The 60,948-nt window shown below is 46.3% G+C and overlaps 1 protein-coding gene across 1 annotated transcript; it reads right to left on the reverse strand.

The window, feature by feature from the left end:
* Positions 1-7,790: 7,790 nt before the first annotated feature.
* LOC146019788 (interferon-induced very large GTPase 1-like) lies at positions 7,791-45,108 on the reverse strand. The gene is made up of 4 exons (XM_083152343.1): positions 44,981-45,108; positions 34,414-34,728; positions 29,150-29,209; positions 7,791-15,485 (listed from the first exon to the last, which is right to left on the reverse strand). The coding sequence occupies exons 2-4, from the start codon at positions 34,718-34,720 to the stop codon at positions 10,744-10,746; spliced, it is 5,109 nt and encodes a 1,702-aa protein (XP_083008469.1). The 5' UTR covers positions 34,721-34,728; positions 44,981-45,108; the 3' UTR covers positions 7,791-10,743.
* Between the last annotated feature and the right edge of the window lie 15,840 nt (positions 45,109-60,948).

Genomic DNA, 60,948 nt, shown 5'->3' on the forward strand with positions numbered 1-60,948 from the left:
CGATTGTGGCCAATTGCGACCAATCGACCCCTTAAATCGGACCAAATCGCCTCTCCCTGACATGCTGTTGGGTCCCATGCGCATCGGACCCGACCAGGTGCTCAGACCGGCAGGCAGCCACCCGTTCCTCCTGGCGGTGAGGCGGGTGGGAAGCATGCAATCTATCACAACGGATCGCATGCGTTCCTGCCGCCGGGAAGGTCCCTGCAGCCTGCAGGCTGTCCTGTGTCCGTACACTGCTGCGAGACGTCACAGCAGTGTATGGGCACCTTTATCTTGGTTCATTCCACTGGTACCCCAGGACTGTGTATATTGTTCCTCACTATCTCACTATATTCACAGAAACAGACAATCTCTGACCAACACTTCACTGATGATCATATAGTGGTTGCTGCCTGGTAATACTAATGCAGTATATTAATGAGTGTTGTATGTGACTGACATTCACAGATATCTGTAGCTAGTTGTATTGTGTACTTATTATTATTATTGTAGCTTGCCTGAGCTGGTATAACATTCAGTGACTTCTCCTCCTCTCTGAATCCTCCAGAGCTCAGTGTGTCTGTGAAATTTGCTGCTGTTTGAGTGACTGGTGCTGCAGGGTGAGGTTTGTGCTCTGATTGGCTCTCTGAGTCAGGGAGAGCCAATCAGAACTAGCAGTGGGCCCTGTTGCCTAGCAGCTACAGCAACCATAGAGAGGGAGAGGGAGGGAAGCAGAGAGAAAGTCAGACAGCCTCCAACGAACCTAGGAAGTTTCCCTGACACAGACACAGCAGCCAGGGGAGGCATAGCTTTTGGGAATTACAAAAAATAAGCCACCATCGGTACACCATCGAATTATTAGCATTCGATGGTGACAAACATCGGAAGGTCACCATTAAATGGTAAAAACACTAACATCGAAAGAAAAACATCGATGTTTCCGAAACATCGACCATCGATGTCCATCCCTACCGGAGCTGCTGCCTCTTCTCTGCCAGGGGACAATTAAGCTGGCCCCTGCAAACACCTGCTGCTGGTCTCCCTAGTGCTGCTGCTGGCAGGCCCTCCACCCAGCGCCAGTGGTATGTACAATATTATTAATATCTTGGGGTATATGTATGGATGTCATTTTGGGGACATATGGATGTATGTATGTATGCATGAGGGTGCAGTGTGTGTATGTATGTATGTATGTATGTATGTATGTATGTATGTATGAGGGAGGCAGTGTGTGTATGTATGTATGTATGTATGCATAAGGAAGTCAGTGTATGTATGTATGTATGTATGTATGTATGTATGTATGCATGAGGTAGGTAGTGTATGGATGGTTGTAATTATGTATGTATGTATGTATGTATGTATGCATAAGGAAGTCAGTGTATGTATGTATGTATGTATGCATGCATGCATGAGGTAGGTAGTGTATGTATGGATGGTTGTATGTATGTATGTATGTATGTATGAGGGAGGCAGTGTATGTATGTATGTATGTATGTATGTATGTATGTATGCATGCATAAGAAAGTCAGTGTATGTATGTATGTATGCATGCATGCATGAGGTAGGTAGTGTATGTATGGATGGTTGTATGTATGTATGTATGTATGTATGTATGTATGAGGGAGGCAGTGTATGTATGTATGTATGTATGTATGTATGTATGCATGCATAAGAAAGTCAGTGTATGTATGTATGTATGTATGTATGAGGGAGTCAGTGTATGTATGTATGTATGTATGTATGTATGCATGCATGAGGTCGGTAGTGTATGGATGGTTGTATGTATGTATGAGGGAGGCAGTGTATGTATTTATGTATGCATAAGGAAGTCAGTGTATGTATGTATGTATATATATATGCATGCATGAGGTAGGTAGTGTATGGATGGTTGTATGTATGTATGTATGTATGTATGAGGGATGCAGTGTATGTATGTACTGTATGTATCTGTATATATCAGGGAGGCAGTGTATGTATGTATGTATGTATGTATGTATGTATGAGGGATGCAGTGTATGTATGTACTGTATGTATCTGTATATATCAGGGAGGCAGTGTATGTATGTATGTATGTATGTATGTATGTATGAGGTAGTCCGTCTATGTCCGCCCCCCAATCCTGCGTTCCATCCCACTGCCTACCCCACTCCCTGCCCAGTATCTGCCCCACTTCTCCCTGCCCAGTATCTGCCAGCCGACTCACTGGCTATCCTCTCTCTCCCCCCTATGCCTGCCCATCATCTGCCCCCCTCCTCTCCCTGCCAACCATCCGTACCCCTTCTCCCTGTCCACCATCCGGCCTCTGTCTGCCCACCATCCATCTCCTCACTCTGCCCATCATCCGTTCCCCCTCTCCCTGTCAACCATCCCTCCCCCCACTCCCTGCAAACCACCCCCTCTCTCTGCCCACCATTCATCCCCCCTCCCTCTTCCCAGCACCTGTCTTCCTCTCTCTGTGCAATGTCTGCCCCCCTCCATCCCCAGCATCTCTCCCCTCTCTCTGTCCAGCATCTGTACCACCTCCCTGCCCATCACCTGTCCCCCTCTTCCTGCCCGACATCTGTACCACCTTCTCTCTACCCAGCATCTGCCCCATGCGCACTCCTCAGCATCTATCTCCCCTCTCCCCACATCTGTCTCCCTCTCTCTGCCCAGCATATACCCATCTGTCCCCCCCCTCTCCACAGCATCTGTCCCCAGCTAGAACTGTATCCCATGCACCCGGAATGATGAAAATGAATTTGTGGCTCCTGGGAACAGTATTTCCTTGGAGTCCACAACCCGTTGTATTAGACCATACACACTTTTCTAGGAACCTGCACGAAACTGCCCCCCCCCCCCCCCCATTTATTTATTGTAGTGCCCCCACTGTCATTTTTTCTGGATCCCTGTGTGTGTGTGTGTGTGTGTGTGTGTGTGTGTGTGTGTGTGTGTGTGTGTGTGTGTGTATGTATGTATGTATGTATGTATATATATATATATATATATATATATATATATATATATATATATATATATATATATATATATATATATATATAGTTAGTGGGGGGGGGGCACAACTTTTTTGGCTTGGGGGAGCAAAATTTATAGTTACGCCACTGGATAAAATACATTATTGATACATTTGGAATACAACATCACATTACGATCATCCTTAGGCGGCTTATTTATGCGGTGGTATACATTTGTGCTTCTGATTGTCCACATGTTTTAGGATTGGCAGCTACAAGCACTTTTTTGCCTATCCCTTTAACCCTAAATCATTTGAATTGGTCCTGGACCACAGGAATAGATATTCTTAACTATAATATACATCTTTGGCTAACCCTTACAGCAGTGGCCCCCTGGAAGAGCCTCGCGGCACCCCAGGGTGACTAGGCACACAGTTTGGGAATCACTGCTGTAAGGGTTAGCCAAAGATGTATATTATAGTTAAGAATATCTTTATAGAATAATGTAACAAAATTGTAAGTAGATACATTTCCTCTAAGAAATATAGTATGAAGGTTAAAAATGATTGGTTTATAGTTTAATTTTTTTATATGCAAAGGCTTGATTCATATATAATCCTGGTTATACAACATAAGCTGAGTAGAGCAAATGGCTGACAGAGGGTAAGTATGGCAGGAAGCACCGCCCTTAGTCTTAGAATATCAGAACCACCCCAAGGCTACCACTTAACTTGTCACCGTTAAAGAGACTTATTTTTCTGGGAAGACATTACGGTTCATGGTAATCAAAGTGACTGTCAAGTACACCTGAGGTGTGCAAAAGAGACTTAGACAATACTACTGAGTTTAATGCTTCTGGCACTGGTCAGATGGGACTTTATTATGACATTGTTCCTGAAGCAGAGTCTGATGATTGAGAAATTTCCTTGAGTTCTAATCGCTTAACATTTTTGGAACAAAGAGAGGTACCAGGTGTTGAAGACCACTTCTACATTACTGAGAGTTGCTGAACGAGACACCTGGACTAAGGCCACCCACTGGAAGAGGGTACCCGAAAGATATGTAGAACCTTACAGAAAAGGGAGAAATGCCTCTATAATATGAGACTCTGTTCAAGTTAACCTCAAACTGCATTAAGGTCAAAGCAACCAGACCAAAGATGAAGAACCACCAATACAGTATAACGGTCACTCGCCTCTTCTGTGTACTCTTTGTTTTATTTTTGTTTGTATTTTTTAGCTGGTCCTACAGGGTCACCCCAGTGACCAGACGCAGACCTCCGAACAGTACTACCTCTCCCAACCTTCAGACCATCACCCGCTACAGCAGAACATCCGGAATCCACACACAAGCACCTGGAGACGGCGCAGAGGTAACAGCGTCCCCGGCTGCAAGTGGCAGCAGACTGACTCACCTTGAAAAAGCTCCCCAGTGTAGCGAAACGTGTTGGTGGATTTGCTGTGCTTGACCCCACAATATCCAGTCCAAAGGAACCGTACACTTTACCTACTCCATTTTGAACCTCTGAAGATACAATATTTTGGGACACAAACCCTGGGATACGGTCATCACCCAGAGGTATCCACCTTGAATCTCTGAAGATCAAATATTTTGGGACACAAATCCTGGGATACCGTCATCACCCAGAGGTACCCCTGAATATTTATCTGGCGATTACACTGCAAGGGGAATTGGACCCTTCACACATAGTTGCCAGTGGGGTACATTTTTTACTTCCGTCCTTCCCACAATACCATCAGTGAGGATAAACAGGAGATGGACCCCAAATCCGCAATCTCATTTCAAAAACAACCAGCTGGTTCATCAACAAACGGTACCGTATGGACTAATTACTACATCTCTTCAGTCACACAACCTTTTCTCCCCCCCCCCCCTTTTTAAAAAGGTTTTTATGGTCTATTTTTTGATTATTGTGGAGTTTACATTGTTTCTCTTTTAATCACTACCAATTGTATAAAAAATAAAACTTAAACTTATTTTAGCGGTACTAGCATCATATAATTACTAAATATTAACTTTTATTACATATTGGACTCACTAGCGCAGTCTTTTCCCCTTTTTGTTTTTGCACATTTTGGGGAGTGACACCCCCAACCATTGTACTGCAGCTTGACCAAGCAACCCACACCTCTGCGCCTCCAAAAGGTAACTCTGTTACCTAACCCCCCCGGATGCTCAGACTGTGTTCACTATCACTAATAGTGTCTCCACAACAGGGAAGAGACAGTGGCGTTCACCACTGGCAAAAAGGTTTACTGCCTGTCTGCAGAACATTGCTGCACAATGAGAGAACTGCAACTATTGTATATGCAATTTAAATTTGGTATTAATAGTGGAAAACTCTTGCTTACATTTAACACTTCTCTCCGCTGCCCCCAATTAATTGTTGTTGCAAAAACAGTGTTTCACCTGCAGAACATTTCTCCTGAGTATGATAACTGTGACCACTATCTACGCAGCACCATTTGTGATCATCAGTGGAAAATACATACTGTCAGCAATCTCCTTTACTGCGGACCAGCACCATATTAGAGTGCACACAGGCAGTGACACTATTCAACAGCGCTGCAGAAACAAGTGTACCCAGGCAGCTTGTATGCTGACAATTGTTTTCACCCTGACCCTCGGATGAATGCTGCATCCACAGGCTACAGCTGTAACAACTATATTTTCAAAAAATTGAGCTCAATTATCAAGGTGTAGCCTTATAGTCTATTTAGACTAAGGTGATTAATTGGTAAATTGCCTAACTTATGGTATATTTTGCCTCTTTACACCCTAAACCATTTATACTCCACTTAATTACACGATAGGGCTCTCCATTACGGACTGACCCCTAAACAGTGTATGAGAGAGCTTCTAAGTACCTAATCTGCTTATTATCATCTGTTGCTAGCCACTATATTTGCTTATAAGTGATTATAAAATTCCTCTGGGGTACATGGTTCAGCGGCAGTGTAATGTGCATTCCTGTTTTTGGAGCACAATCCACATATACCATCATACCTCACTGGATTGTCCAATACCTTCCGAACTTGGAAGCCAAGCAGTGAAGGGCCAGGTGGGTGACCCCTGGTGAACACCGGGTATGGGGTAAAAGGATTTATTGTCCAAATAACAGATGCACTGAAACTGTCAACTGTCCTAGCCAAAACAGTAATATACTAGCATCTGTTGAATCACCTAAGGGGTGACCCGTCCCATTATAATTTTTCTAAATCGTATTTAACTATTAATTTGGGACCACAAGTATTCATTTCGCCTATGATCACACCGTACAATCATTGATGTTGACAAGACGTGATGCGCCAAATGAAAAATGAAAAGTGTGATCCCACCTACAAGTGGGAGATTAAGCCAATCACACAACATCTATTTATACCAATCTTTATTTTAATAATATCAAATATTTATCTATACTAGCTCTTGCTACTTATCCTAAGGAATCTACAATAAAAGTTATGTTTTAAATTAATTTCATTAACAATCCATAAGAGTGAGCCCAAAAAAGCATTTTTCGTCTTTTGTTTTGCTTCTTCGCAAAACCAACCCTCCCCTATTTTTGATCTGACACCAAGTTGGAATGCCCTGGAGGTGAGTCTGATACAGATGTCATAGGACAGAGATATAGAGATACCCAAGGTCAGGTCATAGCCTAACTCATTTATAACAGAGAACCAGGAAATGGAAATGTACATCTAAATTTAAGAAGAAGCAATTGAAGAAGAGGACCTTGTATACAACCTTTACATAAAAACTGCATTTAGATAAGAACACCATGTATAGGTATACACATTACGAACTTTGTTTAATTGTTGCTTGTCATAGTTTGCCTAAGGACCCTCAAACAATCCTTTATATGTTAGAGGAGTTCCCACGTCTAACCAATGGAATCTGCTGAGTGCATATAAAGATTGTCCTACCATTTTCTTCTGTACTCACACCTTGTTTCTGGTAATATAACACATAACCTAGACAGGATCACTATCTACACATAAAAGTATATATATATATATATATATATATATATATATATATATATATATATATATATATATATATATATATATATATATATATACACTCCTCCAAAAAATATGTCACTCCGGGTCTTTGTGAATATAAAGCAGTATTTTACTGTGCCTACGGCGTTTCGGGATAAACCCGTCTTCAGGACATAGGTATGTCCTGAAGACGGGTTTATCCTGAAACGCCGTAGACACAGTAAAATACTGCTTTATATTCACAAAGACCCGGAGTGACATATTTTTTTGGAGGAGTCCATGAGTTGGGACGCAGTTCCCTGAGAGGGGCACCCGTGCAGAGATTAACTGTCTACTGAGAGGGGGAGTGCCGGACCTTGGAAAGTATATATATATATATATATATATATATATATATATATGCAGGGTAGAAATAAGCGGCACTCAGAGACTGACGTGCTTTTGAAGAAGTGGAAGTTTTATTCCATGTGCCCAAAAGAAAGCGTTTTGGAGCCCGTCGTCAGTTCAGGGAAGCACGGGGCCCCCGAGCTCCGAAACGTTTTCTCTTGGGCACATGGAATAAAACTTCCACTTCTTCACCAGCACGTCAGTCTCCGAGTGCCGCTTATTTCTACCCTGCATATATCCAGAGGATTCATTTCCTCTAGTCTGAGGGCACCGGAGCAAGGATTCCCTGGCTTACTGTTTCTAAGACCTGAGTGCCGGTCATATTGGATTATATATATATATATATATATATATATATATATATATATATATATATATATATATATATATATATATATATATATATATATATATATATATATATACATCCATCACCAAAGGTATCGCCAGGTAAATGTGCCTCCCCATTATGGCATAAAGATACCTTCCCCCTCAAAACACATCCGTACACACCCCATATCTATTCCATTAGGCCCTATATTAATTATTTCCACAAAATCCATATTTTTCTTTTCTTTTCTCAAGGTTCCAAATTAAGTGTTATGAAAATTATTACCAAATGCTGATCTGTTTATGTGCTAGTTATGGTTACTGTCAAATGGATGACTGTCAAAATCGAAATTATACCTCTGTATTTAATAGAATTATGGTGTTTGTTAGCAGGGTGCGTGCGTACGCATTATTGCGCAATACGGTATTTGATAATTAGCGCAGCCATTGCCTATTATGGCAGAATGCGTAGTTACTGAGAAAAGCCATAATGGTACACATAATTATCTTCTTACATAACACATGATTCACACATAGTCACTACACATCCAGATCACTGTCTTTTTATTTTTAAACATTAGTATATTAGTTACAATTCAGCTGATTCTGTAACATAGGGCCTTATTCTGGTCTGTGCGGACGGAGCCGAATATGCGGCCAGGACCGTGCGTTCTAAACCCCGCCTTGCGTACGGATCGCTCACTCCGTCCGAATGCGGTAAGAAGCTGTCCGAACGGACCGCAAGTGTATTTCTCATGAATACGCCTCCTCCATCTCAGGGAACCTCCCCCATCATTCGATGGTCGCAGACCATCGAATGCAGGACCGAGTGGTCAGGCAGCTCCTGCAACCTCAGACCACATGGGCATTTCTCCGTGCAAAAGCAGGGATCTGGGCGGGCAATGTCATCTGTCCGCCCCCTACACGTGCGTCACGACCGCATTACCATACGTACGCCCAGCGTTTTCATGGGAACGCCCATGAAACGCGGGGTGGAAACATATGGTAATGAGCCCAAACAGCCCTTCACACCCCTCTCCTCCCCCTGTTCGTAGTGTTAACAATTCATGCGGAATTTGGACGTGCGTTCCGTTCGCACATGCGCATATATGCCTCTGCACATGCGCAGACACAAAACATTGGCGGACCGACCGCACGCGGACATTACCGCACCAACCAGAATAACCTCCATAGTGTACTCATATCTAGTATCAGAAAATAAAAAGTTCTGTGGGTGTAAGAGGGGTCTCCTAGGGGTCTTCTACAGCACACAGAGCCCAGCGCTTGATCGAATAAGTTATATTATCAATATAAATTTAAATAATAAATGTTCAATTTACTCTAGGTTCAGCTGCAGCAAGGGCAAGTGAGTCTGCTTGTGACTCACTAAAGGATTGCAGAAATGGTTGGTTTTTGCACTTGCGCTGCTAAATCTAGGTGAATACCTTGCGAACCACACTGAACAAAAGGACACCTGGGCACATTTTAAATAATACAGTTACATTTTTATATATGAAAAAAAACACATTAAAAAGGTTTACATACACATAAACAAAAAATACACAGATAAAAGGGCAGATACCATATATCTAATTAAGCTTCTCATATTAGAATAAGGTACTAAAATGACATTATGTCAAATAGCCAACTCCAAATGGGTCACGTATTAGCTGGTAAAGAATAATTTCTGGAGCAATATAAAGTCAGTGGAATGTTTGCATCATTCAGACTGTTAATAGCAGGGGGCAATGGGTTAGAGGAATTGGGGAAAGGTTCAAGCCAAAGCACTTTGTTAGCTGTTGTAAGAAACACACTGTGAATCGCCTGTTTAGCGCATGTAACGCCAGATGGTAGAAATCAGGTAGCACAGAGTCTCCTTATATTATGCTCACCCTCCTTGATGGTTGGTTGTGGAGGGGCGGGGAGCCCGATGGCACAGTGGCTCAACCTGGTGCACGTGGTGTGCTGGCGTCTGTAGTTCACTCCTGTGGGAGGCGGCAGGCAGGCTTGCTGATGCCGGCGGCTGTGCGCACTGGGGTAAGCTCCAAACGAGCAAGGATAAACAGTCCGAGATGCTGGCTCCATAACCACGAGATCGTGACCTCAGAAGTGGGTTGGCTCTAGGGCGGATATGACGTCAACGTGTTTCGTTCCCTAGGCAAGGGGAACTTTTTCCTATCTAGTATCAAACTGTTCAGCATTGTGTTTGGTATTAGATGGTGGTTGCGGGGAATTTATAGCATAATGCGTTTGCAATATACAGAAAATATATTCATTGATACTACTCAGGGTGTAAATCAGTTGGTTCAAACCAGTTTTTCCAGTGGACATTGCAGAGACATGTCCACTATTGAAAGAACAAAGCCCTTTTCCCGCTCTTGGACTGACCAATGACACGTCATGTAAAAGCTGGGAATAAACTCAAATAAATAGATACTGGGAATAAACTAAACCAATGAGAAGAGACATTGCATAACATAGCATACACCCCTGTATCTAGGTTATATAATTAGAGGGTCACCGAATGACAGACACGTAGAGAAACACACATTCAGACACCTTTACAAATACACACACAACCCCCCCCCCATTAACTCCACACATGAATCCAGCTGTTTTTGGAACCTGGTATCGTATGTATGATTTTGTTGCATTGTACTATCTGTGCTATGTAATGTATTGCTCTTGGACTGTAAATGGAATCTCTCTCACTGTTACTTGTTAAATATTTATTTGTGTCAAAACTCTAAACTGGGATATTATTATTTTCTTGGTAATCAAATATATTTTGTGCTTTGGAACCACAAAATCACAGCACACAGTATTGGTCTCTCATTTCCTAAGTTATTAGTGTGCGCATAACCGCACAAAGGCCGAGTTATGCAAGTAAGTGCAGATTACGTATGCAGCATGCTATCATGTATATTGGCTATTAATATTTCGACGTTCATAATAGCACCCGGCCCTATAAACTGCTCTGGGTTACTGTATACTGGCGCATTTGGGATCTGTTCTATATTCTTCTGTTTGTATTTATGTGAATGATAAGCCTTATAGTATTGTTACTTAATATTGAAAGCTTCCTGTAGACTTGCTAAAGCTTGTTCTTTTGTTATCTTATTCCAGTCCTTTGGGACCACAGCTGGCCTTTTTTCATATTCTGTAGCAAAATCATTATTAAACTTCACAAAAATGTATTTCCAGTAATCTGAGGACTTGATGCTGGCGTCGGGTTGGATGGCCCAGTCTGGGTAATAGGTGCGATAGTCTTTGTATGGGTGAAACTTTCCATTTGTATCTGAATTTTTAAATTGAACCTTTGATACAACAAGAGTAGAACATATGTCAGTGACCAGTGTCTGATTCTCTTTCCAACTCCACTTGCCCAGTCCCTCAGGTCTGTGGACAGATGCGGAATGTTCCTTGTGGTCACCCCCTGCATTCTCACAGGGGACTTTACAGAAAGGACACCGATGTCCACATCCGATTATCTTCTTACACAGCTCATCCTGAGGCTTCAGTGTGACCTTAGATAGTACAGTGCTAATGTCTAATGATACCAGCTCGGACAGGATCTGTTCCTCTGTGGTGTGGAGATAGGACAGAATGTCCTCAGAGAACTGCCCAACATCTGCTGTATTGTGGAAAGTGACCACTTTCATCTCATTCTGGGAAATGACTAATTCTTCTCTAAATAATTCACAAAACTCCTCTAAATAGGTTGAAATTACTTCTGTCTTTGAAAACGTTCCACTATTAAGGGCTTCTTGGATTTTTTTAGTGGCCACACACAAAATTTTTCTTTGTGAAATATTTATTGCTTCTGAACTCTGGAATTTTCCTACAATGTACTGAAATATCCAATTTTTCAAAAAGATCTCATATGAATTAATGTATTGGACGTAGTTTTGGAATGAGTTCTTCTCCAGTAGATCCTCCAACAGAGCTCTCTGAAACCTACTTCTGTTGCTAAATATATGATCAGGACTGTGCAATACTTCATCCATGATTTCCCCCCCGAGATGCCTCAGGACATAGTCAGTTAGTGCCGGCCTCAGGCAGAGTTCACAGAATATTTTGGCTCTGTTACGACACTCGTCCTTCTCCTGAAATATACTCTCAAATGTGGACAAATATTGAGGTTTTAACTTTTCCAGGCAGATCATTGGGTCATTTTCTCGGATATATGTGTCATGCATCTTCTGGAATTTCTGAGATGCTCTCCCAAAGATGAGAAGCTTAATGTCCAGCTCAAACTGGGGGGAGAAATGCAGCTTTCTACACTGTTTTTCCTGAAGCTTAGCATTGACCATGTGCAGTAATTCCTGGCAGTAAGTGTCATTATAGTCTTCATGAGATGTTACCTTCTCTGTGACGTATGTATCACATGTATCTAATAAGTATGCAGCAAGATCCGACACCTTATCATAGTTTTCTTGTTTAATATAAAGTGGATTGCATTTCACTGAACTCCAAGAAACTGACATTGTCCCCCAAGTGACATCAATGTACTCCTCACCCATCTTAAATACCTTTCGTCTATAACTTTCTAAACTCATCACATTAGACAAGGTTTGGTTGATCAAAGGACCTCTTACACACATGTCAGTTCTCAGCAGATGTAGCATGGATTGGCCGATGTTACGATTCGGTAATTCCTCCATCTGTAACTCGGACAGTGTCTTATTCCACATGTCCTCAAACTCTTGTTTCACTTCCATGTCCCCCATGTCACAGTTCCTCTCTCTGCAGCTTCTCAGGAGATCTGTGATTTTTGCTTCAATCAGTTTTTGAGATGTGTTCTGAATATTCTGAATCTTGAATTTGCCTTTCTGAATAGAAACAGCTTCATTGACCCTACTGAGCGCGTTCCTTTCTAGATCTTTTCTCAAGAAACGTACACTCATAAAGAAATCTTCTCTGTATCGCTCTATAAGAGAAACATGGTCAGATTTGTTGTCAAAGTATTTTCCAAGTAATTCCGCCATTTTTGTTTCTTCATCATTTAGAAGCTGTTGGAGACTGTTCCTATACTGAGCGCAGGTTTCTGTGTCCAGTTTCTCAGCAGGCTGATTCCTAATACTGGTCTCTGTGCTGGTCACCCAGCTGTAGATAGACTTGGTGAATCCCCATTCCCACAGAGAGTATTGTGCAGCTAGTTTGTTATAGGCTTCAGCTACCAGACTGTTCCTAAAGCTGAAGATAAACTTCTCATGTTTAACTGAGCTCCACAGACTTTTTATCCATGTAATAAACTCAGGGATCCGGCATTGCTTGTGATCAGAGTTATGTGATTTTAAGAATTCAACCAAATACTTTTTTAGCATATGAACATGCTCACTGTAATCAAAATTTACCGGAGCCATCGGTGGGACCCCCTGCCACAGTCCGGGAATGTACCAGTTGTGTCTCTCTAGGTCATATTCCATCACATCACTGAAAGCTGTAACTCCACTTATCTTCTCCATTTTTGCCGCAACAATTGTCATTTCATTCAACTGTTCCAGAAATTTCTTCCTGTCTCTCCTGTTATTCTGATGAGCGGACACGTCACTCACGTTCTGATGTACAAACTGGCAGTTGTTTTTTTTCCCAATTTCTTTCATCCTAAGAAATGCATGGACCACAATCTGCAAAATATCTTTCATCTCTGCATTGTTTTCCATGGACATATTGACGATGGTGATATCACTCAACCCAACCACTAGTGTGGCCAACTCATTGTCATGTTCATAACTGTCCTCCAGAGAAGCAAATTCAGAAGCTTTCAGACCTTCTGTGTCAATCACCAGAATGAAGTCACAGCCCAGCTCCTCCTGGAAGGTCTCTTTCACCTTAATAAGGGTCATGAAGGCTCCTCGTGTGCATCGTCCACTGGCCACCGGGAACTGTAACCCAAACATGGTGTTCAGAAGGGTGGATTTCCCCGTACTCTGTACTCCCAGCACAGTTATTACTCTCATTCTGCAGTGTCCTCCTGTCTTGGTATCCAGCTCTGTCAGGACATCAGTTATCCACCTTAATGGGATGTTGGAGGCATCTCCATCAATCAGTTCCAATGGGAACCCGTCCAGCAGAAGATCAGCAGCGATTCCTGGGAGTTTTGTATGTTGTTTTGGGGTCTCCAGATTTACTCTGTATTTAACCATTGCACATTCAGCCTCATAGACCTGCCCCAGCTCACGTAGGAAATGTTCAACCCCTAATGAGCTGTCAGAGATTTTCTGGTCCAATTCCTTCAGTTCTTCTGGATTATTTGATGCATTGTTACATTTCTCCTTGTAGTCAGACTGAAGGATAGAAATATTATTTCTTGCAATTGAATCCAGCTCAAATTTCATCCATTTAAGAAAATAATGTTTTTCTACAGGAGACAAATTGGTAATTGCATTAATAAATAATGAGACACCACCAGAAATGCCATGTTCATGTTGGTTCTTGTGCAGGGATTTTTGTTGCTGTATAAGCTCACTTCTATATTCCTGTGTATCTTTCCCGCCTTGCTTCGTCATTCTGCAAAGTTCTTTTTCATTTTTTGACAATTGTTTCCACAGATCTCCCTGTAACTTCAGAGTTTGGTTCTTATACTCGGCCACATTGTGTATTACAGAGGTTATGTTCCTGGCAGTGTCACTTGCACACTTACATGCCGACGTGTTCTCATCTACACAGATATAATCTCCATGGGTCTCATCTTTAATACTAACCAAACTTCTTTTCTGACAATTATTTAAAAGACTCTGAATGGTGTTTTGTATCTTTCTAACAAATACTGCATCGTTATCTGTTCTGCCCTTCTGAATAATATTTGTATTGTTTATTTTTAGCTGTGACATTAGAGACTTTATGTGCTTCGCTGTCTCTGTAGTTACTTTATTCCCAGGTCTTGGAGTAAGGATGAGATAATACTGGGTCTCCATGTTACTGCAGGTGGATAACAGCCTAAATTCTCTCTCACTAATTTCCTCAACAAACACAAACACAGCCGAGGAGACTCGTGTCAGAAACGTGAACTGTTCCCAGCTGGAAGCCAGGTCACCCCGTAGGTTGGTCACTGCGATGGGCTCTGGGAAGACATCAGAATTACCGCATGGAAAATACCAGGAAATTTCCACAAGTCCATCAGATATTTTCCTCTCAATGTTTCCTCCCTCCATATTGTCATGTATGAAGAAGTTGTGATGTTGTTGTGGTCGATTGAGAATTTGATTCAGGATTTTAGATTTGGATAGTTTGTTTTCCCCCAGTCTTACAAAGGAGAAGACCGGCATGGGAATATTCACTACATTCTCTTCTTTGAACCCTTTACTGTCGGCCAATGACTGAGGTCTCCATCTCTTCACAATGTCCCTCATTGCCCACAGCATGAAGGTGCATTCTGGGCCACCACCAGCAGGGAGCAGCAGAGGGACAGCAAACTGGCACATGGACATTTTTGATACAATCTCTTGTTGTAGAAAACTCTCTGAGCAATGCAGGACTGCGCACACCACGTCCAGGGGGTGGATACAGGGAGATGAACTTTCATCGGTTTCACTCATTGGTAAATCAAACTCTTCACTATCAGCTGGATCCAGGTGAGGTGAAGGTTTTTCCAGTTTTTCAAGTTGAGTATTTATTGCAGTTGTGTTTAGGGCCATGAGCTTCCTTATAAAGTGCCAGGGAAGATCCGTCATGTTCTGCGGTTTAACATCATACAGATTCTCTGGACCAATCTTTAGGACATCATGACGCATCAGCAATGAAGCAGTTCTGTGTCGTAAATTTATATTCTCTAGAAACATGCGAAAAGTCTGTTCTTTGTCTGTGAATAGAAAATAACTCTATGTTACAGTATATTGACAATAAATGTTTTATTTATATATATAGCTATATTTGTAAAGCGCAACAGAATATGCTGCGCTATATAAGAAACTGTAAATATATATATATATATATATATATATATAGCATTTAATTCATTTTTCATTATTCAAATTCATAAGTGTACATCAGTATTTCAACTATGTGCACTTTAGTGGTTAATGACTCATAAGGGTCCATTTGTTGGGTCTTTACCTTTTTTATGTGATATGACACTGTAAAACCAATAACAACTAGGGAAAGACTGGAGCTGATTGACCAGGTTTTTTTTATTTTATTAACGGCTTGCTGATGAATCTGCAGAAATTCTTCTTCTGCTCATCAGATGGATACCGAGGTACACAAAGTTTGTATACAACGCAACAGGGCCTCATAATGCTTTCTATTCCCAAAGACTCAACTTAGGATGGGTGATAGTGGGTGACGTTTGTATCAACAAGGTACACAGACAACGGCAATGCCTTTAAGAGAAATGGGTACTTCTTTACTTTCACGGCGCCACACTAGATAGGACAGATAGGATACGATTTGTATGCGATTTGACATAAGATATCGCATAAGATATAGGATAGGACAGATAGGATACTAGATAGGATATGATTTGTATGCGATTTGACATAAGATATCGCATAAGATATAGGATAAGATTTACTATCCATTTCATTACCCCACTATCCACTAGGGCGTGGAGTTGATTTTATATAGCGTGGCGAGCGCAGCGAGCCACCGATGCCTTTAAGAGAAATGGGTACTTCTTTACTTTCACGGCGCCACACTAGATAGGACAGATAGGATACTAGATAGGATACGATTTGTATGCGATTTGACATAAGATATCGCATAAGATATAGGATAGGACAGATAGGATACTAGATAGGATATGATTTGTATGCGATTTGACATAAGATATCGCATAAGATATAGGATAAGATTTACTATCCATTTCATTACCCCACTATCCACTAGGGCGTGGAGTTGATTTTATATAGCGTGGCGAGCGCAGCGAGCCACCGAGCCCGAAGCGTGGCGAGCGCAGCGCGCCCCGCGAGGGGACACGGATGTTGTTTGAAAGCAAGTCCCCAATATGCCATTTGCATGCAATTCCATAAAATACATTCCGTGTCCCCTCGCCACGCTTCGGGCTCGGTGGCTCGCTGCGCTCGCCACGCTATATAGTATCCTATCTGTCCTATCTGTCCTATCTAGTGGCGCCGTGAAAGTAAAGAAGTACCGAGAAATGTCCTGAAAAATGGTTGTGTATCCCTAGGAACCATGCCCTAATCACTTCTTTATAAAAGAGTCTCAGCAGAACAGTTCTACAAGTGAATAATACTACATGTGAAAGGGGAGGTGAAGGCCTTGGTGATACGGTATTCCGGGCAATGAAGGATGACTATAAAACTGTACCTGGCTTCAATGCAAGACAAGGAGTTCCAAAATTATGATAAAGATTTCTCCAAAGATGAAACAAATAGTTGGGTAGCCCCATTGAATTTATTCATCTAGATGTTGATTTCCCAACAATAAGGAATAAGTTCTTGCAAGATTCAGCTCGCCGAAGCGTAACTCGGGAAAGAATTGAAAGCTCTTTAGTAGCCTTTATGAAAAACAAATTTGAGAATGGTCACACAAAACAAATGCTTCCACTTAAAAAGGGTGAAGAATGTTGGTATCTGCCATCCACGAAAGCCAAGTCATATAAGAGTGGTATATGACTCAATCGCTACATTTCAAGGTACTTCATTAAACAACATTCTTCTCTCTGGATAAGATTTTACCAATAGCCTCTTGGGAGTGTTAATTCACTTCAGGAAAGAACATACAGTATTACTAGAACAGCAGATATCCAGCAGATGTTTTACTGATTTATTGATAGAGAAGACAATAGAAGGTTACTGTAGTACCGCAATAACAAAGTACATGATGAACTAACCATATACCTAATGCGAGTTTATGGTAATAATCCTTCACCTACAATGGCCACCTACAAACTTAGGAGAACAGCTTGAGAGGGAGAAACTGAATATGATGCTGATACAAGGCAATTCATTAAGAGGGAATTTTATGTGGATGATGGACTTACATCCCTGCCTACTGAACTAGAAGCTGTACATCTACTCAAAAGAGCTCAAGCAATATTAAATGTTGGTAATTTGAGACTTCACAAAATAGTTTTGAAAAGTACCCTAATTATGAAGGCATTCAACTCAGAAGATTACGCAAAGGGGTTGGTTCTTCTCCAATTCAAATAGTAGTAGTTTTGAAGGGTAACGTGGCGCTGGTATGATTGGGGTTCACTTGTGTAAGTGCAATGTGCATGCGCAGTCTAATCCCAAAATCCCGGGATTGGAAACTCCAATCCCGGGATTGAAATCCCGGCGATTTAGAGGCCAAATCCCAGGATCCCGCCGATCCCGATCCCGGGATTGGCCACCCTATTCAGATGGTGATAATGTGGAGTCAACACTGGTAGTTGGTGATCCAGATCCAGACACTGGTGGACAACCACATATACACTCACCTCGCTCTTGCTGGGATTCCTCAAAAAAGGTCCAATAGTACTGAGTCAACATGTTTTGAGACTAAGTGGGAAATTTACTAAGGCTAATACGCCTAAAAAATTCGTATTTGCATAGTATTTTTGGCTGCTATTAAAAAATTATTAAACCAACCAGATAGGGGTTAGCCAATTTTTTAAAACCAGCCCCAGGCTCCAGGGCCAGGGCTGGTTCCCAAAATACGGGGGACAAAATGGCTAGGGGTCCCTCATATTTTAAGAACCAGACCCAGGCCCAACCAGCCAGCAGGGTAATGCCACATCTGGGGGGAGACTTTATACAAGTCCCTCCGGCCAAAGCATTCATCCCTACCAACGAGTCAGCCTGGCCAGGGGTCCTGGGGAAGTGGAGACCCCCCAATGGCCAGCCTGAAGCCTGGTGCTGTCCCCGGTACCTGTGGGGCATTATAGGGCCCACTGGCACTTGTAGTTCCACAGTACAAGAAATAGTGAAATAAACACACACTGACACACATAAAAAATAAAAGATCAATACATACATTACACATGCATACTGATACTTACCTATCTTGAGCCCGTAGGTAGGTCCCAGGGTCCGGTCCTCCGGGGTCCAAGGTCCGGGGTCTGGTGCTCCATGATCCTGGGTCCAGGCTCCAGGGTCCGCTGCTCCGGGGTCCAGGCTCCAGGGTCCGGTGCTCCATGGTCCGGGGTCCAGGATCTGAAGAAATCCATAGGGGTACCTGTGGAAGAAAATCCTACTCACCAAGGTCCTCCGGCGAAGATCACATCCTCTTTTCTCTGACGTAGTCCAGGTCTTTTTTTTTTTTTTTAAACACTACTGTCCCGGCCATGGACTAATCGGAGAGATGCTGAAATTTCATCTTCAGCGCCTCTCCTCCGAATGATTCTATTGGCCGCCTAGCAACCAATCAGGAGCTGAATTTCTCCTGACTACGTCGGAAAGAAGAGGACGTGATCTTCGCCAGAGGACCTTGGTGAGTAGGATTTCTTCCACAGGTACCCCTATGGATTTCTTCAGATCCTGGACCCTGGAGCACAGGACCCTGGAGCCTGTACCCCGGACCCCGGAGTCTGGATCCCGGATGATGGAGCACCGGAGCCTGGACCCCGGACCCACCTACGGACTCAAGGTAGGTAAGTATCAGTATGTATGTGTAATGTATGTATTAAACGTTTAATTTTTATGCGTGTCAGTGTGTTTAACTATTTCTTGTACTGTGGAACGACAAGTGCCAGCGGGCCCTTTAATGCTCCGCATGCTGGGACTTGTGGTTCTCCAAGTCCAAGCATGCGGGGGAGGCTTGCTGGGACTCATAGTTCCACAGTATAAGACAATAGTTTATTATTCTATATTTTACACTCCAATCAGCCCGGTACCCACTGCCCAGGGGCTTCAGCCTGGCCAGGTAAGTCCTGGAGGGGGGGTCCCCACTCCCCCAGGACCCCTGGCCAGGCTGACTGTTCGGTAGGGATGAATGCTTTGGCCGGGGGGACTTGTATAAAAAGTCTCCCCCCGGTTGTGGCATTACCCTGCTGGCTGGTTGGGCCTGGGGCTTGTTCTTAAAATATGGGGGACCCCTAGTCATTTTGTCCCCCGTATTTTGGGAACCAGCCCCAGCCCTGGAGTCTGGGGCTGGTTTTTAAAAAATCAGCGAAGCCCTATCTGGTTGGTTTCATGATTTTTTAATACCAGCTCCGGCTCTTTCAGCCTTGTGCAGGTTACAGCCGTGGGGGGGGGGGACCCTACGCCGGTTTTTATTTATTTATAAAATTTTATTTTACACACTGCAGCCTGCACGGATCTGACTGATCCATGCAGACTGCCTATATGAATTTGTATTAGCGGCCGTATATATGGGCACTAATATGAATCAATACAAATGAATACGACATCGGGAATTACAAATCAGTTTTTGACTGTGTAAGGGTTCTGGGAGTGTCCCCGCCAACCTAACTCCGTTGCCTCTGGCTGGAATCGACGGACGTGTGCAGGGCTAGGCTTCACCTGGGCCCGTCTCGGCTGAAGGGCGAATTAGGTCCGCCCCACTCCGCTACAGGCAGGTCTTATGTATTGACAACACGTCCGCCGAGGCCAGGAGAGAGCAAGGGGACAACTAACTAAAACACCAGAAACGGGGAACTCCCAGAAACCCCAGGGGAGCAACAATGCTCAGCAGATGACACAAAATGAAAATGAATGCACCGGTACCAATAGTGTCAATACAGGGTGTGGGTGTAACAATACACTGAGATGTAATAAGCAACTGTAACCAAATAAAGGAATAGACAAGTGGGTAATCCCCAACTTAGCTGAGAGATGGAATGCAGCCGAGAAGTTGGGACACCGCAGCACAGCCTTGCAGGACAACCCAGAACAGGTACACTGGATCACGGAGATGACACTCTGGGTACACGGTACATCAAACAGACTGGACAGACGAGGGTTAACCAGCAGGGACCAGGAACACCACTGAACAGTACTTCAGGATCCAGGGAGCACAACAGACCGGCAGGGACACAGCAAGACTGGGATACAGACTGGACATAAACTGACTGAAACTGGACAGCGTGGACTACACAGTGAACTGAACACTATAACTGGCCCCGGAGTGTGTGAGCAGAGGGTTTTTATAGTGAGCACAATGTGGTGCTGATTACACATTGCCTATAGGTGAGCACTGCAGGCTAGGAGCCTAATTAAGACACCTGAGTCCTGATAACAGAGCACAGCAAGTAAGCTGCAATGGCCCAGGCTGACCACTGGAGGCCACCAGCGAGTAAACACACACACACACACACACACACAGGCTGGGAAAAACCCAGGGAGCAGAATCCAGGGAAAACATAAACTACACACAGAATATGTGAATCTGCGCATAACACAGATCCGCTGGAGGCAGATCCTAACAGTACCCCCCCCTTGAAGAGGGGTCAAGGGACCCCAATACCAGGTTCCCCACTACATGTAGAAAACCAAACCCTGGCATGGGGGTATCAACAAACAAACAGGAACAAGCTGCGGCTGCAACTTGTAACAGTGCCCCCCTCTCAAAGGTGGCCTTCGGACACAACAAGACCAGACAAACAGATATGACAAACAGGACAAGCAAAAGGTCAGTGCTTATTCTTCTTTTTCCTTCTCTTTGAATGGCTATGAAAGGAAGATAGAAAAGCACACCCTGCAGTCAAGGCGATAGGCTTAAACTCTTGCGCCAGCTCTCCAAAATCTTGAGGACTTTCGATGGACAAGACAGATTTAGCAGAATTTGAGCAAGATTCTCTGGGACTAAATCTCTCAAAAACTGCATCACTAAATGCCCGGAAATCCTTAAGAAGGGGATCTTCAGAATTAATCAATTTGCATGCCCATTTGAAAGGCTTCCCTCTGAAGGAGTAGATCATATAGGACACAATATTATCAGAAGTGATACCTAACAATGGTCTGGACTCCATAATGGAGACATAGTGGTTAGCGAGCGCACCAAATTGGGCTAAGTCCCCATCAAAGACTAGAGATATCATCCAAAGAGTCACAATTGGCCTTATTATCACCTGACTGATAAGACTGCATAGCTGGGGTTATGGCACTTGAGGCTTCGATTTTAGGGACCTCGTTAGAGTCAGTGACAAACTGAAACTGTGGGCCCCCACTCGGGGCTGCAGCCTCGACACAGGCCTGAACCCCTTCTGGGGCGACACCAACTTGAACCCCTTCTGGGGCGACACCGTCTTGAACCCCTTCTGGGGCGACACCGGCTTGAACCCCACTCGGGGCTGCACACTTCGGGACCCCACTCGGGGCGACAAACTGTGGTTGTGGGCCCCCACTTGGGGCTACAAACTGCGGCTGTGGGCCCCCACTTGGGGCTACAAACTGCGGCTGTGGGCCCCCACTTGGGGCTACAAACTGCGGCTGTGGGCCCCCACTTGGGGCTACAAACTGCGGCTGTGGGCCCCCACTTGGGGCTACAAACTGAGGCTGTGGGCCCCCACTCGGGGCTGCGGCCTTTGGGCCCCCACTCGGGGCTGCGGCCTTTGGGCCCCCACTCGGGGCTGCGGCCTTTGGGCCCCCGGCATCAGATCGGCTCGGCAGGCCCCCGGCATCAGAGCGGCTCGGCGGGCCCCCGGCATCAGACCGGCTCGGCGGGCCCCCGGCATCAGACCGGCTCGTCGGGCCCCCGTCATCAGACCGGCTCGGCGGGCCCCCGGCATCAGACCGGCTCGTCGGACCCCCGTCATCAGACCGGCTCGGCGGGCCCCCGGCATCTGACCGGCTCGGCGGGCCCCCGGCATCAGAGTCAATCACCTGGGCTTTGGGCCTTAAGGGTTTGCAACTCTGGCTTAATGTTAGCAGAAATACCATCGTGCGGGGAGCACCTCCTCTGCTGATTCTTAAACTCAAAATGAGGACTCCCAGCACTTAGACCAACGGTATTAATCAGAGTGCTTTTACTGGGAGACTCAGAGCGCTCCTCTGCCACAGTGAAGACAGGCATAGATCTGAGAACCTGCCCTGACTTGGCCAGAGGAGACACCCTATCACCACCACCAGGCCTGCACAATCCGCAAGCCTGGAGATAGTGGCCTGAATCTCCACAGTACAAGCATAAATTCAGGTCTCTACGCCGCTGACGCTCCTCCAGCGAAAGCTTTGGCCGTAGAACACTTTTATGCTTCTCCTGAACCTCCAGGTCTAAGAACTCGCTGCCTAATAACTCCTTAGACAGGGTCTCATTAGGGGCTGAATTAACCCCAGTGACCTCGGGAAGGATCAGAAATATTTCAGTGAGGAGTTTTTGCAGCTGCAGTAGGGACTGCTGCAAAATCTCCAACCGCCCAGATTTAAAGGTATTGAACGCCAAATTTAGGGCCGCTAATGACTCTTGCATGGCCTGCATGATATGGCCGTGCAAGGTTACTGTGCAAAAGACTATGACACAACAACTGAGACAAGGCAAAAAATACTGTGACAAGACAAGACTGTGACAAGGCAAAAAAAACTGTGACAAGGCAAGACTGTGACAAGGCAAGAAAAACTGCTGGACTGAGAGGGCAGAACTCAGCTCCAGAGTTTATCTGTTATTGCCAGTTATAATGTAAGGGTTCTGGGAGTGTCCCCGCCAACCTAACTCCGTTGCATCTGGCTGGAATCGACGGACGTGTGCAGGGCCAGGCTTCACCTGGGCCCATCTCGGCTGAAGGGCGAATTAGGTCCGCCCCACTCTGCTACAGGCAGGTCTTATGTATTGACAACACGTCCGCCGAGGCCAGGAGAGAGCAAGGGGACAACTAATTAAAACACCAGAAACGGGGAACTCCCAGAAACCCCAGGGGAGCAACAATGCTCAGCAGATGACACAAAATGAAAATGAATGCACCGGTACCAATAGTGCCAATACAGGGTGTAGGTGTAACAATACACTGAGATGTAATAAGCAACTGTAACCAAATAAAGGAATAGACAGGTGGGTAATCCCCAACTTAGCTGAGAGATGGAATGCAGCCGAGAAGTTGGGACACCGCAGCACAGCCTTGCAGGACAACCCAGAACAGGTACACTGGATCACGGAGATGACACTCTGGGTACACGGTACATCAAACAGACTGGACAGACGAGGGTTAACCAGCAGGGACCAGGAACACCACTGAACAGTACTTCAGGATCCAGGGAGCACAACAGACCGGCAGGGACACAGCAAGACTGGGATACAGGCTGGACATAAACTGACTGAAGCTGGACAGAGTGGACTACACAGTGAACTGAACAATATAACTGGCACCGGAGTGTGTGAGCAGAGGGTTTTTATAGTGAGCACAATGTGGTGCTGATTACACATTGCCTATAGGTGAGCACTGCAGGCTAGGAGCCTAATTAAGACACCTGAGTCCTGATAACAGAGCACAGCAAGTAAGCTGCAATGGCCCAGGCTGACCACTGGAGGCCACCAGCGAGTAAACACACACACACACAGGCTGGGAAAAACCCAGGGAGCAGAATCCAGGGAAAACATAAACTACACACAGAATATGTGAATCTGCGCATAACACAGATCCGCTGGAGGCGGATCCTAACAGACTGCTTTGTAAATTCTCCTCCTTAATACGAATTTGAATATGGCTAAAACAGCTGTATGCAGTCGTATTCATTGCTATTAAGAATACGAATACGAACAATCATATTTGTATTCTTAGTAAATTTGGTACTTATGTAATACCCGGGTGCCCACTATGCAGTTTGCTTAATGGACTATTCTGCGTAAGGAGATCGCATCGCATGACCCGTTTTAGTGCCATACAATGCATGCAATGCAATCTTTCTAAGTAATTTATTCACTGCTCTTTTGCCGCGGGCTTATCGCATCGCATGCCATTGTACCTCATGCAAAATCGCATGCGATTGCATGCGATTTTTTAGGGTGCGATGGCATTAACTGTACTACAATTTGTAGCCACCCCCCCACTATCCAAGCCACCTCAAAGCTCTATCCATGAAAACCCTGAAGCGTGGCGAGCGGAATGCATCCTCCCGACCTTTTCCTACCCCCACTATACACGTCGGCGTGGAGTTGATTATATATAGTGTGGCGAGCGCAGCGGGCCACCGAGCCCAAAGCTTGGCGAGCGCAGTGAGCCCCGCGAGGGGACGCGGATTACTTTACATGTTTTCCGCATCCCATCGCAGGGCTCGCTGCGCTCACCATGCTTCGGGTTCGGTGGCTCGCTGCACTCGCCACACTATATAAAATCAGCTCCACGGCGACATGGATAGTGGGGTATGAAAAGGTCGGGAGGACGCGTTCCGCTGCGCTCGCCACTCTTCGGGGTGGTGTGGATAGTGGGGGGGTTTTAGGAACACATTCACACCAGCCATGCAATACATCTGACACAGTAACGTGGACATGTGTTAATGGTAAACTATAAATTTACTTAGTAATGATTAATCAATGAAAGACAAATAATTAATTACATATATGAACAATAATCAAGATAAGTTACAATAATAAGGATAATGAAAGACGAAAGAAGAAAAAAAAACAGTCACTGTGAATGCAGTGAATTCGTCTTTGGCAGGAGTGTCAGAGCGTAAAGAATACGGCCAAAGGGATTGTCAGCGCCCAAACTCTTCCTCCACATAAATTCTTGGAGGTATGACTCCAAGTGTTGTTGGGAGGTTCCTCTGTGCCGTTTGTTCCTCCATTTGCAGGCCCCCCACAGCCATTCAATGTTTTGGTTGTGGTCCCCTGAGTCAGGGTCAACAAAGTTGAATCGATGATTGACCTGGCAGGTTCATACCCTGCCTGCTGAAGTTGGTCTATATTATATGCCCTCCAGCAATCCGAGTATATGACTGTCTCCCTGCAGATACCGACAAAAGCCCATTGCTGGGGCAGCATACTCCCAACATGGTACTTCCGCTTGACGAAGAGGCTTTCGTCAACCTCTACCACCATGCCAGGGCCACCAATTTGCCTCTGCGGCTGGGACAGCAAATTCATCGCACACGCCTCCCTCATCAAACTATTGCACAGTTGTTTTTATGGACATCTCCTCTGCCCATGAGTATACAAAACGGACCAGGGTCATGAAGGGTAACCGGCACCCCAGGAACCAGTGGGCTGCTCGAAGACTGACCTTCTTCCTGCATGATTTTATGTGGCAGCGTCACGTCACTTCCTTCATTGACAGCCACATTGGATGTCCATTCACGCAATTCTGCATAACGGGCAGCAACTGGTGTTGCTGAAAAAACAGCAGAGCCTCCTCCTCAGAATTAGGCAAGGTGAACGTGGTCTGTTCACCTGCCACGCCTGTCACTTCTGTCACACTCCGAGAACTCTGTGAAGCATCCATCACTGTCAGCTAATCACCTCAGAGTGAGTGCCCGGGAACACTTACGCAAGCTCTGACTGACTACGCTATTTCTGTAGCTTAAGCTTATTCAGAAAGCATAGCTACGGTAACTGACAAACGTCTATCAGTAATCTATCCATATAAACTACTGAGATGCGATGCGATTTCCTTGCGCAAGCGTTCGTATGTTAATTGGGTGCCCGGGTACTACATAAGTACCATAAATTTCCCCCTAAATGTCTCTTCATCGGGGCTCAGACTAGTAAATGCAGAGTAACCGTATATATAATGTGATACCCTCCACTTCCGGTTCCTCAGGAAAAGAGTAACCTCCTTATAGTTTAAGATCGCCTTATAATCTTTGCTCTCATATTAGTTAAATTCTGTCCCCATTGTATATAATTTCACCGGTTCCGAATCGTGTTCCTGGTCCGTCGTGGCAACTTCCAGACATGTCTGACATAATTTCCAGCTGCGTGTTTTTGGCAGCATCTTCTCTTTCTCCCACTCAGCTGTTCAGACATATTTCCGGCTCTTCCATATCTCCCACGAAGATGGCGTAAAAGCCGTAAGTTTCTATCTGGGAAAAACAGAACATACAACACAAAAGAAAGGATTCATTTTAGAATCCATTCATTTCATTTTACACAATATTTTTTTCTATTTTGAGGGCAAGTATTTTCTACATCTAAGAGGGACAGCAATGGGGAGAAAAATTTCCCCCAAGCTATGCTAATCTTTTCATGGCGAGATGGGAAGAAGAATAAATCCATGGTAGCATACAGTAGCTTGGGGTACGAAATTAAAGTGGAATCGATACATCAACAGTGCCAGATTAAGGTCTAAATGGGCCTGGAGCTGAAAATGATCAAGGGCCTATTATGCGCAATAATAGGGGTTGTGGCCAGCACCTAATAATGTGGGGGCGTGACCAGTGTTCTGGTTGAGTGGTCTGCTCATGGGTGTGTCTCTATTTGTGTAAATACTTTTAACTAATTATATATGCCTGGAAAAGGCAGGGGGCTGGCATAGGAAAAATGCAGGGAGATATATTGGTGGGTGCTGTCCAAAGGTGCACCCGCATGACACCGATGTCCTAAGATACTTGCGGGGTGAGGCGGCACTCCAGTCATAAAAAAATACTGAAAGCTGAAATTTGATGGACCACATTTCAGCACCTTTTATGTGGTCACCTAAGTTTTCCACACCATATACCCCTTATACAAATCATGCAACACAATAGCAACCCCTTTATATTGTACTTGCCTCTTACACATTATGCCACATGGAATGAGCCAAATTTCACGGGTGTGGTATAGGGCTCCGACAGTCGGGATCCCGACAGTCATTAGCCCGATGTCGGGATCCTGGCTGCCCGTACTCAGACAGCATGGCGAGTGCAAAAAAGCCCCTTGTGGGCACGGTGGCTCACTACTATTCTATTCTCCCTCTATGGGGGTCGTAGACCCCCCCAAGGGAAAATAGCGGGTGGCCGTCGGGCACCCGGCTATCTGCATTTTGTCTGCAAATGACTGTCGGGATCCCGACTGTCAGGAACGCGTCCGGCACCCAAAATTCACACCGACTGAGCTAAAATTCACACTATGGCACACGGATTGATTCAAAATTCATGTTATGCCACACAAATTAAGGGGGGTATTCAATGTCAGGGGTACGGCTGTTGAGCAAGCTCGACAGCCGTGCCCCTGTCCCGTTCTCGCTTTGCTCGACTTGAGCTCAGCGGTCAGGATTCAATGTCCCGGCCGCTGAGCGGCGAGAAAGGGGCGTGGCCGCGAGCTGAGGACGGAAATAGACGAGCTCCGGCCGGGAGCTCGAATATTTACGGCTTCTCTCGGCAGAACGAGCCCAACAGCTTGTGATATCGGGCTTGTTCTGCCGAGAACCCCTGTTCAATGCTGTCAGGGAAGACAGCATTGAATAGGGCCCCGCAGCCATCTCCCCCATTGGGAGATGGCTGCGGGAGCACGACACACATTGAATACCCCCCGAGTCAAAATTCATATTTTGCCACATGGATTGAGCCAAAATACACACTATATTAAACAGATTGAGCAATAATTTATTTATTTATTAAGTTTCTTATATAGCGCACACATATTCCGCAGTTCTTTACAGAGAATATTTGAACATTCACATCAGTCCCTGCCCATGTGGAGCTTACAATCTATATTCTGCACCACATGTACACGCACACACAGACATTCTATGGTTAATTTTGTTGGGAGCCAATTGACCTACCAGTATATTTTTGGAATGTACACAAACACGGAGAGAATATACAAACTCCGCACAGTTAGGGTCATAATGCACAAACAGGGACATTCTGCGCCAAAGGTGCGCATTAAAAAGTTACACCATAATGCCCATTACATGTTAAGCCACACACCATAATGTCAATCACGTATTATGCCAAACACCATAATGCCTATTAAAAATATGCTACATAAGCGCTGCTTACCTACATGCTCATTGACAGGGGCTCCATGCTCATTGCCAGGGGTTTCATGCTCATTGCCATGTGGGATTACATGCTTGTTGCCAAGGAGGAATACATGCCGCTGGGCAGAAATGACAACCATTGACAGCCGGGCAGAGAGCAGGGGGCTGCCCAGCTGTATTCAGAGCACTGCAGGTCCCGGCTATTTGAATAATACCCCTTTCACACCAGAAAATGCAGGGGCTTACCCAGGAATATTGTCCCAGGATCATGCAGGGACATTCCTGGGTTGACCCCTTTTACACCAGCCTAGTCCTTGCATTTTCTGGTGTGAGGGAGAGAGAAAACCTTTCTAGTCATTTTAAGGAGATCCATAGCAGTATATTCAATAAGAACATTCGTGGGAATCCAGAAAGTTGTAGGAAATTGGAGAGATCGGAATGGACATTTAGAAAGATATTTCTGTTTTAAACTATAAGGAGGTTTATTCATAGATCATGCTTTTTGATAGACTTCAACATTTGGAAAGTGTAGTCCCCCAGAGGCAGGTCGGTCAACATAATTATTGGTGCTCAGTACATTCAGCACCTGCCAATGAGACGTTTTCCGGTCAAATAAAAAAATATTATTTTTTTCTAAATTGTTGTGTATTTGTGTAATAATCCGATGCAAACTGGGAGGGCTGAAGAACATGGTGATCTATCAAATAAATAATCAAATAATAATGATTTGGGAAGGATAAAGATCATTTACTTACCAAGGTGTTCCCTAGTAGACGTCGGTGAGTCTGCATTCATCAGAGGCTCGGGTGGAGGCACTAAAGGAAAAAACAAAATACACTGGGTATATATTCGACACCATCGGACCAAAAAAAAAAAAAGAATAAGCCTGGGAGGGAGGCAATGAGCGGCTAAATAGGTAGCAAGTGTACGCTGCCTAGTGAGTCAACCAGAATCAGGCCCATTGTAGAAGTCCATAGGAATTACTGACAGATGACAAGGGCGCTGTGCACATCTACAGTATTATTACTATGTGGCATTGATGGACGATATGGCTACTGCCCCTGCCATTGTACTCGCTGAGGATGTGCACAGTTATTAAATGAAACACAGCAGTCCTGAAAGGTACAGACGCACAATGCACAATGCGTACACACTACCAGCGCACTCACACATCCTTCAATACCTGGCAGCTGGATTCAATCAATAGCTACACAACATCACAGCCTGAACGCCAGCGGCAACCTGCTTGAGTACGGTTTTGCAGGTGCAACTCACTTCTCCTGTATCTCATGTCTCCTGAGATGGATGGATCACACCTGAATCTCAATTCTCCTGAGATCACTGGATCATACCATAACCTCACATCTCCTGTGATGGCTGGATCATACCATAACCTCACAACTCCTGAGATGGCTGGATCACACCTGAATCCACTTCTTCTGAGATGACTGGAACCCACTTGGACCTCACTTCCCCTGGGATGGCTGTATCACACCTGAACCTCACTGCTCCTGAGATGGCTAGATCATACCTGAATCTCAGGTCTTCTGAGATGGCTGGATCATTGTCACATCCACCATGGCGTTTGCCCACAACCTCCTGTGTAGCGTTCAGCCCTGGACCCTCTGGGTACACTAAAACCATGGCGCTCACCTCTGCTCATGTCTCTGGCTTCACAGGGGTATATAGGGTCGTGTTGTCACCGCGTGGTGACACCGGCGTGTTGTGCTCCAGTGTCATGCAGGATGTGTGTAGCATCCAATCCCTCAATCTTCAACCAATTATCCAATCCCTCAATCTTCAACCAATCATCCAATCTCTCAATCTTCAACCAATCATCCAATCTCTCAATCTTCAACCAATCATCCAATATCTCAATCTTCAATCATTCATCCAATCTTCCCATTTGCAATACAATCCTCGGTACTTGTATACTATCACGGCTCCCACGATGGGCATCGTACAGGAAAAAACCGCATCGCATCGCATGCGATGTGATGCGATGCGATGCCATTTTTCACAGAAATCATTGACATGTGTGAAAAAAATGTTAAATGCGCCCCAAATGTCATTTTCACACTGTACCACCCCCACTATCAATGCAAACCCGAAGCGTGGCGAGCGCAGCGAGCCCGCGAGGGGCGGCGGTACACGTCCTACGACCTTTTCATACCCCCACTATCCATGTCGGCGTGGAGTTGAGAATAGAAAGTGTGGCGAGCGCAGCGAGCCACCGAGCCCGAAGCGTGGCGAGTGCAGCGAGCCCCGCGAGGGGATGCGGATACCTGTGAAGCCCGCGAGGGGACACGGATAACTGTGAAGGTATCCGCGTCCGCTCGCCACGCTTCGGGCTCACTGCGCTCGCCACACTTTCTATTCTCAACTCCAGGCCGACGTGGATAGTGGGGGTTATGAAAAGGTCGTAGGACGCGTACCGCCGCCCCTCGCGGGCAAGCTGCGCTCGCCACGCTTCGGGTTGGTGTTGATAGTGGGGGGTGGTACAGTGTGAAAAATGACATTTGGGTTGCATTTAACCTGTTTGCTACTAATTTGAATGCATTTGGATGCATTTGTAATCAAAATCGCATGCCATCGCATCCCATCGCATGGCATGCGATGTGATGGCATGCAATGTTTTTATCACAAACGCATAAAAACGGTAAAATCGCATCGCATCGCATGCCACTACATATGTGATAGCATGCGATGGGAGCCGTGATAGTATACAAGTACCCAATCCTCATTCGTTCTCCAACCCATCCAATCTTCAATTCCTTCTACAATCTAAAGACATTTATTCAAGTTCCACTCTTCAATTATATTGCAATATTCTTCAACGACCAAGCTTCATCATTTGTTACAATAACTTACTGGACAATTTACTTTATATTTTCATATCTGCCATATACCATTTATCTCATCATTATCACTGTTTGCAATATTCTCATTAAACCCATTATATTTTACTCTTATTTTTTTCTCTATTCTGTCGTGGATGCAATCTCCATACGTCAAGGCACCCAGCTTACGATATTTTCCAGCTGGTGCTACTCCAGACGTGACAATCATACCTGAACCTCACTTCCCCTGAGATGACTAGTTCACACCTGAACCTCAATTCCCCTGAATTGGCTGGATCACACCTGAACCTCACTTCTTCTGAGATGGCTGGATCACACCTGAACCTCACTTCTTCTGAGATGGCTGGATCACACCTGAACCTCACTTCTTCTGAGATGGCTGGATCACACCTGAATCCACTTCTCCTGAGATGGCTGGATCACACCTGAATCCACTTCTCCTGAGATGGCTGGATCACACCTGAATCTCACTTCTCCTGAGCTGGCTGGATCACACCTGAACCTCACTTCTCCTGAGATGGCTGGATCATAACATAACCTCACATCTCCTGAGATGGCTGGATCATATCATAACCACTCATCTCCTGAGATGGCTGGATCACACCTGAATCTCACTTCTCCTGAGATGGCTGGATCACACATGAACCTCATTTCTGCTCAGCACAATTGCTTCAGAAAGGGGGGACTTCCAATTGCCCCTCCACTATGGGACACTGCCAGCCCCGGGTGGGACGCTGGGCCATCCCCAAAAAATGTGATGGTCCCGCGAGACAGTTGTATATGATAAAGGCTTACTAAATATATCAAAAATCTTTATTACTATAAATACTTGCAAGTATTAACTTGGACCAAATACCAAATATACCTCTACAAACAAAATTTAAATAACCCAGTTCAGCTAATCTCTGTAAAGTTGGTTCGCAGATGTTGGTGTAAGCCGATTACAGCGTAGGGAGCTGTAATTTATAATTTTACCATACTTTTTAGTAAAAAATTAGGTTTTAAGCGTCACAGTTCTAGGCTACTGCAGTCACTCCTAAGGGAATATTTGGCATGTGAAGACTTGGTGCTGTGTCAAAAAGCCCATGACAACCTTTTGACTGTCGACCTAACCTATGTCAATCTAAGGCATGTGTCGACCTAGACACCTGTCAACCTAGACCCCTGTCAACCTAAACCCATTTCAACCTTCCAGTATATCGACCTAACAGTGTCGACCTAATCACTATCGACCATCCTATGATTGACCCATCAACCGTATACTAGACAATGCAGCTCCTCGGTGGCAGCAGAATGGAGGGACCTGCACAGTGCAGTGTTATGGCATCATGACGCTCAGTGTAACCAAACCAAGTGACGAGAAACCAAGCGGATAACGCCTGATTTTTATTGTCTGCTCCGACCCGGCGGCAGAGCAGACATCATACAAAAAAAATGAGCTGCATGTTATTTTTGTGCCTCTTGATCCTTGGGGCCCGGGTCAGGCATCCCCTTTGACCCCCACTCCAACCTGTCACCAGGCCTGAGTACATGACATGAAAGATATTTTTTTTGGTACTCTTTACCTAGCACGGCGCCCACGATTTTGATCATAGGCATCGCAAGGTAAAAAATTGCGTCGGTCGCATCGCATGCGGCCAAAAAATCGCATGCGATGCGACCGACGCGATTCCCGCGATTTTACATAGGGAACAATGTTAAATGGCCCACAGACCCCAAATAGCCACCCTGAAGTGTGAAATGGCCCCCCCAATTGTTAACGCCACCCCACGATCAACGTGAACCCGAAGCGTGGCGAGCGAAGCGAGCCCGCGAGGGGCGGCGGTACGCGTCCTCCGACCTTTTCATACCCCCACTATCCACGTCGGCATGGAGCTGAGAATAGAAAGTGTGGCGAGCGCAGAGAGCCACCGAGCCCGAAGCGTGGCGAGCGCACGCGGATACCTTCACAGGCATCCGCGTCCCCTCGCGGGCTTCACAGGTATCCGCGTCCCCTCGCGGGGTTCACAGGTATCCGCGTCCCCTCACGGGCTTCACAGGTAACCGCGTCCCCTCACGGGCTTCACAGGTATCCGCGTCCCCTCGCGGGCTTCACAGGTATCCGCGTCCCCTCGTGGGCTTCACAGGTATCCGCGTCCCCACGCGGGCTTCACAGGTATCCACGTCCGCTCACCACGCTTCGGGCTCGGTGGCTCGCTGCGCTCGCCACACTTTCTATTCTCAACTCCACGCGACGTGGATAGTGGGGGTATGAAAAGGTCGGAGGACGCGTACCGCCGCCGCTCGCCACGCTTCGGGATCACATTGATCGTGGGGTGGCGTTAACAATTGGGGGGGGGCATTTCACACTTCAGGGTGGCTATTTGGGGTCTGTGGGCCATTTAACATTGTTCCCTATGTAAAATCGGGTCAATTGGGCCATTTAACATTGTTCCCTATGTAAAATCGCGGTCATCGCGTCGGTCGCTTCTCCCCAAACCAATTGTCATCCTCACCTGTCTAGTGTCTCTGACTTGTATCCGCCAAACTCCATTTTCTGGTTAATCCCTAGTTCCACCAGACTTATATTCAAAATGACTTCACTGGAACCATGCCATTCGTTTTACTTCACATGCCGGCATTACCAAAACCTTGACTAAACATTAATGGTGGCCCAAATTATGGAAGGACTTTAGCGACTGATTATCTACCGGCTTCATTTGTACAAACACAAGACTCCACATCCAGTTACTCTGTATTTTTTACATTCTTTGTCTCTCCCTACTATTCCCTGGTCAAACATTGTTATCAGAAGCAACTGAACACCTCGGAATATTATCGCCATTTGTAATCATGGCCTGCTTGGCACAACGCAATTCAGTAATATGCTTGAAATTGAATCCTCAGGTCTCGAAATTATCTTCTTAAAAAACAATGACTTTTGGGTCTATGTGCTAAGCCTTGGATGGAGATAAAGTGGACGGGGATAAAAAGTGCCAGCCAATCAGCTCCTAGCTGCCATGTTACAGTCTGGGTTTGAAAATTAGTTAGGAGCTGTTTGAATGGTACTTTATTTCCACCCTCTTTATCTCCATTCAGGCTTAGTACATAGACCCCTATATTCCTGTAACATCATAAGTCTGTGATTACCGGTGACTGTGAGATGAGAAGTTACTTACATTCCAGTAAGGGTTGGGACACATCAGCCAACGCGGGGAACCTGGCCACCATGGTCTCCAGATGGTGGAGGAACGTCTCACAGGCCGGTTCTCCCTTCTGTAGTATAATGTTTATCAGCTTCTCAGCTCTCTCTGCTGGGGTCACAGGCTTATAGAGATGTTTATACTCCTGGGGGGTAATGAGGCGGAGAGAGCACAGCTCATCACACAAACCGTCCACATTTTGCTCCTCTAATTCCTTTATTTTCTGTGTCAGACCCTTTATAATCTGATGGGTGTCTCCAGAGGAAGAAAATGGGTTCTGCATTTTATTGTCTGAAAATAAGCAGAAACACAGTGATCGGTCTGTTCATAAGGCTGGGAGCTTGCAGTCGGTGACACATGTGCAGAAATGCTGCTGCGCATACGCAAAACATCATTTCCCTAGCAAATTGGCATCCGAGTGAGTCAACCAGAATAAGGCCCAGTATCAGGACAGGTGAAGGACAACTAGACACCCTAGGCAAAACCTCAACCTCCTGCCCTCCCCCCCACAACCACACACTGTTATACGGATGACAACATAGCACTGACCACTCGGCAGTGGTTTCCTGAACACTTTATATCAGCCAGTGACAGATGATAGGCTGTGGCAATCAGCTGGTGCACAGGATTGGCTGTGGAGGCTCATGTGACAACACCAAACTGTGCCCAAGTTTGAGTTTTGAAGGGAAATATAGCTTGCTGCAGACATGCCGTTGGCCTGTTGTAATGGTGGCGACACTGATGCCAGCAGGAAACTAAGAAATTTGTGGTGGCTGAAGAGGTATGCAGCGTAGCAGCAGCGGAGGCACCAGGTGACCTCTGGAGACGCGAGAGTGAGCGCTGAATTCCCTACAGAACAGCCAAGATGACTTCGATCCCTGGAGCGCAGCATGGCACTAGCGACATCCAGGCACTAATGACATCCAGGCACTAACGACATCCATTCAAGGATCACTCGAGAGCAGAAAATGATCAAAGGCTCCTGCACACGCGCCTTCGGCCCATGGGTGGGACAGTATCCAGTTTGTGATACTGTCCCCGTGGAATCGGAACAGTTTGGAGGTAAGCATATTGCATTGTATTGAAACTACATGTAGGTTATGGTACATGAGGTTAATGTGTAATGCGACGAAACCCAAATGTGAGATAAGTACGTTGTGATCGCGGTTACATTGTAACATAATCCATACACAGATTATTGGTTTAATCCTCAGTGAGCCGACAATAGAGGAGCCAAGACCGGTATTACCAGTTTTATAGCAGGTTATTGTTGTTGTAGTGAAGATCATTTATGTGCTTGTTATTGTGATAACCAATTCTTAAGGTGCCCATACACTGGTGGGATTTGTCCTGTTTTCACCCGATTCCGAGAAATCGCACCTGCTGCACATAAGATAAATCGGTTGTTCAGCAGTCAGTTCACATCGCCGGTGCTTTTCAGCACCCACAATGCATTGCATCTGATTTCCCGTGAACTCCCCCAACAGATCCACGGAGTCCTTTACATGCGATAAAACAGATGTAAAAATGGCAAATCGGATGTAAGGATTCCTGAGGGAAGATCAAGGGAAATCAGGTCCGACTTGTGCCGCCACCACCCACACACCAATACCAACTTTCCTGAACCTCAGATGAACGTGTGGAGGTGGCCTCTTGGAAGCTCTACACCTGCCGTTTGCATTACGACCCTGATTCAGGTTGGCTCAGTAAGCTGCGGACAGCTTACCGAGCACCTGAGATGAACCATGTGAGAACACATCACCTTGCATGCCTCTGCTAGTGGCCTACGCAAATAAAAGTCAATGAGAACTGAGCGATACGACAAAGCTGGCAACGCGCCCCCCCCCCCCCCCGTATCCATGGGAATGACCAATGCTGGGCGTTCCCACTGTCCAGTGCTGTCCCCGCCCCATCCCTCCCTCCCCGCAATGAACGGCCCAGCAAGTGTGTAACTATCTGAAGCCGTTCCTTGCCAGGGTCTGCACATGCTCAAATAGTCTCTTGTGCCTGCGCAGACCCCCAAACATCGGAACGGCCCGAATTTGTCACATTACAAGTAAACGTGAATCATGACCTAAATTCAACAAGAAGGTCTCTCACAGTCATCCTTCATTCTGAGATAGACTCGGGGGGGGGGGGCAGATTCTGAAACCCCTAGGCAAAGGGGATTTTTGTAAGAACTTACCGTTCGAACCCCTTTCTCTGAGTCCAGTCCGGTGACACAGCTCACGATGGGATGTAGGAGGGTTATTCTTTGGGAGCAGGCTCCTCCCTACTGCATCCCACAATGCTTCAGTTAAACTTCAACAGCACACTAGGATACATAACTCAGTACAATGCCTGAACATCATATATGCAACTTATAACACATAACATGGCAACCATGAACGGTACAACTTAGTGAGCGTTAGGTAGGGATCGCGGTGTCACCGGACTGGAATCAGAGAAAGGGGTTCGAACGGTAAGTTCTTACAAAAATCCCATTTTCTCTTTCGTCCAGTCCGGTGACACAGCTTACGATGGGACGTTCACGAGCCGGTCCTTTGGGAGGGTACGCTCAGACTGCCAGTTCTCATCACTGCCCGTCCAAATGAAGCGTCCTCCGACGCAAACTCATGAAACCTGTAGAATTTTGTAAAGGTGTGAACAGAGGACCAGGTGGCTGCCCTGCACAGCTGCTCCGCTGTGGCCCCATGACGCACAGCCCATGACAAAGCAACTGACCTCGTAGTATGGGCGTTTATGCGAGATGGCACAGGCCTACCTGCCTTACAGTAGGCAAACGCAATAGTTGATCTCAACCAGCGGGCTATATTCTGCTTTGAAGCAGGCCACCCAATCTTATGTACATCGTACAAAACCAACAGCAAATCTGATTTGCGAACATCCTTTACTCTACCGATATAAATTCGCAATGCGTGAACCACATCCAACTTTTTCAAACTGTCCCTATTCCTCGTTCCCTCAGGCGGGGAAAAAACTGGGAGCACAATGTCCTGATTCAAATGAAAAGAGGAAACCACTTTAGGTACAAATTTTGGTACTGTCCTGAGTACAGCCCTGTCATCATGGAAAATTAAAAATGGTGACTTGCAAGACAAGGCACCCAATTCTGACACACGCCTAGCTGAAGCAATGGCCAATAAAAAGGTAAGCTTCCAGGTAAGGTACTTGAGATCAGCCGATCTCAGTGGCTCGAAAGGAGGTTTCTGCAGCATGGACAGAACAAGAGACAAGTCCCATGGTGCAGAAAGAAAAGGGTGTTGGGATAAACCCAATGTAGGCGCCACTAATGGGAAGAGGAATTTAAGAAATATGCATCCCTTAATGGGGGTACCGTTCCTCTTCTCCGTATCAGTCAATCAGGGGTTAACCAGACAGACAGGCTTAAATCAGCATATGTTCTTAGGATCTTTGTCCTTTCTCCCAGGGTGTTTCATCCAGTTTACATGCAGTATGTGAAAAAAGGAAAGTGCATATGGTGCAGAAATCCTTTTATTTATATAAAACACATAGATACATATAAAAACAAGTAAAAGCTAAAGTGCTGTGGCAGGGGTGGTGAGGAAGAGTATAAGTTCTGTAATTACCAGAGGTATATGAGAAATCCGATTAGGGATATTCTCATATAAAGCGTAGATGTCAGGGGTAACGTCTGGTCCTGTCCGGATTCAGTCCCAAGCGAGTCCCCTCTGCGCACTGAAAGGGACTTATATACTTTTTTCTTAAGTCCCATGGTGCAACCGGCTGCCTGTAAGGAGGCTTAATCCTGGCCACACCCTGCAAAAAAGTTTGTACCTCCGGTAGCAGAGCCACTCTCTTTTGGAAGAAAATGGAAAGTGACGAAATTTGCACCTTCAGAGACTGCAAACTTAACCCAGATGACAGGCCGTCCTGTAGGAACTCCAGTAGCCTCGCTACCTTAAACCTGGAGGTATGAACTCTGCCTTTCACACCACCTGATGTAGATCCTCCACACCCTGTGGTAATTGGCCGCAGACACCGGTTTTCTGGCCCTTAGCATGGTCTGTATGACCACTTCTGAAAACCCCTTTTTTCTTAATAAGGAGGATTCATACGCCACGCCATCAAATTTAGACGAGCTAGGTCCTGGTACAGGAACGGTCCTTGGCTTAGTAAGTCCGGCTGAAGAGGAAGTCGCCACGATTCCGTTGATAATCTCAGTATGTCTGAGTACCATGACCTCCTGGGCCAATCTGGTGCAACCAGAATGGCCGGTACTCTGTGGTTCTTTATCCTCTTCAACACCCTCGAGATCATTGGGAACGAGGGAAAAATGTAGACCAGACGGAAAGACCAAGGAACTGTCATGGCATCCACTGCCTAAGCCGACGGATCCCTAGACCGAGAGCAAAATCTCAGCACTTGACAATTGGTCCTGGACGCCATAAGATCTATGTCTGGCAGTCCCCATCTGTCTACCATCTTCTGAAACACCTCCCGATGGAGTGACCACTCCCCCTCCAGCAGGACCGCCCTGCTGAGGTAGTCCGCCTCCACATTCCGGATCCCCGGAATGAAAACGGCTGACAGTGCTGGAACCTGTACCTCCGCCCAGGTGAAGATTCTCACAATCTCTGCCATCGCCATCTTGCTCCGAGTTCCGCCCTGGTGATTTAAGTATGCCACCGTAGTGGCATTGTCGGATTGTACTCGTACTGGCAAACCTTTCAGAAATTCCTCTGCTTGACACAAGGCATTCCAAACTGCTCTCAGTTCCAGTATGTTTATGGGAAGACTGGATTCCTCCTCTGACCAAAGGCCCTGCAATCTCAAGTGAAGCACCACTGCCCCCCAACCCCTGAGACTGGCATCCGTCGTGATGACCAACCAGTCCCAGGAGCAAAGGGACCGCCCCATCTGGAGAGTCTCTATATCCGTCCACCATTCCAGGGACATTCTTGCTTCCTGAGACAAGACTAACCGTTCCTGTTTCATTGTCTTGGCATTGCCGGACCAGCATGCCAGGATGTTCCATTGGAAGGACCTGGAATGGAATCTGGCAAACTGCAGCGTCTCGAAAGTCGCTACCATTTTGACCAGCAGCCTTACTCCCTGCCACACCGTCGGTGCAGGGGCCCGGAGAATTGTCACCACCATCTGCCGAATCTCCACCGCTTTGGGGTGTGGTAAGAACACCCTGTGAAGGTGTGTGTCCAAGATTACCCCTAGGAACTGCAGACTCTGTGTAGGTGTTAGATGTGACTTGGGAAGGTTTAGCACCCAACCCTGTTCTTGCAAGAACTGCGTCGCAACACTCAGGTGTTCCTGAAGTTTTCCTGCCGACTCCGCCTTGAATAAAAGGTAGTCCAAATAAGGAATAATTACTATTCCCTTTAGACGGAGAGCTGCAGCCATGATCGCCATCACTTTTGTGAACACTCTCGGAGCCCTTGCCAAACCAAACGGCAGTGCCTGAAACTGCCAATGGTCTTCTCCAATTGCAAACCTTAGGAGAGCTTGGTGATCCTTGAAAATGGGCACATGGAGCTATGCATCCTGAATATCGACCGATGCCAGAAACTCCCCCGGCTCTATGCTCAGGAGCACAGAGCGCAGGGACTCCATTAGAAAGTGATCTACCCACAAGTGAAGATTTAAAGACTTTAAATTTAGTATGAGCCTGAAAGACCTGTCTGGTTTGGGGACTAGGAACAGGATTGAATAAAACCCTTGTTTTCTCTCCTCCTGGGGAACCGGAATCACTACTCCCTTCTCTTTGAGAGACACAGCTGCCCCCAACAGACCTCAGTGACGCTGTCCACGGCAAGGGTGTAGGAAGAAATCTCTTGGGTGGCATGCCCCTGAGATTTATCCGGTAACCTTCAGAAATGATGGAAAGGACCCAAGGATCCACTATGGATTCTCTCCACCTGTCCCGAAAATGTAGGATACAACCCCCCACTCTGAGCCCAGAACGGGGAGTCCCCGCCACATCATGCAGAGGTCTTTGTCATCACCCTTGGCGGCATGCTTTTTTGTAAAGGCACCAAAACGGCCTTTGGAAGCCTTTCCTCTGTTGGACGCCCCGCCCCGAAATGGCAGCCAAAAGGACGGCTTGAAAACTCCAAACTTGGAGCCTGAACTCTTGGAAGTAGTGGGGAGGAAACTACTCTTACCCCCAGTAGCCTGCTTGATGATGGCTTCTAGCTCCGAGCCAAACAATAACTCCCCTTAAAAGGCAAGTTTTCAAGGGACTTCTTGGACTCACTATCAGCTTCCCACGCTTTGAGCCAATGAGCCCTTCTAGCAGACACTGAGGTTACAGACGCTCTGGACGCCATCTTAGCACCTTCCTCACCAGCCTCACAAACATACTCTGCGGCAGATCTCAATTTCTCTGCCAGAATAAAAGCCTCTGAATTTTGGTGGAGCAGCCCAGTCAGCTCCTGCACCCACTTGATCATGGCTTTTGTGACCCAAGCAGACGCGATTATGGGTCTCAAGGTATAACCCACGCCTTCAAAAATAGCCTTCAAGCAGCCTTCCACTTTTTTGTCCACTGGGTCCTTAAAGGCAGCAACCCCTGGACAGGCAAGGCAGTGGCTTTAGACAGTCTAGCAACTGATGCATCCACTAATGGGGCTTTATCTCATAATTTGGTATGCTCCTCTGGCATAGGGTACATATTAGCATACCTTTTAGCCATCAATAATCTCTTATCAGGAGTCTTTCCTGCCTCATTTAAAAGAAATGACATTCCCTCATCAGAGGGAAAACACACAGGGTCCCTACGACTCTTTTTAAATACACAAGAGACAGGAGTCTTTTCCTTCTCTGTAAGATTCAAAGTCTGCTTAACAGCCACAATCAAATCCTCGATGCCTGAAGTTAACGCCTCAGCTTCATCACTGATGTCCCAACTCCAGTTCTCCTCACACCCACCATCATCATCCAAATCCTGTATAATTGGTGGTGCAGAAACAGAGGGCGAAATGTAATAGGGTGCGATTTTTGGACGAGTTCCAAACTCGCCAGAAATCGCACATTTAAAAATCGCGTTTTTGCAGCGAAATCGCATATGTAATGAGATGCGAATTTGCGGCAAAAAATGTGATTTTCCGCGATTTCGGGCGATTTTCTGTCATGAAAATGTGCGCATTTTCATATATGCGATTTTGGGTAAAACAAAAAGGAAAAAAAAAACGGCGTGGGGTCCCCCCTCCTGAGCATAACCAGCCCTGGACTCAAAGAGCCGGTCCTGGTTTCATAAAATCAAAGGAACAATCAAGTTGGGGTTCCCTGGATTTTATTAAACTAGCACCAGGCTCAAGGGCCGGTCCTGGTTCCCAAAATACGGGGGACAAAATGACTGGGGGTCCCCCGTATTTCAAGAACCAGCACCGGGCCCAACCAGCCAGCAGGGTAATGCCACAGCCGGGGGGAGACTCATGTATACAAGTCCCCCCGGCCAAAGCATTCAGCCCTCTGACCGGTCAGCATGGGCAGGGGCCCTGGGAGAGTGGGGACCCCCCCCAAAGAAGGGGTCCCCCCCTCCAGAACTTACCTGCCCATGCTGAAGCCCGGGGCTGTCCTCGATGCCCCTGGGCTGTGGGCATCGAGCTGATTAATGGTGTAAAAAAAATAGATAAAATCCTATTGTGTATTGCTGTGGAACTATGAGTCCCAGCAAGCCTGCACATGTGGCATGCCGTTTTCAAGGACCATGATTGGCTGATGGGCGGGCCTAAGTCCCGGTCGGGGGGCGGAGCCCCAGATGTCAACAGAACACCGGACCGTGGGAAGAATGCTGCTGGGCACCCGGAGAAGCGCTGAAGACGTCCGGTGAGTATGAATTCTCTCCACAGGTACCCCAGTGGATTCTACTGGACAAGGGGACCGATCCTTCGTGGCAACATAGGTGAGTATGGATGAATGGGCTTGGTGTGTATTAAAGTTGTACTGTCTGTGTGTGTGTGTGTGTGTGTGTTTTTATTTAACTATTTGTACTACTGTGGGACTACTAGTCCCAGCGGGCCCTTTATTGCCCCACATGCTGGGACTTGTGGTTCTCCAAGTCCCTGCATGTGGTGCAGGCTTGCTGGGACTTATAGTTCCACAGCAATACACAATAGGATTTTATCTATTTTTTTACACCATTAATCAGCTCGATTCCCACAGCCCAGGGGCATCGAGGACAGCCCCGGGCTTCAGCATGGGCAGGTAAGTTCTGGAGGGGGGGACCCCTTCTTTGGGGGGGTCCCCACTCCCCCAGGGCCCCTGCCCATGCTGACCGGTCAGAGGGCTGAATGCTTTGGCCGGGGGGATTTGTATAAAAAGTCTCCCCCCGGCTGTGGCATTACCCTGCTGTCTGGTTGGGCCCCCCAGTCATTTTGTCCCCCGTATTTTGGGAACCAGGACCGGCCCTTGAGCCTGGTGCTGGTTTAATAAAATCCAGGGAACCCCAACTTGATTGTTCCTTTGATTTTATGAAACCAGGACCGGCTCTTTCAGCCCGGGGCTGGTTATGCTCTGGAGGTGGGACCCCACGCCGGTTTTTTTTTTACTTTAACTTTTAGCCTTTTTTTGGACAGAACCATGCACAGATCACACAGATTTGTGCATGGTTCTGGAAAAATCGCCAGTCAGAAGCTGGTCTATTTTTTTTGCGTTTTTTGGTAAGGTCCCATATGCGACTTTAGAACTCGCATCCTATTACATATGTGAGTTCTATAGTTTACAATGGGAAAACATCTGGATGCGATTTTCAGTGTGACTGAAAATCGCATCTTTAAAATGTGCGAATTCGCGGTAAAAATCACACTTTTTCAACCTATTAAATGTGTGATTTTCGGAAAATGGGCGATTTCGGCCGTTTTTGACCAAAAATCGCACATGTCTAAAAATCGCACCCTATTACATTTCGCCCAGGGTGTCCAAGCACACTCTCATCAGAGGATTTTGTAAACTGCTCCATCAGGGAAGTCATTTTATGCACTCCCTGGGCAGCATCCTGCATAGCCTGCAGCAAAATGGGGTCCCCCTGAGCCGGGGTAAGTGACCCCACAGACACCTGAGATGATGTAAACTGGCCAGGAGACCCTATCAAAGAATCCTTCTGCCTATTCAAAGCCTCAGTAAGAGCATTCATAGACCTGCCCAGCGCCAAAGCCCAAGCAGGTTCAGCTATCTCCGTTCTGGGGGCGCGTGACCCACAGGGAACAGCCTCACAGGACATAAATCCCCCTGATCCTCATGTTCACATGTAAATTTAGCATCACACTTTTTACAGTAAATAAACATGTCCAGCGCTCCCTCCTCCACAGCAGCAGAAGCCATGTATTTAACACAATGCAAATGAACAGGCACCGCACAGAGCAATGTATCAGAGTACTTATCTGAGCTGGTAATCTTGTCAGGGGTCAGCGAGGGAAGCGCTTCTGAGAAGAGACTGTGTAAAATCACCCTGTCAGCTCCGCAGCACGGTGAAAAAGGCGCCAAACGCAGAGCAGGAAGAGACCAAGTCTCTGCATCAGCGGGGAGACCAGCCCATCTGGTGCTTTCTCCCCCTTCAGCCGCTCCCGCAGATGTCTCTCTCACCTCCTTGTACCTCCCTCAATGGGACCACAATGGAGTTGTCCAGCAGCGCCGGACTCCTGTAAGGGACTTCACTTCCCTGGCGGGATTTCCGTCCCTAAACCCTTCAAGATGGCGGGCGCCATGGCGGGGGGTCCGTCCCCCAAGATCCCCTTCTGCAAGGAGCCGGTTAGGACACCCCCGGGGCCCAGGAAAGTCTCTATCCTAGAGAGACTAAGCGCTGTGCAGAGGGAATAAAAAGGTGTCCCTCAGCACACAGAGAGCTGACAGGACGCGCTTCTGTCAGCCTCTGCTGCGCTCTCAGTGTGTATGCACTTCTGTGAGAAGCGACACACTGGCAAACCTGCTCTAGATAGTGCATAAATAAAATAATAAAAACCTAACTATTCTGAAAAAAATCCAAAGAAAAAACGCAGCTGCAGCGCAGCATAGCACCCACTCCTGTGGGCACCTAAAACTAACTGAAGCATTATGGGATGCAGTAGGGAGGAGCCTGCTCCCAAAGAATTAGAAGCATAGGTGCCTGGCTCCTGGCGGACCCTCCTACATCCCATCGTGAGCTGTGTCACCGGACAGGACGAAAGAGAAATCGGGTTATAGTATAACAGATCTACAAAGTCTAGGTCTACAATCAAAAGATGGAGAACTATTGGTCGACAGTCACAAGGTCAACATGGTCAAAAGTCGGACAGGCCAGGAGGGTTCCAGAAATTGGATCGAGGCAGCCCCAGAATCGAGGCAGCCTCCTGCGACACAGACACACACCATGGTGGAAGGTCGGGAGGTTGACCCGACCCCCTGCGGCGTGGGGTCCGTGCGAGAAAGTGCCGCGATCCGCGTCTTTGTAGCCCCGCCCCTGTTCCTGACTGACTGCGATATAGACATTATCATTGGAGAATGAAAGAGTAACCAGATATTTTCAGCAGATCACGATTATTTGATGCAATAATTTGGTCTGTGATTAGTAAATACCCTTATTTCTCACCTTATATCCATAAGACGTCTAAGACGAGCAGCGGCGTCAGAAGTCAGAGCCTAAATAGTCTAAGGAAAGGGTGAGGTCGCCAACCCAGAGCTGGAGAAACAAAACGAAACCTAAAGCAACCAGTGACTTTTACTTTCATTGTTTTGTCTGATTTGTAACACAAACACTGTACATGTACCGCCCGCTGATAAGGAACAGCTCTGCTGGCTGCATGCCAGGAGGGCCAAGGGGAATGCCAAACACAGGCGTCATTGAGGCATACACCCATCATAGCATTAACCCACTGGTGAAGTGCATAACATAAACATACCTCACAACTGTCCTGCTGTACGTGGGAACGTTCCATTCTCTGGGGAAGTTCCCACCTCCCTCCTAGGGGGGCAGTTGGGAGTCCCTGCTGCCACCGGCTGGGCACTGGCGACTAGACGCTGTGCTCATGTGTCTATACCCCACAGACAGAGGGACAGCAGAGGCAAAATGGGGGCACCCCCAAATTTCCGGCACGCGCAAACGTCCCCCTTCCTCACCGTTGAATGTGGGGAGGGATGCATTAATTATCTCATTATAATGGATCCTGTCATACACCTTTTCCATTTGCGACCCGGCTTGCAAACCCTAACCACTGGCTCCTGGAGGTTATTCTCCCCCATGGGGGTCCACGACACCCACAGAGGGAGAGTATAACCTGTGGTAAGCGCAGTGAGCTACTGAGACCACAAGAGGCTTCATTGCGCTCGCCCCACGGATTCCGATGTCAGATGGATTCTGACTGCAGAGCCTCATACCACACCTTCTAGTCTTAGCCCACAGATAAGCTGCTGTAGCACACATTGCTGCAATAGTCCATGCTGGCTGTGATAGAAGATGTGACAACACACAGCAAATCGCAGCATGCTGGGGATGTGTAGACGCAGACCAGATTTAGAGTCTATGCTGACCCCTGTTCACCGCCAAAATCACCTACAATGGGCACGTGAGCATCAGACCGAGACCATGGGGCAGTAGAAGAAGTTGGCCTGGTCTGATTAATCACGTTGTTGCATGTGATATTGGCAGATGCCTACAGGTTGGTAGGTGCGTAGCGGATGTGAGCAAGGAGGTTAGTCCACACGTTGACTACAAAAACAGTAGGTTTTATTAAAGATAACATAGGTGATAGAAGATATACAGCAGTAAGTATGATAAGGTATCAATCTCTCCATGTTATCTCTCCATGTACTACAGCCAACCCTCCACTTTCAGAGTTTGCCAGCACCCTAGTGGGTGGGGACATTTAAGCACTTTACCGCTTTAGAAACTCCTAGATGGCTGCGATGAGCCAATCATAATGAGCCGCATCATCATCTCACCCCCTTTACCAGCTAGTATTAGCCAGCCCAGGTGGCCTGAGGCTAAGGAGGAGCGATCAAGGGCTCCTGAAGAAAAATCCTATTGAGGGAGCCCTGGATGGGCGACGCCCCCTGTAACGATCAGATCAGGTGATCGATCAAATTAACGTATGCCTCCTGTTATGATTATCTGTTCAAGCAATGTATGTCTGATATTGGTGTAATAGTTATGTCTCCTGTGAGTATTGGAATCAGGACATGTCTTGTATGTAAACTGTAGGTGACCCTGGTTTGAGTTTGAGGCCTGTATCCCCTCAGTGTGACATCTGTGGACTCCTCCGGAGTCAGGATGTAAGATAAGATCTGAGCCCCTCATAAACCATGGTCCAGAAGAAGAGGTTAGAGTTTGTCCCCTTCCTTAACATCTCTTATCAGTGGGTCTGCTATGCAAGGAAGGAGGATCAATCACTTTGAAAACAGCAGACTGTAAAAAATACATTGCCAGGGACCTTCCACACTCCTTCAGCATGGAAAGAGTGGAATCCCAAGGGTGGGAGGGAGGAGGGAGTCTGCAAGGTATAACTAAGACTTCTCCCTATAGTCAGTGTCACTACCTGGGGGTCTAGCAAAACAGGCTGTAGGCGACGAGAGATTTCTTGTGGAGGACCCCCCCACGTCAGGATCTGTATTTAAGTGTAAGATAGGTTCTGTCATTTTTTTTTCTTTTTATTTTATCTCTGAAATTTGCATTTAATCATTGTGTGTACTTTTAAAATCACTGTAAAATCTTGTAACTATTTTCTAAAGCTCTGTAGTATTTCTAGGAATAAATAATACATATTCCCAGTTCTGGTTCTGTGTTCTTAAGACTCATTAGCCTCAGGAGAGAAAGGCTGGAAAACGTTACCATTGTTATCTTGTATTGTGTGGTCAGGGGCGAGCCAAGCCGCCCCTTGCGCAGTTTCAGGCGCTAAAATCAGGTTTTGGCTGGTGGCAGTGTACCTCAAGGAAAGGACCCGAGTGTCCTGAGTGAACCCCAGTCACGGCCGGCGCTGCTCAGATTGACGTATCGGAGCAGGCGACCGGTGGGTCCGTGACATTTGGCGGCAAGCGGTGGGATGGAGAATTCATTTTTCTCTTTAAGAACTTAAGTGAGTGTGGGTAGAATTTTGTGAGAAATACCCACATCACCAGAATCAGAACTCAGAGCTTTACTATAGTTTTAAAAGTCACACAGTGGATGCAATTTCTGTTCCCTCCCTTCTCTTGTTTTTCTTTCCTATCATTTTATTTGACAAGTGTGAGACTCCGGATGGCTGATTACCAGCAGATGAGGAGAGATGACCTGGCGGTCGTGTGTGTGCAGAGGAATATCCCTTGGTCTGGCCAGAGTAGAAAACGTATGATTCAGGCACTAGTGGATGCCGATCGGACTCTAGCTGCTGGAGGAAACCAGTCCATGGACAATCCTACCCCAGGGGCTCAGTCAGCACTGGACAGTACAAACGATTCCGCGCCAGGGTCAAACACTTCTGCTGGACCCAGCAAGTCTACACTGCAGAGCGACCTTCTAGCTGCTAGCAGGCAATTGAAGGATGTGAACCCCGTATTCGCTTTGCAGCTGGTGCAGTTCTGCCAAGGCATTGTCGACAGAGAGGCTGCGGAGCGCAAAGCCATTGTCGACAGAGAGGCTGCGGAGCGCAAAGCCATTGTCGACAGAGAGGCTGCGGAGTGCAAAGCCAGACGAGAGGCTGAGGAGCGCAAAGCCGTACGAGAGGCTGCAGAGCGTCATGCCGAGCGTGAGTACCAGTTGGAACTGGTGAGGCTCAGGGTGCTGATCGCTGTTGGTGAACCAGTGGAGGATGATACAGGGCATCATGATGGCGAACCTTTACGTGAGACTTTATCTGCCGTGGCTACTGAGTTAGCAGGAGATGGGCTTCGTACTGAACTTTTACTGTCTGCGGAAGTAAATAATGTGTTGGATCATGGTGTGGACTCTGTTATCAATCATGGGGAGCCTAACAAGGGACAGAGGTCCCAAATGACCGCTGACGCGAATTTCACCGGACCGCGTCATGCACAGTTCCCTGTCTTGGAAGCAGACAGAGGAAGCCAAGTGAGTGTCAGCTTGGTTGTGAGTAATGAGCTGGCCCTGGACACTACAGCCGATGCTCAGAGAGCTGACATCTCTGCTAGCACCAGGGAGACTGTAGGATGTGTGGCAGTCAGGGAGACTGCAGAGTACCAATCCCCTACAGCACCAGAAGAGCCCAGTGGGTATATTGACCCAGTGGAGGATGATGATGTGTTTACCCTACTGAGCACAGAGGAACTAACGGAAGAATGCCAGCTGCAAGGTATCTCCTGCCACAACCATACTCGTGGGGAGATGATCATGCAGCTCATCCAGGCCAGTTATGATGAGTGCAATGCCTTCAGCCAGTATCGTGCAGCATTTCGTTTCTGGGGTCCATCCGCGTCTCCTTGGGTGCTGCTGAGAGAACTGGGACAATGTTACAAATTTGCGCAGCAGGAGGTCGATGCTTGGAGAAAGCTGGATACCCCATTTTGGGGGGATCAGTGCCGCCGGATAGGTGTGGAGTGGCGTCGCCTAGAACAGCTGTTGCTACCAGCTCTGGAAGCAGAGTTCCAGTTTAAACGGTTGGGAGAAGCAGAATCTGAGGATGTCAGCAGCTTGCTCTCACCAGGGGTGCCCCACCAGGGCAAGGTGCCTCTGCCTACTACAGCAGTCATGGAACCTGTTCCAGAGACCTCACATCACAAGGCCCAGTTTAAACTGCTGGAAGATGTGAGCAGCATGTTCCCTCCCGTTGCTCCAGATTTGTTGCCGGAAGCGGCTGGCTGCCTAGTGAAAGTATGCAGGGGAGAGACTATGTCGGAAATAGGAATGGGACTTTCTGACTGTATGCACACAAGTATGTGTGGGACTACTGATGTGGGACTTTTATTAACTCCACACATATCTGTCACTAACCCTTCTGAACCATATGATGCATCTCAGGTAGTATGTAACCATGCTGAACATTGCAATGTTGTTATTTTGTGTGAAGCCCCTGGGATGATCTGTGATAGCGCCGTACCTTCGGTAGAGGTGGAGGGTGAGTTAGAGACAGGTATAGTGGGTAATCCTTGCCAGTTTGTGGGGTTAAATGAATGCCCTAATCTAGTTGGGAATGAGACACCCTCACTCACCAGTGGTAGGAGTGCTGCTGGTGATGTCATTAAGGTTGCTGGGCTAGACGTTAACCCTGTTCCTCCAGTGATGTCTGGTTGCGACATGGTGCCCGGGGACGCTAACTGCACAAATGGGACCGATCTGAGTTGGTTGCAGGCAGCGCATGTACCTGCCAATAAGTTACTGGTGACAACATGCTCAGATAACCCCATTCCTGCTCAGAGACAATGGGACCCAGATATAGCGTTTTTGCCATGGTGCAATTGTAAGCCAGCAGGATGGGCCCCATGTGTTGTGGAAGATGCACAGGCTAATTTGCAGGTATTGCAGGATGTCTCCCCAGGTTATGATAGTGATGTTGCTGTTGATAATGTGATGTCTTGCGCTACTGTGGTACCAGGTATAATAAGTGACCTGGTGGGCCCTGTGTGCACTGTAGACCTGTCAGATAGGGAGAGAGTGTCCCTTACTGCAGCTTTCCCCCCAAACCCCCCTCCTTACTGTAGCCACACAAGAACAGATACAGGAACACAGCAGGGGTTCCCTCCAGACACTGAGAATCCTCCAGAGAGTGCATTTTTTCCAGCATCACTGGATAACGGATGCCTCTCCTGAGAACCTCAGTGGCACCACCCCAGCCACAGAACCTGTGGGTCTGGGAGGGAAGGTCAGGCTCAGGAAGGTGTCCTGGACTGCCATGGAAAGCTTGGCTTTCCACGCAGAACTGAGAATCGACCCTGCACAGGCTGCCCCATACCTGGGAAGTGGGAAAGATACCCCTGGGTACAGTGAGAGGGTTGTGTCAGGAATAGAGCCAGTGGCTAGTAGGGAAGCTGCTGTGTGTAACCAGAAGGGTGGGAGGGCCCGTGAAGAACAGGTAAACTCAGCTATATTAACCTCAGAAAAGCTGAGCTGGGATGTTCCCAAGACAGGGGACAATGACCTGCTGGTATTCCCCCTTGCAGAAACGTGCCCCCCTTCACAATTCACACACACAGACAAAGAGGGAGAATCTCCTCACAAAAGGATGAGGTGTGAGGTGTTGAGTGAGTGGACCTTCCCCCCAGTGAAGGGGAGGGGGGGTCAGTCAGCTCAGGAGAGGTGCTGGGAAGACATGTTTAAGTCTGTATATAGTGCTGGGAGAATGCCCCACACCTGTGGTATAGTTAAACGTGCCGAGTTACGAGTCCCAGGGGGATGGCCGTTTGGGGTGTGGCGGAATGGTCTGGTACTGATCTCAGTGAGTAAGGCCAAACTGCCAGCTGCAGGGGAGAATCCGTGCCCAGGAGTCCGACGCACAGCTGTGGTGGGCTGTGTCAATATCAGCCGGGATGGACACAGCTCCCACTATATCAGTGTGCTCACAGACTATGGGTTCGAGGACACCTGTGTGCTTTTAGTTTGCCATCTCCTGCGAGAGGGACAGGGACTATGCCCATTGCCCACCCTAGCCACGGCTATGGCGTCAGGTGGTGCCATGACAGACGTCAAGTATAGTGAAGTGTTAGTACAGATCCCGCAGAATCAGTGGCAGTCTGTCTCAGCACAGAGACCACTGCTACCTGTCCAGGTGATGTAGTTAATAGCGCACTGATGAGACGGTGACGTGGGTCACCGCCTCTGTGCGCCATTTTAAAAGGGGGAGGTGTAACGATCAGATCAGGTGATCGATCAAATTAACGTATGCCTCCTGTTATGATTATCTGTTCAAGCAATGTATGTCTGATATTGGTGTAATAGTTATGTCTCCTGTGAGTATTGGAATCAGGACATGTCTTGTATGTAAACTGTAGGTGACCCTGGTTTGAGTTTGAGGCCTGTATCCCCTCAGTGTGACATCTGTGGACTCCTCCGGAGTCAGGATGTAAGATAAGATCTGAGCCCCTCATAAACCATGGTCCAGAAGAAGAGGTTAGAGTTTGTCCCCTTCCTTAACATCTCTTATCAGTGGGTCTGCTATGCAAGGAAGGAGGATCAATCACTTTGAAAACAGCAGACTGTAAAAAATACATTGCCAGGGACCTTCCACACTCCTTCAGCATGGAAAGAGTGGAATCCCAAGGGTGGGAGGGAGGAGGGAGTCTGCAAGGTATAACTAAGACTTCTCCCTATAGTCAGTGTCACTACCTGGGGGTCTAGCAAAACAGGCTGTAGGCGACGAGAGATTTCTTGTGGAGGACCCCCCCACGTCAGGATCTGTATTTAAGTGTAAGATAGGTTCTGTCATTTTTTTTCTTTTTATTTTATCTCTGAAATTTGCATTTAATCATTGTGTGTACTTTTAAAATCACTGTAAAATCTTGTAACTATTTTCTAAAGCTCTGTAGTATTTCTAGGAATAAATAATACATATTCCCAGTTCTGGTTCTGTGTTCTTAAGACTCATTAGCCTCAGGAGAGAAAGGCTGGAAAACGTTACCATTGTTATCTTGTATTGTGTGGTCAGGGGCGAGCCAAGCCGCCCCTTGCGCAGTTTCAGGCGCTAAAATCAGGTTTTGGCTGGTGGCAGTGTACCTCAAGGAAAGGACCCGAGTGTCCTGAGTGAACCCCAGTCACGGCCGGCGCTGCTCAGATTGACGTATCGGAGCAGGCGACCGGTGGGTCCGTGACACCCCCCAGGTAGAGACACCTGCACAGGGCAGCCGCCACACACAAAGGTCATCGTCCCCCATGTGACGACAATGTATAATTAAATGTTAAAAAAGTCAGTGTCCTGTCTTTATTTTAATGTTTCTTTTACAGAGGGACTATAGGTACCAGGGGATATGGTCGATGGGTTGACCATAAGATGGTCAACAGTCATTAGGTCGACACCGTTGGGTTCACATACTGGAAGGTCAACAGGCAAAAAGCAGACATGGGCCGACAGGTGGTATTTCATGCCCTACCATCCACTAGGGTGTGGTGGGAGAATAAAATAGTGCCGGAAGCATGGCGAGCGGACGCGGTGCACTTAACACTGTGTCCATGTCAATTGTGCCGACATTTGGGTAAAAAAACAGTGGAAAACCCCATATCGACCTTTTGACTGTTGCCCTAACCCATGTTGACACATGTGTCGACCTAGACACCTGACGACCTTGTCCCATGTCGACCTTGACCCATGTTGACCTAGACCCCTGTCGACCTTCCAATATGTCGACCTAATGATTGTCGACCAACATTTGGTCGACCCAATGATCCCATTCCAGTACCAGTGAGGCCTTTATTCACTGCTGGTACTTGTGGTTCTCCAAGTGCCACCATGCAGGGGACGTTTGATGGGACTTGTTGTCCTCCTGTAAAAGATAACATTATTCTTTCATTATTGGACTATCTAGTCCGTGCCCCCTCCTCCCTTTCTCTTTGTAGCTTTTTTTTATTGGGGGGATGCTATTTTTTCTTTTGCCCTGGGCGATAAAACCCCTATTTATGCCTCTGCTGTGGTGCTCCAATAACACAGTGACAGACTAAGGCACATGCAGACCCATTTGCAACTACAGTTGATATAATATGATGTTTGATACTTACCTTCTAAAGGAGGACTTGTGCAAGTGCACCACCACAAAGTGACCTCAAGTTACAAGCCGCCTCTGGTGGGTCTGTGTAACTGCAGCCTGATCACACACACCAATACCAACTTTCCTGAACCTCAGATGAACGTGTGGAGGTGGCCTCTTAGAAGCTCCACACCTGCCGTTTCCATTACGTCCCTGATTCAGGTTGGCTCAGTAAGCTGCGGACGGCTTACCGAGCACCTGAGATGAACCATGGGAGAACACATCACCTCGCATGCCTCTGCTAGTGGCCTACGCAAATAAAAGTCAATGAGAACTGACTTTTATCTCGGGCCTGAATTTGCCATGTTCTGAGTAAACAAGAATCAGGGCCTAGATTCAACAAGAATGTCTCTCACAGTCATCCTTCATTCTGAGATAGACTCGGGGGGGGGGGGGCTCAGATTCTGGAACCCCTAGGCAGCTACCAAATGGGGTTATGGTATAACAGATCTACAAAGTCTAGGTCTACAGTCAAAAGGTGGAGAACTATTGGTCGACAGTCATAATGTCAACATGGTCAAACGGTTGACATGGTCAAAAGTTCAACATTTAAAATGTCAACATGAAAAAGGTGGACATGAGTTTTTGATGTACCACGTCCCCCCGCAGGGCTCGCTGTGCACGCCGTGCCTCAGGCTCGGTACACTATTATAATCTATCTCTGTGTCCATGTGGATGGTAAAGTATTAACAACTCATTTTTTACAACAAAAAAACACGAAAAACCCATGTTGACCTATTCCATGTCGACCAATAGTTGTCAACCTTTTGACTGTTGACCTAGACACGTTGGATACGGAGGATATCTTAGGGTTAGTGCGCAAATTATATAACCACAAGCAGCTCAGTGCAACATATAAAGTGAACTCCCACTTTCACTTAAATTGTATACAGATTGAAGAAGAAAAATATGGCTCTAAGCGCTAAATGGTGTTTGTCAGACAAATGTTACACCAAAAGGTGATACACAAATGCAGTGATACAGTTACCACCTTGAGGGGTTAATTTTCGTATAGTATTTGCTTGTCCAATAGCTCTATAAAGGTGAGAAAGAGCAAAAATAGTGCAGCATGTCTTAAACATATAACAATTTAATGGGATTTTGCACTTACAAACATGGACAGAAATAAAGCATTCAAAAGGTTTCTCCAAGGCAAAGCAGCAACAATCCAGTGAGTCCCAGATGGAAATTAGGGCAGCAGTTCTCGGTCCGGACCAAGGGGTTGCTATCACCAGAAAGCAGCAGAGTCACCAAGGAGTCCAACAGATAAAAAACGGAGGCACACTTAACGCGTTTCTGAACTTGAGTTCCTTCATCAGAAGTGTGCTGGATTAGCCTCCTAATCGTGTATATATAGCCAATATACACCTGTGTGTAATTAGCGTTAACTTCCTGGCCGGATCTCCGTGGCCGGAAGTTGTAGAATAAACTTTCACATAAACAGAGGACCTGATAGGGTAGAATACGGTCATGTGGTCGCACCGCCGCGTCATCTGACATGGCCGTGCGTTCCACGCAGCCGGAAAACTCACAAAACATATGCTGGACAAATCTAGTGCAGATCTCGGATCACATGACCGCGCGATGCGTCATCACTAATGGCTGTGCGTTCCACACAGCCCGGACATAGCGCGGAGGGGGGCAGATTTGAAATGCTGTGCGTTCCACATCATGACGCTGTGTGACACGCTCAGTCACAGCCACAACCCACCGGAGCCGGCCAAACGATCTGTGAATACAAAAAAGGTGTAATCATACGGAATTAGATCTGTTACAGGGCTTTCAGCCCTTCATATAATGGTGATTTTCCCATTCTTAAAGTGCACGGTGTCATTGTGCAAATTCATGCATTAATGTGCAAAAACTGATGAAGGAACTCAAGTTCAGAAACGCGTTAAGTGTGCCTCCGTTTTTTATCTGTTGGACTCCTTGGTGACTCTGCTGCTTTCTGGTGATAACAACCCCTTGGTCCGGACCGAGAACTGCTGCCCTAATTTCCATCTGGGACTCACTGGATTGTTGCTGCTTTGCCTTGGAGAAACCTTTTGAATGCTTTATTTCTGTCCATGTTTGTAAGTGCAAAATCCCATTAAATTGTTATATGTTTAAGACATGCTGCACTATTTTTGCTCTTTCTCACCTTTATAGAGCTATTGGACAAGCAAATACTATACGAAAATTAACCCCTCAAGGTGGTAACTGTATCACTGCATTTGTGTATCACCTTTTGGTGTAGCATTTGTCTGACAAACACCATTTAGCGCTTAGAGCCATATTTTTCTTCTTCAATCTGTTGACCTAGACACTGCAGATCTTATGAATGGATACCACCTAATGCTAGAGCCGGCCCTTCTTGGGGCATGTACAATACCATGTGACAACCAATACCCGACTCACACGCTATAAAGTGGTACCAAGTAGATCAAGGTTTGTTTTCCAACAGGAATGCTCCCCATGACCCAGGACGGTGTTCTCCTGCTTTGCCTGTGCCCCATTACCTAAGCATACCTGCAAAACGCTAGTCATATCCTTCTGACGCAGAAACTGGATGTATGCTCCACTCACTGACTTCCCAGAGGATAAACATCAGCGCTGGTTACTGGAATTGGTGACCCGCATCCACTCTCACCCACTGACTTGTCATTTTGTACACTTCTTATGAGCAAACACACGTAGAGCCACACAAAGGGGGAAATTTACTAAGATGATTTAGTAGAAGAAAATCGTATTTTCCTAGGAAAATACGATTTTTTGGGGTGTATTCGTATTTTTGGCATTTACTATGCCAAAAATACAAATATTCGTATTCATATTGATGGGACATTCGTATTTGTATTTACAAATACGAATGTCTACACCAGGCATGTCCAAACTGTGGCCCTCCAGCTGTTGTGAAACTACAAGTCCCATCATGCCTTGCCACAGTTTTGCTATTAGGGAATGCTAAAACTATGGCAAGGCATGCTGGGATGTGTAGTTTCACAACAGCTGGAGGGCCACAGTTTGGACATGCCTGGTCTACACCATCGTTAGAATACGACAGGAATCACCATTCACCACTAATTGCCGTGAAACAGCCACGAATATACGGCAGGAAAATACACCTTATTTTCCTGTCGTATTTGGCTTTATCCTGCACGGATCAGTCAGATCCGTGCAGGCTGCAGTGTAAAAAATATAAAAATAAATAAATAAATGAAAAAAATCAGCGTGGGCCGCCTAGCGGCCAATCAGGAGCCAAAAAGTCGGCTCCTGATTGGCCGCTAGGCAGCCAATAGAAATCATTCTGAGAAGAGGCGCAGAAGATGAAACATCTCTGCGTGTCTCCTCAGTCCGATGCGGAGAGTGCGGGGAGCGCCAACATGCTGAAGAATACCTGGACTACGGCGGATCAAGAGAAGAGATCTTTGCCATAGGACCAGGTGAGTAGGATTTCCTTCCACAGCTCCACCATGGATTACTTCGGACCCCGGACACCAACATGGACCTGGAGGATGACACGGACCACCGACATGGACCTGGAGGACGACACGGATGCCGACACAGGACCAGGACACCGGACACCAGGACCGAGGGCTACTTACGGGCCAGGGACGGATTTAGAGGGGGGCGATTAGGGCGGTCGCCCCCCCTAGGACATTCAGTCAGCCAGAACAAAGTAAACAATCACTCTCTGAAGTAACGTATATGTCCTGGCTCTCCCTCCCTCCTACCTCTCCCAGCCAGGCAGCAGGTCACATTAGATGCCTCTGCGAGTCTGCGGTAGTAAATCAAATCAGCACACTTTGTTTATGCATTGCGAGTCAGACTGCTTTAACCTTCTCTACAGCGTCACGGGTCTCTGCAATCCACAGTGCACCTGATAAAAGTTACAGCAGGACGTCCAGGAACTCAGGAAGTGGCTGTGTGTGTATTTAATGACATAAGGTGGGATAAAGGAAAATTGTATAGTGGGTTGGGTGGGTGCAACCAATGTGTGCTGTGTACATTGTATACAGGAAGAGGACAGAAGCAGAAAGGATTTCAGGAACAAAATTAACCCTAGAATGTCTGTGTGTGTGTGTGTGTGTATGTGGTAGGGAATATAGATTGTAAGCTCCACTGGGGCAGGGACTGATGTGAGTGTTCAGATATTCTCTGTGAAGCGCTGCGTAATATGTATGCGCTATATAATAACTGGTAATAATAGGCTCCGTACAGTGCTGCGGAATATGTGTGCGCTACATAATAACTGGTAATAATATTCTCTACAGCACTGTGGAATATGTGTGCGCTATATAATAACTGGTAATAATATTCTCTGTACAGTGCTGCGGAATATGTGTGCGCTATATAATAACTGGTAATAATAGTCTCTGTACAGCGCTGTGGAATATGTGTGCGCTATATAATAACTGGTAATATTCTCTGTACAGCACTGTGGAATATGTGTGCGCTATATAATAACTGGTAATAATATTCTCTGTACAGTGCTGCGGAATATGTGTGTGCTATATAATAACTGTTAATAATATTCTCTGTACAGCGCTGTGGAATATGTGTGCGCTATATAATAACTGGTAATAATATTCTCTGTACAGCGCTGCGGAATATGTGTGCGCTACATAATAACTGTTAATAATATTCTCTGTACAGCGCTGTGGAATATGTGTGCGCTATATAATAACTGGTAATAATATTCTCTGTACAGCGCTGCGGAATATGTGTGCGCTATATAATAACTGGTAATAATATTCTCTGTACAGCGCTGTGGAATATATGTGCACTATATAATAACTGGTAATAATATTCTCTGTACAGTGCTGCGGAATATGTGTGCGCTACATAATAACTGTTAATAATATTCTCTGTACATCGCTGCGGAATATGTGTGCGCTATATAATAACTGGTAATAATATTCTCTGTACAGCGCTGTGTAATATGTGTGCGATCTATATATATATATATATATATATATATATAATAACTGGTAATAATATTCTCTGTACAGCACTGCGGAATATGTGTGCGCTATATAATAACTGGTAATAATATTCTCTGTACATCGCTGCGGAATATGTGTGCGCTATATAATAACTGGTAATAATATTCTCTGTACAGCGCTGCAGAATATGTGTGCGATCTATATATATATATATATAATAACTGGTAATAATATTCTCTGTACAGCACTGCGGAATATGTGTGCGCTATATAATAACTGGTAATAATATTCTCTGTACAGCACTGCGGAATATGTGTGCACTATATAATAACTGGTAATAATAGTCTCTGTACAGCGCTGTGGAATATGTGTGCGATATATAATAACTGGTAATAATAGTCTCTGTACAGCGCTGCGGAATATGTGTGCGATATATAATAACTGGTAATAATATTCTCTGTACAGCGCTGTGGAATATGTGTGCGATATATAATAACTGGTAATAATAGTCTCTGTACAGCGCTGCGGAATATGTGTGCGATATATAATAACTGGTAATAATATTCTCTGTACAGCGCTGTGGAATATGTGTGCGATATATAATAACTGGTAATAATAGTCTCTGTACAGCGCTGCGGAATATGTGTGCGATATATAATAACTGGTAATAATAGTCTCTGTACAGCGCTGCGGAATATGTGTGCGATATATAATAACTGGTAATAATAGTCTCTGTACAGCGCTGCGGAATATGTGTGCGCTATATAATAACTGGTAATAATATTCTCTGTACAGCGCTGCAGTATATGTGTGCGCTATATAATAACTGGTAAAAACCTCTGTACAGCGCTGCAGAATATGTGTGCGCTATATAAATAACTGGTAATAATAGTCTCTGTACAGTGCTGGGGAATATGTGTGTGCTATATAATAACTGATAATAATAATCTCTGTACAGTGCTGCGGAATATGTGTGTGCTACATAATAACTGGTAATAATAATCTCTGTACAGCGCTGTGGAATATGTGTGCGCTATATAATAACTGGTAATAATAGTCTCTGTACAGCGCTGTGGAATATGTGTGCGCTATATAAATAACTGGTAATAATAGTCTCTGTACAGCGCTGCGGAATATGTGTGTGCTATATAATAACTGATAATAATAATCTCTGTACAGTGCTGCGGAATATGTGTGTGCTACATAATAACTGGTAATAATAATCTCTGTACAGCGCTGTGGAATATGTGTGCGCTATATAAATAACTGGTAATAATAGTCTCTGTACAGTGCTGGGGAATATATGTGTGCTATATAATAACTGATAATAATAATCTCTGTACAGTGCTGCGGAATATGTGTGTGCTACATAATAACTGGTAATAATAATCTCTGTACAGCGCTGTGGAATATGTGTGCGCTATATAATAACTGGTAATAATAGTCTCTGTACAGCGCTGTGGAATATGTGTGCGTTATATAATAACTGGTAATATAGTCTCTGTACAGCGCTGCGGAATATGTGTGCACTATATAACAACTGGTAATAATATTCTCTGTACAACGCTGCGGAACATGTGTGCTCTATATAATTGGTAATAATATTCTCTGTACTGCACTGCGGAATATGTGTGCACTATATAATAACTGGTAATAATAGTCTCTGTACAGCGCTGCGGAATATGTGTGCACTATGGCCCTTATTCTGATTGACGCGTACTTTACCGCATACTTTCGGATCGCGTCTTTACGGCGTCTGCGCATGCGTGGCGAACGCCACGCGCATGTGCCACGCATTGACTCCGTACCTGTTCGGCCAAATCCCGTACAAAACTGGTCACCGCAATCAGTCGGGAAATATGGGCGTATTATGGGCGTCATGCGGAATGACACATGGGCGTAGTTTCAAAGTGGGCAAAACGGGGCGGAAACATGGGCGGACACGGGGGAGTACACTTATGTTGGGGGGCGTACATTCGGATAGCACTCCGAATGCACGCGAACAAAAAGGGAAGAAATGTGCGGTGTCCAAAAGGCCACTATTGCTTTGCGGACACCACTCGTTCCTGCGGGAGGCGAACGGACCGCCTAATGACTACAAGCATTAACACCTGAACCCAATAGAATCGACTCCTTTACTCATTACTCACTAATAGGACGCTTGTCAGTGCTTTAATTGAAACCATTGCTGCTTCAATTGCTGTAAGGGTTAATGTGTGCAATGCATGTGTTAGGCATGCTTGTAAGGATATATTGGCATCTAATTGATTCCAATTCCAAATAAGAAGTTTTTTATGAGGATAGGTAATTGAATAAGTGGGTCATGTGATGTATTGCAGAAGATACATAATAGTGGGTTGTTTGGCGTAAATACTCCGCTTACGGGCGGTAGCACTGCTTGGCTCCCGTTCGGATGCGGTATTCCCGAGCATACTCTGTAATACTCTGTAATACCGTGCAGAATCTGAGTGTTTCTCCCGCACACGCATGGTTTGTATGTCGTCCGTAAACACGCCCTGTTCTTAAAGAGTGAGTCCGTCCGAATGCGGAGGACCCGTGGGCGTTTCTACGGACGATGGCCGCACGCGGCAGAACACCGTGGCGTGCGGACCGCTCCGTAAGAATGCGGGAATATCCGCACCGATCAGAATAAGGGCCTATAAGAGAAACTGATAATAATAATAATAAGGGGCCTTATTCTGGTTGGTGCGTACTTTCCCGTATACTTTCGGATAGCGTTTTTTAGCCGTCTGCGCATGCGTGGGGAACGCTATGCGCATGTGCCACGCATGGTCTACGTACTTGTACTCACTAATACCGTACAGAAATGTTCACCGCAAACACTCAGGAAATATGGGCGTATTATGGGCGTCATTCGGAATGACACAGGGGCGTAGTTTCAAAGTGGGCTAAACTGGGCGGAAACATGGGCGGACACGGGGGAGTGCACTTATTTTGGTGGGCGTGCATACGGACA

The sequence above is a fragment of the Crinia signifera genome, chromosome 7 (assembly GCF_055691185.1).
Source record: "Crinia signifera chromosome 7, ASM5569118v1, whole genome shotgun sequence".
NCBI classification, from domain to species: Eukaryota; Metazoa; Chordata; class Amphibia; order Anura; family Myobatrachidae; genus Crinia; species Crinia signifera.

Bases quoted from the DNA above. Each gene is read 5' to 3' on its own strand.
- LOC146019788 (XM_083152343.1), bottom strand. From the start codon at position 34,720: ATGCAGAACCCATTTTCTTCCTCTGGAGACACCCATCAGATTATAAAG. The intron at 29,210-34,413 runs GTAAGTAACTTC...TTTTTCCTTTAG, and splicing joins GTCCCAACCCTTACTGGAAT to TGCCTCCACCCGAGCCTCTG. The intron at 15,486-29,149 runs GTAAGTAAATGA...TTCTATTCACAG, and splicing joins GTCTACTAGGGAACACCTTG to ACAAAGAACAGACTTTTCGC.